General features: G+C 35.1%; 1 protein-coding gene across 2 annotated transcripts; it reads left to right on the forward strand.

The window, feature by feature from the left end:
• Window positions 1-3,958: 3,958 nt before the first annotated feature.
• On the forward strand, window positions 3,959-55,559 carry LOC138694409 (uncharacterized). 2 transcript variants are annotated; one of them, XM_069818102.1, is made up of 4 exons: window positions 3,959-4,018; window positions 17,980-18,109; window positions 34,017-34,148; window positions 50,219-55,559. In XM_069818102.1, the coding sequence occupies exons 1-4, from the start codon at window positions 4,001-4,003 to the stop codon at window positions 51,436-51,438; spliced, it is 1,500 nt and encodes a 499-aa protein (XP_069674203.1). In that variant the 5' UTR covers window positions 3,959-4,000; the 3' UTR covers window positions 51,439-55,559. The 2 variants fall into 2 exon arrangements, with proteins under 2 accessions (XP_069674203.1, XP_069674204.1); XM_069818103.1 differs by lacking the exon at window positions 34,017-34,148.
• The last annotated feature ends 5,389 nt before the right edge of the window (window positions 55,560-60,948 follow it).

The raw sequence follows: 60,948 nt of genomic DNA on the forward strand, positions 1-60,948 counted from the left end.
TGTCAAGGATTAAAAAAAAATACCATCTCCATTTGTATGTTCTGGTAATGCCAATCATTTTGTTTGCCTTTATATTTTATATCTTCATGTTCACTTTTATCTTCGATTATAATATGTTTCCTTTTTGTAGTACATTTATTTAATCGGTTAGGTACTTAGCGACCCTGTATAAACTACAAGGTTATTTTATCGTCGCTGGAATTGGTAATAGCGAGATGGTATTTCGCGAAATGAGGCCAAAGATTCGCCATGAGATTACCTCAAATTTATCTTAGTCGGGCAAAGTCTCGGAAAAAACCAGGTAAATCAGCCGAAGCGGGAGTCGAACCCACGCCTGAGCCACGCACACAAAGCAGTACTAATAAATGAATTCATGTTGCAATAACAAAACTTAAAATGATTACTTCCTTATTATAGGAAGGGGTGGGTGAATGATACGCGTTTCTAGATTCGCAATTATCCGGAAAGAAATTGCAAGCAACAAACCGAATCTTCATTTCATAATGCTGACCGTACAACATAGGCAGAGATTAGGATAGAATGGCGAAGTCAAGTGAAATTAAATTAATTTAGTGAAGTGCTCAACAATATTCATTCTTGACAGAGCCAATAACGAACTATTGTAATAAAATAATCATAATGCAACTCTATATGTCACTAACATAAGCTTGCAGAAAATTGTACCTCACTTAAAAGTTTTATACAATTAGATCCCAGAGGACTTGTTGCAGAGTATTTTTCATTAATGAAATTTAAAAAAGCAAGACGAGAAAAAAAAGCTTTAGTATTTTATAGGAACAAAATTGGTTACTTATAAGTCATAATATCAGTATCAATCTCCTACTCTTCTGTTGACAGCGACCACAATTGTAAAAAAAAAAAGTCATAAGGAAAATGAAATTGTTTTACTGCAACAGTATTATAGTTTAAAGTTACTCATTACAAAATAAATGAAAAAGAAATTAGAGGAAACGTTATCTCGCCCAGTGATGTTCAGTCACGTTCCATCGCGTTACGTGCAATGAAATTATAGCCGCCTAGTCTAGAATCACAAACAGGGAAGAGAATAAAAGAAAGAATGGCGCCTCTAAATCGCATGTCCTTGCTTTCGAGTCTTTTGTGGTTATTCCTAAATCTAACCCTGATTATTCAGTGTTTATCATAAGTATCTGACATACAGTTTGCGTACTTCTTGAGAATACCACCGATTTAAAATACGCTACAGCCGATTTCTTTTGAAGTCCATTTCCTGTCAAGTTCTTTTTCCTTAAGTTTTCATCTGTGTATTTCTTTGAACTTAAACTATTATTTTGGTGTTAACCGTGTTAAGAAGATGTAGACTTATGAATTTACAAAGAGAAAGGCTCCTATTAGTCAATGGATGCATACAGTTATTCAATTGAATAAAATTTCAGTGAAATTTGATTAATTACTGCCTAAAATACATAACAAGGTTGTATATGAAATGGACTTTCGGGAGGAGGCACTACGACCCAACACTGCGACCTATCAAGAACTATTGCTCTAACCTTCAGGCCCTCAGGCAGGGCGCATCCCCAAACCGTGGTTTGATGAAGATTGTTGCATGGTAATAGAAAAAAGGAAACAGGCAAATTTTAAATTCTTACAGCATTTAGTTGAGGCGAATAGAGATAATTATTTCAATGAAAAACGGGAAGCAAATCGTACACTTAAGAATGAAAAAAGAGAGATTACTTAAAGGAAAAACTGAATGAATGAGGTAGCGAAATTTACAAGCTTGTACTTGCTATTTGGGAAAAGAAAATTGTACGAGAACAATAGAAGGAGTCCATACTTGTACCTATCTTTAAGAAGGGAGAAAAGACTAAATGCAGTAACTTTCGAGGAATATCACTTTTGTTGACGTCGTACAAAATTTTGTCCAATATTCTTTTGAGAAGATTAACTCCGAATGTGAATGAAATTATTGGGGATCATCAGTGTGGCTTTAGGCGTAATGTATCGACTATTGATCAGATTTTCTGTATTCGACAGATATTGAAGAAAAAAATGGGAGCATAAGGGCACAGTACATCAGTTATTTGTAGATTTCAAAAAGCCATATGACTTGGTTAAGAGAAAAGTTTTATATAATATTCTTATTGAATTTTGTATTTCCAAGAAACTAGTTCGATTAATTAAAATGTGTCTCAGTGAAACGTACAACAGAGACCGTATAGGCGGGTTTCTGTCTGATGTTTTTCCAATTCACTGCGGGCTAAACCAAGGACATGCACGATTACCTTTGGTTTTTAAGTTTGCTCTAGAATATGCCATTAGGAAAGTCCAGGAAAACAGAGAGGGTTTGGAATTGAACAGGTTACATCACCTTCTTGTGTATGCGGATGACGTGAATATGTTTGGAGAAAATCCACAAACTATAAGGAAAAACACGGGAATTTTTCTTGAAGCAAGTAAAGAGATAGGTTTGGAAGTAAATCCCGAAAAGACAATATATATGATATGTCTCATGACCAGAACATAGTACGAAATGGAAATATAAAAACTGGTAATTCATCCTTTGAAGAGGCGGAAAAATTCAAATATCTTGAAGCAACAGCAACAAATATAAATGACGCTCGGGAGGAAATTATACACAAAATAAATATGGCAAAAGCACGTTATTATTCGGTTAAAAAGTTTTTGTCATCCAGTCTGCTCTCAAAAAATCTGAAAGTTAGAATTAATAGAATAGTTATATTACCGGTTGTAAAGCAAATAGAGTGTTAGTTGGCAGACCGGAGGGAAAAAGACCTTTGGGGAGGCCGAGACGTAGATGGGAGGATAATATTAAAATCGATTTGAGGGAGGTGGAATACGATGGTAGAGACTGGATTAATCTTGCTCACGATAGGGAACGATGGCGGGCTTATGTGAGAGCGGAAATGAACCTCCGCGTTCATTAAAAGTCTTAAGCAATTAAACGAGGTAAATATATCGTTTTCTTGTAGTGGTTACGGGACTGATTTAACCGAGCGGAGCGCCCGCTTCGGTCGAGACGGCCTGCGTTCGTCAGTTGTTAACTGCATGTTTTACAAAAGCTTTATGGACTGGCTTGTATTATGTAATAGCAGAGGCGACGCCAGAAGGGAAACTTTGGAGGACCAGTGCTCACCCAAAGTCAACCTGTGCCTACCATTTCGCTCATTTGGCACAAATTTCGAAAATACATTTGAAATTCGTTTGAAAATACTTTCTTTTTACTATTGACTGGTACTTGTCTGTTCATTCACTCGTATGAAGCCAGTTGTGTACACGAATTTACTGACAGAGTCGTTGCCCAATGTGTGCCATAGAATGCTGGTCTACTCTACACCAGCAGCGATGAGATGAGATGATAGTAGCGATTTCTTAGGATGCCAAAGGAGAACCGGAGAAAACCCCTGTGTTATCTGGACTACAGTGGGTACGTCGGGGATCGATAATGTTTAAAATGAGAAACATTTGCCGTCGCTAGAAATAATTTCTACCAATGACAATTTCAATGGTGCGAGGTCCAAGGAAAGAGTATTTTTTCCTTTCATTAAGTCCTGCCCACTCATAACCCCCTCCAAATGAAAGTTTACGCTATCATTGTGTCTCTGTACAATTTTTTGCGTGAAAGTAAAACTATCCAAAATTTCCGAGAAGAATCGTATGTCCATATTGGGCATAAATTTGAGCATCGTGATGAAATTCGCTTCACGTAACCAGGCCTTAAGGCATAACCGGGGCCTAAAGTATGGAATTTTGGACAATTAATCGCACGCAAGATGCATGAATGAGACCTTTCTCTACAAGAAACTTTCACAATTTTAGTTGTCCCACTTAAAACGTCTTCAAATGAAGCTTCACATAACCTCTCGCTTCCCACACCACAATCATTTCGAAAAGGAAGGTGCTCTGTATGGAGGGGATGTTTAAAAATGAATGTTAAATTATATTGGGGACATTCTCTCGCGAGAGCTAGCGAGTTACCTGAGATCATCTCCCGGACAACATGAACTGCCTGACTCAGGTCGGTATCAACTGTGTGTTTCTTACAACAGAATAACGCTATTTCATGTAATGCAGGATATACAAAGTGACAGATCCATTCACAACTGATTCGCTACTGTAAATTTACTACGCATTAGCATTTATCCCTTCTTTGCTTTATGAAATACGATGTTACTTTGCGGAGAAAGTTTCAAACTGTTGCTTTTACGTAACAAGTAGAGGGTCAGCGAAGTCATCTAATCGTGGCGAGTGTAACAAATGTGATGCGTTCTTTCCACACAGCTGCGATTGTATAAAATTTCTCTCTGTAATTGTATTAAGGATTAAAAACTGTTAGGTCCCAGAGGGAAGTAAGATATTTTTCTCCTAGTAAGTTTCCGGTATCCACACCGGCTCCTGTCAAATGACTATAAGTAATTCTCTCAAGTGGATAAATCGGCCGGAGCGTGATGCTAATCACTAAAATCGTTCATAAAAGTTATGAAGTTATGTTATAAAGAAGTTCTGGATCTCTACTTTCCTGCTGTGTAGATGCTGCACGTATTTATTTTTTGTATAAGGATTAACAGAAACAGTAGCTACTCATTGAAACCGTACAATTATGTACAGTAATATAAACTAAAACATGTGTAGGTATCTGGGTAAGGTAAGCATTTACATCTATCCTCTGCAAAATGTTTCATTTATTTACCTCCCATCTACACGTCCGACACTGAAATAAGTTAAGTTTTATCACACTGTAACGTAAATCTGCTTCTTTCATCATCATCATCATCATCACCATCATCATCATCATCATCATCATCATCACCATCCATCATCACTATCATCTTCTCTCATTATTATTATTATTATTATTATTATTATTATTATTATTATTATTATTATTATTATTATTATTCCCAAGAAGCTAGTTCAATTAATTAAAATGTGTCTTAGTGAAACTTACAGCAAAGTCCGTTTAGGTGAGTTTTTGTCTGATGCTTTTCCAATTCACTGCGGGCTAAATCAAGGAGATGCACTATTACCTTTACTTTTTAACTTTGCTCTAGAACAGGGCCGGGCATCGGGAGCGGAACCAGTCTCTAAACGGGGACGCTTAATATTCACCCGTCTCTGAATCAACGCTGTGCGGTGTACGGCGGGGAAGAAATGGGATGAAGAGAAATCATATGGCTCCCCGTGAGAGAGTAGAATCCGCTCTTACTGCCCAGCCTTGTTCTAGAATATGCTATTAGGAAAATTTAGGAGAACAGGAGGGTTTGGAATTGAACGGGTTGCATCAGCTGTTTGTTTATTCGGATGACGTGAATATGTTAGGAGAAAATCCACAAACGATTAGGGAAAACACGGCAATTGTACTTGAAGCAAGTAAAGCGATAGGCTTGGAGGTAAACTCCGAAAAACAAAGTAGGCCAATATGATTATGTCTCGTGATCAGAACATAGTACGAAATGGAAATATGAAAATTTGAAATTTATTCTTTGAAGAAGTGGAAAAATTCTAATACCTTGGAGAAAGAGTAGCAAATATAAATGGCACTCGAGAGGAAATTAAACGCAGAATAAATATGGGATATGTCTCCTATTATTCAGTTGAGAAGCTATTGTCAACTAGTCTATCTTGGAAAAAAAAAGTTGAAAGTTATAATTTATAAAACAGTTATGGTTGTGAAACTTGGACTTTCACTTTGAGAGAGGAATAGAGGTTAAGGGTGTTTGAGAATAAGGTGCTTAGGAAAATATTTGGGGCTAAGAGGGATGAAGTTACAGGAGAATGAAGAAAGTTACACAACGCAGAACTGCACGCATTGTAATCTTCACCTGACAAAATTAGGAATATTAAATCCAGACGTTTGAGATGGGCAGGGCATGTACCACGTATGGGCGAATCCAAAAATGCATATAGAGTGTTAGTTGGGAGGCCGGAGAGAAAAAGACCTTTGGGGAAGCCGAGACGTAGATAGAAGGATAATATAAAAATGGATTTGAAGGAGGTAGGATACAATGATAAGGACTAGATTAATCTTGCTCAGGATAAGGGCCGATGACGGGCTTATATGAGGGCGCAGTGAACCTCCGGGTTCTCTAGAAGCCGTAAAATTATTATTATTATTATTATTATTATTATTATCATCATCATCATCTTTGTCACTAACTTAATTACTATCAGTATCACCACTTTTATCCCTACTTTCATTATCACTGTCACAGTCTTTATCATCATCATCCTCCCCCTCCTTCTCATCATCATCATAATTTTATTGACACTATCGGTACCAAAACATATTTATCACCATTTCTATTATTACTACCGTCACTACTATTAACCATCACCATCTTTATTATTACTATCAGAATTGTCAACACCATATTTATTACTACATTCTTTACCACTATATGACTTGTCACCACCACCACCACCACCACCACCACTAACAACAAAAGGCGGTCGTCATTTTGATATTCTTATTGATTTTCTTATTATTAATTTTAAAGTGGTCATATTCACTTTTAAACTTAAAATGAAGTGTTGAAGATTAAAATGTTAAACATAATTAATCGAAACAAGTTAAGTATTTTCACGTGATTAGGAGCTGAGTTCAATCTTTATAAGTTACTTGCAGTCCGAAGTTTACGAAGAATATTGACGTACTACAGAGATTAATGTCGAGTTTTGGCCAAAATGCATATTTTAAATGCTTTAGTTTCTGAGGTTACAATTTTTGGCATTGGCAACCAAACGAAGGACACCTATATTCAATTGACGCGTCAGTTCGCTTTGTAACTATGTACGTGGGAGGATCAAATGCACAACAACTTTTTGAGACAACATATTTAATACGTAAGCAAAACGAAATAATGCACAAAAGTCTACCTGATTTTCAGCACAGGAACCGAGTCTCTCGACACATTTCCTCCATCATGATACCAGATTCAGTACACTTCGTTCATAAAACTCCGTTTTCTGGGCGTCCGAACCAAAGCGATGGCCTCCTAGGAATTTTGATCCGAAGAGGTGAAACTCAGACGGTGTGAGGTCTGGCCTGTAGGGTGGGTGACTGCCACCTCAATGCTTCTGACATTGGGTGGTATTGCAGCGGTCACTGTTCGTCCGGAACGTGCTTCGTTGGTAAGATTTACTCGGCCCTCTTCGAAGAACCTGCACCACTTGGAGATGTTAATATGTTCCAGACAATCAGCACCATGCACCTCCAACATTTCCCTGTGGATTTCACTCGGACTTTTTTGTTTTGCTCAGATAAAGCGGACTACACTTCGCTGCTCTTCACAAATACACGATGCTAACATACGTTCCATCTTTACTCAGTAGTTACCGCTCGTTCCGCCAGGGTGACACCTAATCGAGCCATTGCTGTCTGGAGCTCAAGATTCAAACTATCTGCCAACTTTGAACGTCCTAACCAAAACAGTATACCGTAAAGAAATTGTTGTGCGTTACTTTCCGATCCCCTCCAGTACATAAAACTTAATAATTTTAACCACTGTTCTGAATTAATATCACTGAATAGACACAGTTGATGCTATTTCTTCGACAGTTTATCTGTCAAAACCATCAGTAAGGACAACTTCATAATGTAATTGGAATGTATTGCCATTTATGCCTTCAGGACTTCAGTTGTACGAAAACTATTATAGGTCTGAAATAACAATGTTATGTATTATATTCCTTGTCTAAAATGGCTGATAAATGTTCAGTATGAATTAAATCTGTCCTATTGTTTAGAAGTAATACTAGCAAATAGGCAGACAGATCGTCATTCTGTTTCTCTCCTTATAAAGATTTCAAGTGAAATTCCTTTCCTAATAGAGTGAATACTAAATATTTTACTTATAAAATGGCGAACCCTTATTTTATAAGGATAAGTAGATTTGAAAAAGACTTGCACAGACTGATCACAGACCATAACCATTGCTAATGATGCAATTACGTATATTTTTTTCCACATTTCGAAGTAGGCGTTTTCCAGAATATAAATTTTGTGTATTAATAAGAAATTGTCTCGATGCTCAGTGCTAAGTTTGCTATCAGTGCACAATGAATTCGTCACCGACGAAAAAGACGCGAAAACTTAGAATAAACAAGCCTCATTACCGAATGAATATAGTGAATTAATCAGTCAGTCAATCAATGAATAATTCAACCAATTAATCAATCGAGCATTCAAATAATCAGTCATCAGACATTCAGTCAGTCGATTTTTTGATCTACCAATTTTTCAGTCGATAAATTAATCAATTGATCAATCGATTAATCAATCTATGACACACAATCGCCGACTTCACTTTCGAAGAAAGTCATTCTAAGTATTTTCCTTACCTACGTCTTCAAAATATATCACTCTGACCTGTCCTGAACTCACAAACTCATATCTTTTGATATCAATGGGTAACGCTAGGTCACCGGGAGCGACTGTTTATGGATAGTCTTACGTTTAATATCACGATTATATAATATTTATATTGTAATTGAAACGTTTATGTTTATCAAAAGAAGTATTACCGGTAGCTATTTAAATGTTCATTCATGAACTTGGAGAACCTTACAGACCTTGAAAGTGTGAAGATCGCTATGTCATTCAAGCAGACTTTTAGAGGTTACATATGCGGTGATCTTGTCTGAATGAAGTTCACGGCCTATACTGAGTTTATTGAGTTGAGTGACAACTTAAGTGAGGGAAAGTATCGATCCTCGGAAGATCCTGTAGTATTTAACAATGATGAAAGGTTCTAGTATTTTTAGATGTAATTCCTTGAGTTTAGGTTAATTTTACATTCTTTTCTATAAATTCGGCACAGCTATATCAAAGTCTAAGCCCAATATTAGCCAAACCATTAATATCCTGCACTTATTCGACAGTTATTTGTAAAGTTTTTGATAAAACCGCAAATAAAAACATTATAAAGAATATTCTACAATATTTAACATGCAACAACATTCCTCTCGGCCCATATACTCTCGTATAAGGTTGACTCAATGATTCACAATGATCTGGAGCTGTGCTGAAATCCATTTGACGCCATTTCATATTTGTGTGATCTCACTTCACCATCGAAGTCAGCTGACGATATATTATAGGAAATTTCATAGTTCCTAGCCTGAACACCATGAGTTGTAAAGGTGAGGTAACATTTTCTTCTTTACCTGTTATATCATGGAACCAAAAAGAAAGTACAGAAAGTAAAATTTGATTTTTTATTGGAGGACTTTGGACCTTCCACCACTTCATCCCTATACGCCCGCTTAGTAGTTGTAAACAAACAGACAAATCAATCTCATAATCGTATTATGCGCGGCAAAAAACCCCAGGATATCAAATATTTCGATTATAGGAATTTGGATTTTCTTCCTCCTCTTAGAAGGCACCGCAAGTAGTGACATAGTGAGCTAGAATTTCCTTTTTTTCTTTCATATCAAAGAGCAAAAAAAAAAAATAATAATAAAATAAAAATAAGAAATAACTCTTTATTCGTCATATCCCGAAACCAAACATTACGGTTTCCAAATGAAAGGGGGATGAGACTAGATGAGGGGTGAGTTGTCCATATTTTAATGTAGCCTAGGCTTACATTTTTTCCAGATTGTGAAGGTTAAATGTGCAAAATTTGGTAAATATTAGTGAAAAGTATAAATCATGGAGAAAACAGACAAATCAATCACATAATCATATTATGTTGCAAAAAACCAGAACATTAAACTGTACTTCGATTAAAGAATTTAGAATTTTCTTCCGCTCTATGGGGTGTCAGAGTGAGCTGAAACATTCCTTTCTTTCGTAACAATGAACTAAACATAATTTTATTTCTCTTTATCATTCGTACTTGAGAAAAAATTATTACTGGTCTTAAGTCTAGGAGGGGTGGGAATTATTTATCCATATTTTAATGTAGCCTATGTATATTTTTTCCTGGTTGTGCAGGCTTAATAAATATCGATCAAGGTATGTAGATATTATGTTCGACAACCTTCAATTTTCCACCCCTTTACAACTATACGCCCGCTTAGGCTTGGGAAAACGGCTTTCAGTTTTCCTCTTCTCCTTAAGAATCACTCCTTGGTGTTTCATTGTGAGCTAAAATTTTTCTTTCTTACACATCTTAGAACCAAGAAAAAAAAATCCTGTTTATCGGTATATATGATGTGTATATTTGCTACGGCATACGCAACCATTTGTTTGCACGATATAACGAATGACCTATAACTCTCAAGTGATAAGGGGGGTGAAAACAACTGAGGGGCCAATTTGTTTATATTTTTCATATTTCTGGTAAACATAGGAGAAAGCGTGTATATTCGTGTGTATAGCATACATACATACATACATACATACATACATACATACATACATACATACATACATACATACATACATACATACATACATACATACATACATACATACATACATACATACATATTTTGTGCCTGTATGTTGTTGGGCACAACTTTGTTGTGGCCGATGCTATCGGTCACGGTTAAGTTATGATTAAATTCCGACACCAAATTATTATGTTGTGGTTCTGCCCTACCGAGCATTACTTTTGTCAAGGCATTTCTGACACCAGATTGTTATGTTTACGTCAGGATGTATCAGGATGGTAATGGTCGAGCTATTATCTTAACTAGGTACTGCGTATTCAAGACCAGGATCACAGGTTGGATCAGGCTTGAAGAATATCAGCTTAATCAAATCAAATAAGTCACTTCACTGGTTATACTATACTGTACCTATTGTAAAACTTTCTTATATACATGAGTTATAGATTTAGCTATTTAGCTATGTTATGAATAGGTACAAAATGTTTAACAGGTCTAGTAAGTTATATATCTTTCTTGTTACTTTACTTAACTTTACTTTACTTAACCAATAAAAGAGAATCTAGGATATACCTACTTGGTATACCTACTCAGTTACATGAGTTTAAATGAAAATAAAATGGTAAAATAAATAATTGATTACATTTGAATGCAATTGATTAAACAATGAAATAATATGGAAACTTCGGTGCGTCAGCTTGGTTACGTAAGGTGCAATTAGTCGAACAAACTTCGGAAACAATGCAAAATAATTTAAAGAATTTACCTACAAAGGCGTTTGTTGACTCAGGTGCCATTTGGCTTGGATTTCCGAATACTGATAATAACATTGCCCATCAAAATATCTCGTGAGGTAGTACCATTCAAAACCTCGGAAAAATCCATAATATCTTAAATAAATGCGTTCAAAGTGGAACTTTGAAGTATACACAGTTCACTGAATTTCAAGCACTGATATTTCCTTATTACACTGTATTCTATGTGATAAATTACTCAGACACTAGTAGCATTCAGTAAATCACTCTCGACATTAGTAGCAATTGGTATATGATGAAATATTTATAACTTACAGTACATAAGACGAAAGTAGTGTTGACGATGGTGGACGCCATGGTCCCGGCTTCTGTTGGTTGACTTACATGCTTCTCACCGTCTTCTGACTTGCGGTCACAAAACTGACTGATCTGTTCGAAGTGAGCACTCGAAAGAGGAAGGGGCCGCGCCCGTTGAGGCCTTTGGTTTTTATGAGTTCGGTCGCGTCATGATGCTATCCGGGCCGCGAGAAAAAGCACGATTACTACTGAGATGTACTTCGTATATGCCAGTCTTGCTCTCGACGCAAACGCTGGATTTGCATTAATTTAACATACAGAAAAATCATAGGTTTTCCTGCTATCAGCTGATTTTAATATGGGTTTCAAAGCAAGAGAAGACTTTGGAACAATCTAATCATGCACGCGTCCTAGCGCGTGGAAGATAAAGGTGAGAAACGCTGACGTCGCTTTCTGCTTGACAATGCGAGTCCACATGTTTGCGTCTTATATGCAAACGCGTGCAGTTCGTCAAGGACTTGCATATACATGGTGCTGTCCGTAAAACTTGCTATGAAATTCATGACAGTTGCTATGTTTGACCACCGTAATTTATCTCTTAAATTAGCGGGGCATAACACATACATACATACATACATACATACATACATACATACATACATACATACATACATACATACATACATACATACAATACATATGCAGAGTGGAAGTGAAATAACCTTGCAGATTGAAGGAGGCGGTAGGGTACATGTAAATGAGTAGAAAACCTATATTACGTTTCCTGATTAAATGCATGGTTAATTAGAAAACTAAATTTGAAGTTTGAGCAGTTCGACAACATTGCCGCCGCTAATACACACCTCTCGTGATACAGATGTAAGAGGTGAACGAACTCGGTAACTCGGTGTGTCTTGCTAGAAGAGCTGTTATTCTTGTGCTGTGTTGCAACCAACTCGCAGCGCGCAGTGGCTTGAATTTAGAGGTTTTTAAAATTAAATTTACACGAAAATCGTCCACACTATTGAAATACGCCAGATGGATAAATTATTCTTTATTAGTTTTCCTATCTATATGGACAAAAATCCTACTTGCAATAGTTACCGAATAAGATGTTGTTAATCATTTGAGAAAAACCATTCTTTTCTGAAAAAAAAAACTCTTAACTTTCCACCAATATGATATGATAGTTTTTTGTTACATACAATATGTATTCTTCATCTGACATAATTAAGAACATTAAATCCAGACGTTTGCGATGAACAGGGCATGTAGCATGTATGGGCGAATCCAGAAATGCATATAGAGTGTTAGTTGGGAGACCGGAGGGAATAAGATTTTTGGGGAGGCCGACACGTAGATGGGAGGATAATATTAAACTGGATTTGAGGGAGTTGGGGTACGATGGTAGGGACTGATTAATCTTGCTCAGGATAGGGACCAATGGCGGGGTTATGCGAGTTCCTTAAAAGCCGTAAGTAAGAAAGTATAACATGAGCTCTTCGCTCTGAAAATCTGCAAGGCTATTTCACTTCCACCCTGTATACAATCATACATACAAATATACATTAGTTACCACCTTATCAGTTATCATAAGTGAAGCCACAGCTTGTCACTTTGATATTCAGTATGGCAGTATGCTATATTTTGAGAAAAATGAGAAAAACGTGCAGTTACTTTGATATAAGATGTATGTGGCTCTTCTTTAGCAGATGATTGGGGTTCGTGGAAATCTACTAAAATAATAAGATTCAGAAAATCTTGCCCCCCTAATTAATTATATTTTTGACAGTTTATAATGGATATGGTTGATTTTGATATATCACCCATAAGAACATATGTTAAATAACTAATCATTTTTCTGTTAACATGAATAAGCTTTTTTTTTCTAGTTTTATTGAATTAAAAACAGTTTTTTACACAACGCCTTTATCATGAGGGTTAATGAATTGCTCAGTCTCGCAGTAATCTTCTTCTGCTTCTTCCTCAGTTACTCCAGAATATGGACATAGGCTTACACATAAAATAATGTTTATTTTCAAGCTGTTTGAAATTAAAAACACAGGTTTCACACAATGCCTTCATCATGGGGGTTAATGAATTGTTCAGTCTCGCAGTCATCTTACTCTGCTTCTTCCTCAGTTACTCCAGAACTTGGACATAGGCCTACACATAAAATAATGTTTATTTTTAAGCTTTTTGAAATTAAAAACAGGTTTCACACAATGCCTTCATCATAGGGGTTAATGAATTGTTCAGTCTCGCAGTAATCTTACTCTGCTTCTTCCTCAGTTACTCCAGAATTTGGACATAGGCCTACACATAAAATAATGTTCATTTTCAAGCTTTTTGAAATTAAAAACACAGGTTTCACACAATGCCTTCATCATGGGGTTAATCAATTGCCCAGTCTCGCAGTAATCTTCCTCTGCTTCTTCCTCAATTGCTCCAGAACTTAGTACATTCGCATAAAATTTCTTGTTGTCATTCACTTCCAAAACGTTTCTCCAACAGATTAGCAACGTCTGTGATCTTTTTACCGCAAACAGTTACACCAATATTTACCACCATAGACTGAAGTTGTGGGAGGCTTTTTCCACGACGAACTATAGTTTTCCCAATGCCATTGTCAGTCATGTACGTCGATTCCCCACATGTAACAATTCTATTTTCTAGCTTTTGTATTTTAATTATTTTTACAGTGGATATTTGAAAGTGAAGATTCTGAGAGGATTTTACAACGTTTGCAGCAGCTTCTTTCCAATTATAAACATTTCAATCTCTTCCAATGCGGCACAGCTTGCCATACTTACCGATAATGTTGATATAATGTTGTGGGTTGAAAATCTCCTGTTCTTTGCGTACTGCTGTTTCTGTGAAACCAAACACACTATCTGCTGGTAAAAATGAATGGCCAGTAACAGGAAAGTGAAGTCCCATCTCAGTGATATTCTTTAGTGACTTAGATACTAACCAAGTTTCTGTCATTGAAACCATAGTCATGTTCTCATTTTGACCTGTGCAGCCGTCTGAAAAGAGTCGTATTTTCCGTATTTTGGCTGAATCCACTTTCTGCAAGCTCTCATAAATGGGTGAAGCTATTTCATTGCATCTTCTAGACCTCTCATTTTCAGTCCAAACATAGCACCTAACATTGTTTATGCCTAGCTGTTTATTAGGAAGCATCGTCACAAAAGCGAAATTGTGTAGGTAAAGTTATCTGCTATAGTATTTTTGGGTTTCCACAGTCAACGCCAAAGTTACCTCGTCATCTGTGATCCTGTTTAGCAACTGATGGAAAGATTTTGCTCGTTTCTTATGAACTTTGAGCTGAAGGATAAAAGATTGCTTCTTTTCTTCATCTTTTTCCATTTTTGCTCGATTCTTCAGTATAACACAGGTTGAACAGATGTCGGTGCTTGCTTTTCCAAATCCAACATTGAAATTGGTATTGAAGATCTTACGAAAATATGACTCTTTTACAGAGGTATCATTGGAATACATCCACCACAGCTTCTTCCTACTCAAAGATGGCGGTAGATATTGTCTTTTTTGAAGATCCTCGATAATAATGGCTCTCCATCCCTTTAAATGACTGTATGAATGTTTTGATTGCAGCTGCTTTTCACGGAAAAGCCTCTTCCTTCTGATTATCACCACGGTGTTCATATCGGACCTATGAATAGGGTAGAAGTAGAGAAATATTAACTTTGTACAAGAAAATAATGAGTTCATTAGAACTTATACTTTCAATGCAATGGGTATTATCATTCTTATGTTTTCCCCGAATTGGACACCTCTCAGGGCATTGTATTGAACTTCCTGAATATTTTGTTTATGTGAGGTGGTCTAGGGTCAAGAATGTGTACATATTATGTGCCAGCGAAATGTTCCTGCATATGAGTCAGAGTGTCTTCGAAATTAAAACGCAGGCAAAATTGACCTTGCAATGTTATCTTCATGTTTAGTATGATGCCACTGTTTATACGTAAAATGTATGTGTTCGTGAAAGAATTAACAATACTATGCGTAAGAGTGCGGTATTTTTCCTGTAATATTATTGTTCACTTTATCTTTTGTGTGATTTTATAGCGTATTTTCATGAATTGTATGTAGTAATAAACGTAACTGTAATATTATCATTAATGTGGAAACATTTTAAAGCATAGAAATATTAATTTCATATTTTAATCGTCTACCTATTTTTACGCTAATTCTAATGACTCAATAACAATACTGTAATTACATTAGTTCATTTTTCGTTAAAAAACGTATACAGTGAGCACCTTTAAGCCATGAACAGTTTCCTTCTTACAAGACTTATTTCAAAGCTACAGCTTATGAAAAATATTATTAATAATATTTACCTGCCCTGTATGATGGTAATGTATAACAATTTATTCCACCTGTGATCTACCAACAGACAGAGTTGCCAGAAACTTTTTTACGGCAAACACGAACACAGATCTTGTCTTCTTATGAAGTAGTGTAAAGAAACCTTCTTCTTTTCACTTGTGGTCTTGCGTCTAATGCAGTCATTTACAGACACATGCTTCAAAATGAATGCATCTTGGCCTCTTTTTTCTTTATTGGAATAGAATGCAGAATTTAATTTGAGTATATCAGCCTCAGAAAGTTCAGAACATTTCAAAGCCTTTGATTTTGTTTTATGATCGCATTGTTGGAAAGTCGGCGGTTTTAATGTGTACCTACAATCCACAAATGACATGCTGTAGCATCAACAATGGAATATTTTATAACAATTCTAAACATGGCACGTGACTTGATATTTTCAATTTTCGTACACCAGTGAAAAGAAACATTTTCTTATCTTTGCTTCCTCTTCGTTGTAGTGCTCCATTTTGAATGCCGAACGGCCTTTTCCCGTGATGTTTTCGGCGTAGTTAATGCAGGTGACATCTTAAACAGCAATACTGTAACAACTGACTCGCATGTAATGTTGAGGAACCGATAAAACTGAGCTCACGCGATTAAATAACTTCCAGTCATTTGTGAATGGATGTGGCAGGATTTGAAAGTGAGACATCGAGTATTTTCCTTGGATATGGCAGGTTTTGAAAGTAACTCCAATTTTTACTATGCATTATAATATATGGGTTGTAGTTCAAATTTGAAAAAGCCAGCCAGTGCACATGGTAGGTGTTAGAAAGTACTCCAAAATACATGAGGAAACTCGATTTAAAAAAAATGGATATGGCAGGTTTTGATACTAGACCCCTCAATTGTCATAAGAGACAATTCGAGATAAAACGCCCACTCCCAAAAGCACTCCTGCTACGAGTTACAAGCCATATTTGTTATAATATTGCCGAATAATTCCTCAGCATTGCAAGAAAAGTTGTCTGAGAAACATGTGCAGGTAGTCTGCAGCAGAAAACCCTCTGGCAAGAATTCTAGTTCTCTGTGACGTCATCTGAACGATACAAGAAATGTTACAGAGGATGTAATAGCGAACACCATACCCTATGATGGCCGAGTGGTCAGACCTGCAGACGGTAGAGGTTCGAGTTCCGGTCTGGCCTGACATTGACATTTGTCGCAGATAGAGTTTTTCTCGGGATTCTCCCTATTCCCCAAAATAAGAGTCTACATCATTCTGTCAACATCTTAACATTTCTCCATTCCGTCATCATTCCATAGCATTCCTCGAACACCGGCTGGCGACGCACGGAGCGGGCTGGCCTAGGGACGAGTGGGGTTGTCTTCCAAAACCTGGATATGCGGCGAACTTTAGTGTAGTCAGCCGTTGTGTGTTGGAAATGCGCCTAGCTTGAGGTTTAGCTCAGTAGATCTTGAAAGGTCACAGTGCTAGGTTGTATTGCCCCCTTCCAAAATTCAATGCCAGGAGGCATATGATTATGTTTCAGCCCTCTATCATTATATTTTAAGCATGTTTTCTTCTAAAACAACGGCAATTCTTGCCTTTCATGTTGTGGTATTATGCATGTCACTTGAAAATTCTCTCAGTCCATTCAATGGTGGATACAAAAATCAGCTCAGTTCTTTCATAAAAATGGACTGAACGCGTTTTGGGATCACACTCTTCAATTGAAGAAAGAAAGTAATTCGTTCTGTATTAATTGTCTGCTTTATTGGGCATGTAGAGGGATTGAAATCAATCAACTTATGCAGTTTTATTCTTACCGTCTTGCTTTTCTGTTCAATCTATATAGTTGGTGCAGAGCACGGGTCAAGTTGAAAAATATTTAACAGCTTTAGACCATCTTAGGTTATCCGGAGTAAGATTGGTTACTACCTTCATTTTTTCGAGAAAAAAAAAACAGAATAAAATCGATTCACCCTATATGGTTACCAACAATCTTCCATCGATTTTGGTCGCTCGTCGTAGTTATCCATTCTGTGCAAAATATAACAGTTTAAATATTCAATTATTTGTTACTGAAGGTCATTGCAATATCTTAGAGTGACAGGAAGAGTGTTAGTATGTGAATTTCATTATTTTATAAAAGTATTTAGAGTCTTGTTCATAGCATGGTTGTGGTGTTAGCAACTCTATTCGTTACACTTGGATCCGAATCTACACTGTATCGTCTCATTTATGTTACAGGTCATCCTGCTCGTCGTAGTTGTGGTGGCAGTGTATGGGCAAGCAGGGAATGGAGGCCAGAAGGATGAATCTCGCCTATACGAACTGGGATTAGACCTCTTGAGATACCAACTTCGCGACGACAGAAAAGGTTCATACACTAATTTTAAATACAAGGCAGAAAAGTAAGAATTGTATTACGCAAGTTAATTAGTTATTCAATTGATATTCATACACAAGCGAACTGAAGCCATGGAATAATAATTTATTAAACCAAATCAGCGATAAATCATTTGAATGCTTGTTATAAAAGGCAAAGTGCTCAGAAATAGAAATAGAGAGAAAGAGAGAAGTACGCGTAATCGCAACCAGCGTAGCTCAGGGCTAACGAGCTGGACTCATGATTCGATGCAGCGATTGGCCATCAGTTCGAATCTCGCCTTGACTAATTACATGATTAAATTTTTTCTTAGTTTCCTCAACTGTATGTTGAATGTCAGGTAACTTCATGATGAAACCTCGGTCGCATCTCTCCAAAATGTCTTCCGGCTATCACAAACTCCATCGACGCTAATTAATCGTTGAATAACCGATTAACGAAGAAAACATGAGTAACCAATGATCTATTGTGGCCATGAGCAGCAATGTTAGATCCGAAGTTAGCGGGTTCAAGCCAGTCAAACGGCAGTTGGAGTCTTAACCTTCCGATATCCTGTGAGCATTTACAGTCTATGATGGGGATGACTTTAATAATAATCAGCTTTAAGTCAAAATCTACGCCTACGGTGGTTGAGTGGTCAGACTTCCGGCCTGCCTCGCAGGCGGCCGATTTAGAGTTCCGGTCAGGTCTGGAAATTTTATTGAAAAATCCATAGTGACACTTTTGGCGGACAAGGTCGCAGTTCGGGTTTTCTCAGGATTCTCCCGTTTTTTCCCATGTTAGGCATCTACATCATTCCGTCACCATTTCTCCATTTCATCATCATTCCATAGCATTCATCGATCGCCGGCGGAGGGGGCTGGCCTAGGGACGATGGGGGTTGCCTGCTCGAAACCTGGATACGCAGCGAACCTTAGTGTAGTCAACCGGTGTGGGTTTGAGAATGCGCGTAGCCACGGTCGACTCTAGTAGAAAGTCGGAAGGCTCAACTTGGCAACACTCTGTCGTCTGCTGTTGTCGGTCATACTGCTATCACACTTCACTAATAGAACCAAAGAGTTTTAATGTTAATATCAGAAGAAAACCGTTAAAAGGTTAATCATACGTCGTACAAGGAGCCAGTATAATACATTACGGATTATAGATAGATATATGGCTACGTTTGCAACAAAGTATAGTAATTCTCTTATATATTTTTAAAATCTTGAACAATGTCATCTCTTAAAAAATTGCTGTAATTTAATAGAAGGATTCGTAAGGGGTAGGCTATGTCGTGTATTCATTAGTTTTCTCGTTATTTCCCACATGATATAGTTTTATGTTATTTATAATAATATTATATTATGTATAAAACTCGAACACGTACGATTCGTAGGCATGAATATTAAACACATTTTGTTACATTGTAATTTATTTAGGCCAAAGACCTACGTTGGTTTTCAGCCAGAATAAATGGATCTATCCAGTTAGGCTAAGCGACTTTTCTCAAACTTCAGTAATATTCATTTATAAAAAGACACTGTAGATATCCTAGATATCTTAAAAGGAGTCGTGTCTTTATTATTAGGTATTCTTATCTTATTTACAACATCTAAACGGCAGTTCTATATTGTTTATCAAAACATTATTCCATTACATTACATGCAATACTCAACACATACTGTACTATGCATAGGCCTAAATGTTTAGGCCTAGGCTGTACACTATTATTAAATACACTTTATCTTGTTAGGCCTACATTTTTACATCTTTTTCTTAAATTTCTGCAATTTTCTCTTACCATACACTGGTTTACTGGCAGCTATGTTATCATTTCTTGCCTTTGAATATTATTATTTAACTATATTCATAATGCCTGAAAGTATTTCATCAGCAAGTTTAACTTATTCCATCGCATACATCGTTTACAAATCTAACATTACTACACAAGACTGTTTTTGATACTAACTTCAACAACTTCTTTTGATTTCCATAGTTTTCTTCATTAACACTGTTTGAAATTAATGTATTTACAATGCAGTAGGCAGTTGTTGCAATGTAAAGTACAAAATCTGAAGGAAGAGTAAAGTCCTTCTCGATTCAAAGTGTCAAAATAAATAATCTTAATTGATGGTTTCTTTTTCTACCAAGTAATCAATACAAAGTGAACAATGTAACTTTGAGGATACCTTGAAAGAGGCATAAGCTGATATGTTCAGAAGCTAGATGTATCAGCTTAAAAGCTAAAAGTATCAGGTCATGAATAACTCTAAAAAAATTGAGTTACCGGTACATCTACCATTTCGTTTCTTTCTGGTTCTATACCGTCTCCTGTTTCAAATGCTTCCGAGGATCATTTTAGAAATCCATACTTGGCTGATTTCATGCGAAAATTTAAAAAGAAAAACTCAGCATAAATTGTAAATATTCCTCAATACGCGAAAGCAAAGCTTAAATCGCATACACCACACACTCGTAAGAAGACTGATGCTTGATGCACATGTTGCCAAGTTTCCGCCTTCCGACCTTCTACTAGAGTCGACCGAGGCTAGCTTGAGGGTTAGCGCAAATGATCATAATAGGTCACAGTGCTGGGCCATAGTGCCCCCTCCCGTAAATTCTATTTCATAAGGAAAAATCTAGATATTACATATAGACCTACGTAAAAAAATGGCTGAGTCACGTGACAGGCAATTATACCTAATTCCCGTAAAGATTGTATCAGATATTCTTTTTTACTTACTTCAGCAACCGAGCTCTAAACCACGCTGTACTCTATTGATTTCTAGTGCCCACTCCCATGTTTTCTGCTTAGTTTCCTTCAATATTCTTTATACACTTCTATAATCTCATGAAATGTTTTCGTATACAGACATTTACAGTCTCAACCAAAACATTAGCCTGCATAACAGAAAACCTGATGGGACAAAGAAATGAGGCTACAGTAAGATGTTATGCCTGTCGAATATAATAAAGCGACTAAACCAACAATCATAATTAGTATATACATTTAAATTATTAATAATTAATTAATTATTAATATTAATTATTATTCTGATTGGCTATCAAAATAAACATTTTATTAACTCCTTGATTGATAAAAAATAATCTAACAATCCTTTCCAAGAAATATTATATATTTTTATGTCGACTAAACTAGAAGAAACGAATAAAATTCACTCTACATAATTATTTGTCATTTACTCTTTTTAAGATAGCATACCAATGACGTTTTATTACATAATATCAGCTCATGAATAAGTATAGGGGGAATATACTGGTACTTTTAATAGGTGATAAAATTGACACTTCTAGCTAGGCTGAGATATTGCAGTGTCGCAGTGTGAACTATATTTTGAATTTAATTTAATTCGCCATATAGTTCCGATTTATAGAAACCCATAAACACAATCATCAGTTAATTAAATTTTAGTTGTCTAGTTTTATTAATTTCGGTTCATAATGTTCTTTGAGTAGCATTTAGACTTAATATTGTATATTATATAATCTTATTAGTCTTCCTTATTTAAGTATACATTAAAGCTTATATTTTATCTTTCATTATGCATATGAAAGATTTAACACAAACGTAAATTATTAACTTTCAGTTCAACTTCTAAAATGAGTATGACATCTTACTGCGTTACATTCGCGTCAGCATGGTGTCATTTACGTAAATAAATTGTACATTAATCACAATAATTCTTACATCAAAATTTAACCTCTAATTACGGAAATATTAATATGTTCTATTCGTATGTAATACTAATACTTCTACTACTACTACTACTACTACTACTACTACTACTACTACTACTAATAATAATAATAATAATAATGATAATGGTAATGGTAATAATAATAAGAATAATAATAATGCTTACAAATGGTTTTAAGGAATCCAGAGGTTCATTGCCGCCCTCATATAAGCCCGCCATCGGTTCCTATTTTGAGCAAGATTAATCCAGTCCCTACCATCATATTCCACCTCCCTCAAAACTATTTTTATATTATCTACGTCTTGGCCTCCCCAAAGGTCGTTTCCCCTCAGCTCTTCCAACTAACATTCTAGACTAAGCCATACCTGCAACATGCTCTACCCATATCAAACGTCTTCATTTGATGTTCCTCATTATGTTAGGTGAAGAATACAATGCATGCAGTTCTGCGTTGTATAACTTTCTCCATTCTCCTGTAACTTCATCTCTCTTAGTCCCAAATATTTTTCTAAGCAGCTTATTCTCGAATATCCTTAGTATCTGTTCCTCTCTCAAAGTGAGAGTCAAAGTTTCACAACCATACAAAACAACCGGTAATATAATTGTTTCATAAATTCTAACTTTCAGCTTTTCTGAGAGCAGACTGGATGACAAAAGCTTCTCAGCCGAATAATAGCACGCATTTCCCATCTTTATTTTACCGAGTGCCATTTATATTTGTTACTAATGCTCCAAGATATTTGAACTTTGTCGCCCTGGGTGGCACAGTTGGTATAGCGCTGACCTTCTGTGCCCGAGGTTGCGGGTTCGATCCCGGCCCAGGTCGATGGCATTTAAGTGTGTCACTAGATTTAGTGGCATATAAAAGAACTTCTATGGGCCAAAATTCCGGCACACCGGCGACGCTGATATAACCTCGACAGTTGGGAGCGCCGTTAAATAAACCACATTTTATTTTTTTTTTTTATTTGAACTTTTCCATCTTTTCAAAGGATAAATTTCTAATTCCTATATTTCCATTTCGTACTATGTTCTGGTCACGGGACAAAATCGATATACTTTGTCTTTTCGAAATTGAGTTCCAAACCTATCGCTTTCCTTGCTTCAAATGAAATTTCAGTATTTTCCATAGTTTGTGGATTTTCTCCTAACATATTCACTTCACCCGCATAGCCAAACAGCTGATGTAACCCGTTCAATTCCAAACCGTCTCTGTTATCCTGGACTTTCCTAATGGCATATTCTAGAGCAAAGTTAAAAAGTAAACGCGATAGTGCATCTCCTTGCTTTAGCCCACAGTGACTATTGGAAAAGTGTCAGACAGAAACTGGCCTATAAGGACTCTGCTGTAAGTTTCACTGAGACAAATTTTAATTAATCGAACTTCTTTTTAGTGGGTTGTTTTAAGTCGCTGTATTAACATCTCAGTTTATTTAGTGTCTGAATGAAGTGAAGGTGAAATGAGTCCGGGGTCCAGCACCGATAATTACCTACCTTTTTCTCATATTCGGTTGAGGGAAAACTCCGGAAAAAAACCTCAATCGGGTAACTTACCCCGACCAGGATTCGCGCCCGGGCGGCCAGACGCGCTAGCTGTTACTCCACAGATGTGGACAATTAATCGAACTTTTCTTGGGAATACCAAATTAACCGAGTGATATTCCTTTTTGAATCTACGAATAAATGATGTACTATGCCCTTATACTCCCATTTTTTCTCCAATATCTGTCGAATACAAAAAATCTGATCAAGGATCGATATATTACGCCTAAAATCACATTGACGATCCCCAATAATTTCATCTACATAAGGAGTTAATCTTCTTAACAGAATATTGGACAACATTTTGTACGACGTCAATAAAAGTGATATTCCTCTAAAGTTACTACAGTTAGTCTTTCCTCCCTTCTTAAAGATAGGTACAATTATGGACTACTTGCATTGGTCGGGTGCAATTTCATTTTCCCATTTAGCATATAGTATAAGCTTAAAAATTTCACTACATAAAGCGCTTCCACCCTCTTGTAACAAAGGGATTCGTTGCCGCAGTGTGGACGGGTTCGTTGCCGTTTGTCTCGTGAAGCGCGCACACCCCAAGCATGGAGTGGTCTGAAGTAGACTGGACCTCATAAATTATGCCCTGTCTTGTGGAATCCTGGTGATATTGACTATTATAATAAAAACAACGGAACGTGCCAGTGAATACGCAAGATGAGACAGGGCTCCAAAACGAGCGGAAAAGCAGGATGATAGGTACAGAATTACAGACAGACGCTGTTGGAATTATGCAAGCCGCTGCTGGGACGTTAATTTTTTAATTAGTTATTTTACGACGTTCAATCAACAACTACGTTAGGTTCTACTTAGCGTCGATGAAATTTGTGATAGCGAATTGGCAATTGACGAGATGAGGCCGAGGATTCGTCATAGATTACTTGACATTCGTCTTACGATTGAGGAAAGCCTCAGAAAAACACAATTAGGTAATCAGCCCAAGCGGGAATCGAACCCAAGCTTGAGCGCAATTCCGGATCAGCAGACAAACGCGCTACCGCCTGAACCACGCCGATGGTTTCTGGGAGGTTAAAGATCACTGTTGAACAGTGTGAAGTCAAATCATGTTGACTTTTCTTTTATCGAAAATAATAGCATATCATGCGACTACTAGGAAAGGAATTCAGCAAGCTATTTATGACATTCTTCGAGTCCTCATGGGGGAAGAAATTTTCTCATGAAATTTCGGCCAGTGTATGGGACCGGTGCCCACCCAGCATCGTAATGCACTTGGGGAGCTACGATAGGTAGCGAAATCCGGTTACGAACACCAGCTATAACGGCTGGGGAGATCATCGTGCTAACCACACGATACCTCCATCCTGGTTGGATGATCGTCCACCTCTCTTCGGCATGTGGGCGTGAGGCCAGCAGCCGGCTGGTCGGTCTAGGCCCTTCACGGGCTGTAGCGCCACGGATTATTATTTATGACATTCAGGTGAAAGCAAAACGAAACTTCTTTGAAATACCAACTTACTATGGACAAGAACGTTTTCATTCATCTGCACCTTCATTTGATGTCTTATTCCCAAATGGGTTACCCTAGACAACCTACTCAATCAATTATTCAACTTACTATGGTTCAGCTCCCGAACCACCGCAACGTCCTCCGACTCAAGCCTTCTCAAGCCGACTTTAATGACAAAATCTCCAATCCCATTCTTACTACACTACACGCTGTCACTTTCGGATTTGAATCAAACTCTCTTGGCTCTCCCGAACAGCATCCAGTCAGAACTCCGTCCCCAGAATGTTAATCACATAGGCTACTCCGATAGTCAAAACCAGCACGTTTAATGTCTTCCGTTTTTTCTTATTATTTTTAATGAATTGAATAACAATTTTTTTAGTATTTGTTGTATCTATTTTGCATTCCTATGTTTTATTTTAAAATCATTTTCTTTGGCTGATTTAAAATACTCGTTTTGACTACACTTAAATTAAAAACATCATTTGGCAAAGTCGGCCTGAGTAGCATAGTTGGTATAGCGCTGACCTTCTATGCTCAAGGTTGCGGGTTCGATCCCGGCCCAGGTCGATGACATTTAAGTGTGTTTAAATGCGACAGAATCATGTCACTAGACTTACTGGCATGTAAAAGAACTCCTGCGGGACAGAATTCCGGCACACCGGCAATGCTGATATGACCTCTGCAGTTTGCAAGCGTCGTTAAATAAACCATAATTTATTTTTATATGACAATCAAATTTTGATTACTCGAAAAAGAAAATGTTTGTAGTTTCATTGTATGTGTTTCTTTATTACAATGCGACTTCGAAATATTATTTATTTTTCTTTGTGTGATATTTCGAATTTTTAACTGTAATTCTCTCAATGTCTCATTATTTGTATTGTAATTAAAATATCCCCATTAAAGAAGCACATTATGTTGGTAATTACTATGATTTAACTCATCTTGATATTTTTCTTTAATGCGCTGACAATTGCTGTGCAAACTTCTGGAATTATTTCTCCGATAATCTGTTTTGAAATTCGTAAAAGGTATTGAACGCTTGTAAACGAATCCCCTGTCACCAAGAATCGTAAAGTCAGTGCGAACCTGGAATATTGACATATACAGAAAATCAACCAAAATACTGTTTTACATGTTTTTTTAATTACACAATAACATTCTTCAGAGGATAATAGAGTTTAGTACAATAAATAGGCCTACTGTCTATCTTGACTTCAGGGTGTTTCTCGCACGTTGGTGGCTGATTTTTTAGTTTGGCCCATTTTTTATCAATAATTCTCCAGAATTGGTGGAAATCAGCCGACTAGTCCTAAGGTTTTTATACTATCCGCTTATTGAAAGTTTATTGCATTTAACAAATTACTCCCTAGCAGCTTCTTGTACAGTCTGTAGGACTACGTTTCTTTCTGTTGAAAATGTATCCTATTACTACCAAAGCGCAAATAGCAGTTAACAAAGCTTCCTCGTTTTCCACGGTCGTGCATCGTGCTAGATAGAATGGAACTAGAAAGGTGTTTGAGGCTGGCGCGCTGCTCAGATGGTTCGTATCGTGCGCACCGCTTGTTCGAGAGTGCACAATTTCCTCCGTGCATTACATGTAATGCCGCGTTACTGACGCAGCGCGTCTGTGTATTCCCGGCCTTAATTCTGCTGGAATTTGATCGATGCCTAGAGACTTGTACTTTTTCAGATTTTCTATCGCAATTTCGCAAAGTGTGGGCTTGGGTATAAATGGCTCAGCAGTTAGTATTTGAATTTCGTGACGATCACTTCTATTTGCCCTATGCACATTTAGTTGTTACGTAAATAATAGTTTTTTCTGTCTGTTCAGGGTTGATTGAGTGTCCTCAAGGAAGTCTTCATTCTCATCCTTGATCATGTTTACCCTTTCCTGATATCCGTTCCTAAATTCCTTTATACCCTTATATAAATCTCTAATGTTTTTATTCTTACTATGTGTTTCTACCTCATTCATTCAGCTTTTTCTTTAAGTAATTTCTCTTTTTATTCCTTATATATATATATATATATATATATATATATATATATATATATATATATGTGTGTGTGTGTGTGTGTGTGTGTGTGTGTGTGTGTGTGTGTGTGTGTGTGTGTGTGAACGCAATATTTTTCATCAAGTTCATTTTAGAAAAAAACATGTTAGTAGCCATACGTGGATTCAAATATTGTCAGCACTTTAGCTTCGAAATTACGTAAGTTAAGAGATCTGAAATTAGGTAATAACTCACACTATTTCTTGTTGATTTTACTTGACATTTTAAAAAGGGTAGGTCTATTGTTGTTGAAGACTCTCCTATGTATTTGAAGTTCGATACATTCATCGGACTGCATTTTCAAATAATAATGGTAATGATTGTGGGTTGGCTTTTCCATTAAAATATTCTTGAAAACGTATTCACTATTTGAATCTGCACAACAGATTAAATTAAAATAAGGCATTGCTTTATTGCATGTGACAACTATTTTATTAATATAAACCATTTTTAACAATCCTATGTAAACTCTTACCTATAAGTTTATGTTTGTCAGAATCTTTCTTATGTTCAAGATCGAGGTGTCGTTTGATATTATAATTTTTTATATAAACCTCGACTTAAGAGTTGAGGCATTGAGCTTTACCTTTATTCAAATTGACAAAATAGTCTTGTTACCATACTTCTTGTAAATTAAAACGAAACCTACAATTTATTCATCATTTTCCACCACTTTATATACTCTTGATTAGAACTCTGTGCTACCGAGTTCAACCTCTGATTATACGTACACGTAGGTAGGTAGAATGTTTGTGGAGGGATAAATGAAGAATTGGTGTATATAGTGCCTACGCGGGAACAAGTGCCCATGCCTGACCTGAACTAAGAGTAGAAAAGGTAACTATTAAGACTCCCCTTGTAGCAAAAAAAAATACGTAGACCTATATTATATAATTAAAAATCCTAAACTTTACATATAACGCAGCGTAAATTACTGAGATTTTCTAGTGATATTAATGATTAGATATTCGAGTGAAACTGGTGATTAGAATGTCAGTGAAAGGAATGAAGTTCAAAGTGTCGTAATAGAATATAGACAAATATTTTAATAGAATTTTTGGGGCAAGCATTTCGAGTGATGAAGAGTCAGGTTCGTCGTGCACATAATAACATTTATCACGTATGTTCGTGTTGTATTTTTGGTTGTCCGTATTGACCGAAGTCTAGATTATCGGGGTCCGGATTAACGAGATTTTACTGTACGGAATGGATGGTAACCTCTGCACCAAAATTTAAGAGATAATTTTACATGTTAAATATAACAAAACATTTATTACACTTTCTCCTTCTATGAAGCACCGTTAAGCAGAAAAAAATACTCTTTGCAATGTGTGCAGCGCTCTACTGCGGTAATGGCCCGGGAGAAATGACTGATTGCTGTACAAGTAGATAGGTAAAAATAATCTGAATAGTTAATCTGATTGCTGTACAAGCAGATAGGTAAAAATAATCTGAATAGTTAATCTCTTGAATGCTTTTTTGCAATTTAAACCGCTTACACATGAATTTAAATTTAAAAAATAGCGAAAATCGTTTAAATAAATCTTGCAACGCAGCGCACGTCGTGTGTTACCTATTGAGTACAGCAGAGGAGGAGGGGAAAGTAAGGAGTGCAGGCAGCGGTTGCTTAGAGTTATTGCAGCAGGCGTGGTGTTGCTAAATGCTTCATAGAAACTTAACGATTTCCTCTAAAATGGTGAATGTTAGAGAATAAACTTATGTAGATTTTTTAGATCTCTGCTCAAGGTCTGTTACCAGTTTTATTTTGGTGCAGAGGTTACTATTCATTACGTATATAATAATTTCTAGAAAGAATTAAAACCTTTCTTATCTAGTTATTTAACAGTTATGGTTACGTTATTTAAAATCTAAATTTCTTGAAGATGTTTTGAATTGGAGGTTTAATACTTTTATATTTCATGTGAATTATTGCCTGTTTAATCAATTTAGATAATGAACATGGATAAAATAGTGTAATAGTTGAGAAGGAACAGACGGAACTACGGCATGCACGTTTCTTTGGAAATATCGAAATCAATTTTTGCAGCATACTTTGTATAATGACAACAGTGATATATTCAACGTATAATAGAAATCCTCTTCTGTATAATTGTCCTTAGTGTAGCACTTCCTGAACATCTTAACATAATCTACAGAAACTGTACTCTGACAGGAGAAGAGTAATTCTAAGTTAATTCTAAAAGGAATTACTTTTTTATGAGTACTGTGCTTACGAGATGTCATTACACAGAATATGACAGGTTTAATTAAGGAAGTGCAGCAGGATAAATAGTTGTACAGGGCCATATGGAATCAATTGACTGCCTCTGGGTGTAAAAAATAAAAACTCAGCTTAGTCTTATCCATCTGTACATCTATCTCAGTGACGTAAATAAAAACTTGGGGAAACTTCTCTGTCTAATAGGACGCACGAACCCGTCTGAACAGTACATGTAGGCCTATGTGCTCATAATTGCCTAAATTGAGCATTATATGAAAACTGTACAAATCTTAGTATAAACTTTTGTCACATTTAGAATTGCGAAATAATAACAATGGTACATGTGATGAAAGTTGAAAGCAACAATAAATTGCTTATGTTGCAACAGATGAAATGGTAATGTTTCCTTTAGCATTTCCTTTTCCTTTCTCTCTGATGTCCAAATGCATACACCGATTAACTAATTACATTGATATTTCAACTCTAGCTTCAATCCTAGCGTTACCTCTTAGTCGCTGGCTATTTCAATATTCTTTTCGTGATATTCGAATTACCACTTTACTACAATTAAAATCATTCTTATTGCATAAACTATTCAAGATACCGCCGCTAAAGCTAATAAAATTGTCATTGTTCTTACTGTCATCATTATCGTCATTTCCTTTGCGAACGTTGCGGTCATTTTAGTTTAAAAATAATCGAATGGAACGACTCATATTTACGGTAATATTTTATAACGACTTGGTTATTCCATTTTCAGAAAATGAACAGAACTTAAGTTAGTAAGTTTTCTTCCGACTGAGACTTGTTTCACAATGAAACACATAGCAATTATTGTGTTGTTCGACACGAAACTCAAACCACAAAGATCTCGTCTTTACTACCTGCGCAATTCTTCAAGATGTGCTTCTATTTATTTTGTGGGAACATAATTTCAATATATGACTTTTGCAGATCTATTAGTTTCTTAACATACGAAATACAAAATTATATAAAATAGTAAGGTATGAATATCGATTTCAGTCTTTTTAATAACATTCTTATCCTTAGTAATTCCTAATAATATCAGGAATGCCATTATAACTGCTTCCCGCTTACTTTTATATTAAACCAGGAATTATTAAACTGAAAATTTTGATTTCTAAACCAAATTATTTGTTAATCAAAATTGACCATTCCAAATAACTGATAAATTCAGAACTAAAATTTTGTGTATTCCACCGTATCCTGAAACATTTACAGGTTTTCAGAACTACATACACTATCCATTATCAGAGCTAATAGGTGTGGCCAGATGGGTCGCCTACTCTATTGGGCTGTCGATGCAAATGGGCAATAATAATACCAATATTAATCCCAAAAGTCTATTTCTGATAACAATCACCGTGGAAACTTTGAATTGAAACATTGAATTGTTTTCATAACCAAATTAATTATTAAGCCAATGGACAAAATTCTTTGTAAAGTGATTCATTTTATACGACCGGGGCAATTGCTTTCATGATCAAACTGGCAATCCTGTATTACTGGTTAATATGTTTTCGTAATCAAACTGATCATCCTAGATACGTGATAATTTTTATAATATATATGAATATCGTAAACTGCTGGATTATTCAATCAAATTAAGCGCGTTAAATTATAAAACAATTTGTTTTCGTAATCAAATTCATTATATTAAATTACAGGACCGATTTTGTTTTCTTGATTATACTTTTAATTCTAAGTAACCCGATAAATTTTTTGTACAAAATGACTGTCCTAAATTGCTGGACAAATTATTTCTATAATAATCACTTGAAAGTATAATAATAATCCGTGGCGCTACAGCCCGTGAAGGGCCTAAACCGACCGGCCGGCTGCTGGCCTCACGCCCACATGCCGAAGCAGAGGTGGACGATCATCCAACCAGAATGGAGGTATCGTATGGTTAGCACGATGATCCCCCCAGCCGTTATAGCTGGTATTCGCAACCGGATTTCGCTACCTATCGTAGCTCCCCAAGTGCATCACGATGCTGGGTGGGCACCGGTACCATACACTGTCCGAAATTTCATGAGAAAATTTCTTCCCCCATGAGGACTCGAACTAGCGCGCATTCCGTAACGCGAGTCCTAGGCGGGATGCCGTAGATCGCGACGCCACGGCGCGGGACACTTGAAAGTATAAGATCAATAAATGTCGTTTCCGTAAGCAAATAGATCATGTTATACAGAGTGTAACTAAAATGTATGTCAGAACTTTAGGGGCATATTTCTCTCATAGAGAGGATGTAAAAATATTATCTGGATATTGGTCCAGAAACGCTTTATTTCTTTATTTCAGCCCTTTTTCTACAACTCTACTTACATTGATGCGATACATTATGAAATAAAAATAGATACCACATGGAAGTATCAAATGTTTGTGCCGGCATTGTTGGTCACGTTCTGGTGGGACCTCATGTTCTTCCACTCAATTTCAACGGAGAAAGATACAAAGAGTTCTTGTAGTAGAGCTTACCTGTTCTATTATACCATCTGCCGTTAGTAATACGACGAAACACATACTTGAAGTACTGTACGATGGAGTTCTGTTCACTTCGTTGTCAGTGTTTGTCGATTTCTAAACCAAAGGTTCCGTGATAGACGGATAGGTATAAATGGACCAATACCTTGACGCATGCGCTCTCCAGACCTAAACTCACTAGACTTTTATTTATGGTGTCATTTAAAAGAGCTTGTAAATGGAACTCCGGTGCAATACGAAGAGAGTCTTTCGAGCCCGTATTTTGGAAGGCTGCGAGACAAAACGACATTCTACAGGGATGCATAAGCGCATCCGAGATCGAATGCGACGATGCGTTGATACTAACGGGAACCATCTTGAACACTTCTTGTAAGACAGATTTTCATATGATAAGCTATTTTTATTTCATAATGTACCGCATCATACAATGTAAGCAGAGTTGTAAGAAAAGAGCTGTAACAAGGAAATAAAGCTTTTCCGGACCAATGTTCATATAACATTTTACATCCTCTATCTGAGGAATATGCCCCTAAAGTTTTGACATAGCTACATTTTAGTTACACCCTGTGTAAAACTTCAAATGAAAGTATTTCTCGTAATCAAACTGATCATTCTAAACAACTTAATCTGTTTTATGTTGAAAATTAACATACAAAACAATTGGGGAAAATGTTTTCGGAATCAAATTAATCGCGTTAAACTACAGTTTTTTTCATAATCGAATTAATTGTGTGAAATTGGGAAATTAATTTTATTTTCTTAATAAAACTGGATCACCTTCACGTATCAAATATCCATCCCAAACTACTGAATCAAATGTTGTCATGGTAAAAATGATAATTTTTAAATAATTTCACTATTTTTAATAATCTTAAATCACTTGACTACTTGGACTAATTTGTTTAGTAATAAAATTGATCATATTGAATTGCAGGAAATTTTCTTCCGTAATAAAACTCAGGAGATACCGTTAAAGTTACCTAATAAAACTCGCCACTTCAAAGTAACTGAATCATTTTTTTATAAAAGAGATTACACCAAAGCATTTTATTGATTATTTTCGTAATTACATTTTATACCTTAGCTAATTGTGTATATTGTTTTTGTTACAAATCGATTATATTAAATTACTGGATAAAAAATGTTTAATATTGACTGGCAATTAGTTGCTGGGTTAGTTCATTTTGTAAGTAATAAAACTGTTAACAATAATTCTGAAACAACGGCATCATTTTAATAATCAAATTAATCGACTTCATCTACTTGTTTTCATAATTGAATAAAATTATACGTTTTAAACTAATGGTTCAATTCAACATCAAATTGACAATTCTATACTATTTGACTATTTGTTGTATAACAAAAGAAGATTCAATTTAGGCTTATACTAACTATTGCAGCAACCATTTTACTAATCAGTGTTGTGCAGTCAATTTATCGTAGTGAAATATGTAGCCTATATCTTTCTTGAATATAATGATAATATGTTTATACTTCTTAAGTAAAGTGTAGCAAAGAAATATGTGCTTCTTCCAAAGCACTCCAGTAACCTTTCTCTTGATTTTTCAAAATAAATGTAAGGGAATAAAGCATATAGTTTTTTTCAAAGGACTTTTTAATCAGAATAATAATATTTATAAGTATTCAAGATGACTTAGGACAAAAACTTTCGTTTTGAATATAGTAATAATATGCCAGTACTATTCTAACAATTCTTTTATATAACTTGGCTAACATTTTATACAATGCCGCTTAATTAATTATATCGTAAAATATAATGATAATAATAATAATAATAATAATAATAATAATAGTAATAATAATAATAATAATAATAATAAGTAATATGTCATTTGAATTTTTATGGCACTTTGCGCTCACCATTAACTTTACTTATCAGCCCGAAAAATATCCAGCAATGTATAATTTTTAAATCTTGACTTGCAATGAAACATTTAGTTCCACATATTAATAATAATGAAGATAGTGATAACGATACTCAAGGAAATGTACCTGAACTAAGTTTGAATCCCCTGAAAACAGAGTAAAATTTTTGTAGGAAGATCGCTGTTGTAGCAGGCACTCTCGTTTTCTCTACCTTAATTTCATAATGTTACCATCGTTTTTAGCATGCAGGAAGCAATGGGAATCTACTGCATCATATCGCTTTCCAAAGAGATCAACTCCAGTGAATTTCTACGGCGAAGCGTTCTAATAAGCAGGTAACGACAGTAAATCGATGCAGTTGGCGCCGACATAACTTAAATGTAGTTCTCGCCATTGAATCTCAAATTGTTAAGGAGCCGGAAAAGTTTCAAATGTCTGATTCTTCAATGCTGCAGTTGCTGATAATAATGCTACAGAAGAGATTTTCGTTTGGATTTTATAGACGAGAAAGGAATTGTCACTGGGGAGTTCAGATTCCTGACGGGAGATGGCGTCTCCCACTTCATTGTGTATGCAGCTTATGACAATGGAGATTTCAAGATTCTCAGCGCTAAAAACATCAAAGTTAACTTCGGTAAGTAGCCTGGTGGAAGGAGGTGTGGATGACTTGTTAGTTACATTTACTTTTCTATCCGAAGTAAGACCACTCAATCTATACAGGGTGAAAGGGGTGTAACTGCATTAATTTTAAGAACAGAATCTTTAGGTTACAAATAATCAGAAAGTAAAATGTCATTTAGTTTTTTGAACAACGTTTAGCCGAAAAAAAAATTGTGTTTGAAGTTTGAATCACATTTATGGTAAAACTATTGTATACTAAGAGGTAGAAGTGGTAAGATATCAACGCGAAGGATTAGTCGAAACATATATTCCTTTTTCATTTTTCCGAATATCGCTTTATTTGTATAACCTTCTGAGTCCTGAGACATTTTTGTTTTATTTTTAAAGTTCAATATAATTCTACACTTCAAAAAAGAGGAAAATGAGGAAAATTGCTGAAAAATTCTGCAGGTTACAGTTAGAGCGAGAGATGAACAACGATCGAGAAAGCAAGACTAACAGCGCCCGCAAAACCGAAAACCCGCACGACAATGTTGTATATGTCGCGTCGCTGACGTAAAGACTGCTTGTGAGTGTTTCGAGACGCCGAGATTGATCACTTCCGAAGTCCCGAACGCCAAGCAGTCTTGAATTTCCACAATTGTTTATACCTGACTGAACTTTTATCTACTTTTTATCTACTTTTATCTAGACAGACAGACAGACAGACAGACAGACAGACAGACAGACAGACAGACAGACAGACAGACAGACAGACAGATAGATAGATAGATAGATAGATAGATAGATAGATAGATAGATAGATAGATAGATAGATAGATAGATAGATAGATAAGTGCATTTATTGATGCATAATAAATTATACAAACTCATGTACACAAGATCCTTCGCACGAGCTCGTACGGCCATTCGTGCTATAACTATGCACAGTTTGAATCTTCAAAACGAAAATAATGCCTACTAATAATAAAATAGTGAAACAACAGTTATTATTATTACTACCGTTATCATTGATTACCACTATTATAACTAATCTGACTTTATACCAAATTTCACAAAAATAAAACAAATAAAATAAAAGGGAGATATGAAAAACAGACACGCACAGTGACACACACACACACATACACACACACACACACACACACACACACATATATATATATATATATATATATATATACTGTATAAACAATTCAATTTCTTGTTGAAGCTGCACCAAATTATCCAAATAATAAATATAAAGGTAATACAGTATATAAATAAAAACATACACACGCAATAAAATACAAAAGACACAGTAAATACAAAAAAAAGAACATTATCCCCTAATTATATCATTCGCTCAATGTTAATATTACTCATTGCAACACTAATAAATCTTTCCCTTATCCATCGGCTCCCTCCCCTCGGCCAATTCCACCCTTAACCGTCGAACTTTTGCCATAAATTTTCCCACACTGTCACAGGATTTAACGTTATTTAATACAGCGTATCTCTAGTTAAAGCACAAATGCAGGCACATTGTACTATACCTACTTCGGGTCTCTACACATACATCTTATATCTTAATCATATAAGATGAAGCATGGTACATTGCACACCCAGGACTCAGGAGGGTAATAACGTACAAAATTAACTGATTAAAAACGCATTTACAGTGTGACGGAAATTTAATCACTTAATTTTGCACGTTATTACACAAATGAAGCGTTTTTATAATAAATAACAAAGGAATATTTTTTTCCGGCTTGTTCTTCGCTTTGATATCTTACCAATCTTACGTCTTAATACCTACATACTTACATAAGTGTTCTGCCCATGAGGAGGTCTTTTTCTGCAAACCCAGCTTTCTCAAATCTTTCCTATTTTCTGCCTTCCTCTTAGTCTCCTCATATGATCCACATATCTTAATATCGTCGATCACCTGATATCTTCTTCTGCCCCGAACTCTTCTCCCGTTCACCATTCTTAGTACATATGCATTCGAATTGAAGAGAGGAAAATTGGAGGAGTAACTTTAAAAGTGCGCAAAACGCGTCCTTGCAAGGGAGTTCGGGGCTGTGAAAAACTTAATATGTGAGCTCCAAGGCTGTTGGCTACTCGTCTGAGTCCGAGTTTCGCTGATCCACTAAAAGAGCTCTAGAAATTTTTTAAGGGAAAAAGCCGAAAATGGAGGTAACATAATAGTTGTCTCAATACCAAATAATTTTATCACAAATGGGATTGAAACTTCAAACACAAATTATTTTTTTCACCTAAATCGTTATTGAAATACCAAAATGACATTTGACTTTTTGGTTACTTACAATCTAAAGATTCTGTTCTTAAAATTAATGCAGTTATAACCCTTTCACCTGTAGATTTCAGATGCTTTCTACCACTGCAAGGATTAAGTTGACATATTCAGTAATGACAGCTGTTTTCTTTCTTCAATCATTCCGTTCGAACTTAACTTATTAGAGCTCTTTTACAAATCTATTAATCGAAACCTGAAGTGAGTAAAAATCACTAATGATCATGGCATTCTTTTACTAAAATGCAGCGTTTCATCTTATAACTTATTAATGACTGTACGAATAATAATGAACTGGAAACACGGGACTCAACACGAATTATGTATGCACAATCACACAATATACTTCTATTTAAAATGGCTTCGAAACCTACTTCAACCAAACGAGTAGATATCATTATGTATGGTGACGACTTCTAAATTTATTTGCATTTTCATCCTGACGAGACTAGTGATGTAGTAAATAAAATAAACGAAGAGTTGAATATTCGGTTTCACTGTGGGAACACAAATTTGGACTACGGTGCAATCCAGAGAAATCGCAAGCAATGGTAATGGAATATGATCGTCTACGTAATACAAGATAGTAGTACTGTATCACATATAAAATTGAATAACATCAGGAGAATGGAAGAAATCCAAGATCCTTAGTATTGGTCAACAACAAATTAAATGACATTATTGTTGAATACAGTGAAACAGTTAAACACCTTGGTATTTTTATGGATAGCGATCTAAATTGGAACGCTCAGGTAACACAAACTTGCAAAAAATTATTTTATCTACTCCACTCCTTATTTCATATGAAAGAATTTCTACCATTTTCTCTAATAAGGAATTTATTCAGATTTTTGTAATGGTCCATTTAGAGTTTTGTGATTCCTTGTTAATTAAGGTAAGTTCACTTTTAGCTGAGAGACGACATCGTGTTTATAATGTATGCATACGATTTATGTGCAGTACTTGTAAATTTGACCACTTAACACCTTTTCCTCCAATTACTTTCCTGGGCCCGTCTGAAGGAACGGAGAACAATACATTCACTCTCTCTTCTATTTAAAATCATGCATACTTCTACTCCGAATTAGCTGCTACTGCACTTTCAATTTCTCACAACTCTTCGAAACCGACACCAAGCACTTCTTTTTATCCCTCATCACAGAATCTCTTAATACTCATCCTCCTACATTACAAAAGTTCCTCGCCTCTGGATTTCTTTACCTACTGATTATCACAATTAAAGGGTTCAGAGCCATAGTGGGCCAAGCACCATTTACTAAAACCGTAGAAAACAAGGGTTAATATGAAGTTATTATTATAATTCAATGGAAACATATAGCAAGTAATAGGCCTATAAAGTATACACATTAAAACTAAATGATATGTCAGTCTTCATTAAACTATGGTATTCACTTAATTTTAACCCTTGCTTTCTCCGTTTTTAATAAATGGCGTTTGATCTACTATGGCTCTGAACTCTTCAATTCAAAATGACATTGTAAAATTTTTAATAGTTTTTAGCTATTGCTAGGTGCGTTGATTAAGATTGCTCTAGATTCAAAATTGCACACTTCTTTTTTATATTCGTTAATCATTGTTAGTTGATTAGGATATAATTATCATACTTAATCATTCTTTTTAAAGTTTATATGACTGTAGCCTGTATGTATATATTTTTACTTTGTGGTTTTACTTTGTTTCACTTTTTCTGTTATTGTATTTGTATTTCTGATGGTGAGGGGAAGAAGGCCTGATGATCTTAAATACACCATATTAGATAGTAATAATAATAATAGTAATAATAATAATAATAATAATGATGATGATAGTAATAACATTTTTCTGGGTACATAGTGCATAAGTTATTCATTGCTTCTTGCTTTAACACTAAGAGACAAAGAAGAAGTGATCTCTTTTCTCTTTATCTTCTTTGCGACTTGAACATTGTAAAATACAGTATAGTACTAGACTGCTCATAATAAGAATAAAATAAATATTATGATACAGCAGAAACGAGATCTAAGGGTTGTATGTGTATATAGAATGTAAATTTCAAATAAGTAATATGATTAAAAAGAAAACGAAGATCTTATTATTTAGTCTGGCGTATACAATGTTTTAGAAGTATAATAACAGATCGCAGAAGATAATTTAAATTATGATTTGTCTCAAATTCCTCAGTTACTTTGAAATATTTACAGCATGATTATAACATGATGGTCTGAAAAGCGAATAGAATCATAATGATTGTAAAGCAAATGTAAATTCTGTTAATAAATTACCATCTCAAAAATAACTGTGAGAAATATAACACATACTTTCTTATTATTCGTTTCACTTGTTGCATAACAATTCAATATCTTCATTGCTACGAACGATACTTTTGCTGATAGTTTATCATGTAGTTTATTTTCTATAACCACCATTTTAAGGACAAACTTAAATTACATCATTGCTATACAACATAATAAATAATAAAAAAAAATATATGAGATACATTCTGTTTTATAATTATATTGCAAGTTTTTTTATATTCTTAAGAAGTAATATATTTCATTTAATTTGTTAACAATATTGTTTGAGTAAGAAATATGAGCAAACATAACATTTGTAACACTTCGAATTACTAATGCGGAAATTCACCTACGCGAACAAAGAGTAGTTTACAATATTAGAATCGCTGAACTCTTTTTAGAATGAAGAACAGTGTCTTAGGGTATACCTGTATAGCCATACCGTGAGTGAGAACTAAATGTCCAAGAAGGCAACGACAAGCATAATCAATAATAATTTCTCTTCAAATAATAATTATTCCTCGGATGAGAACTTTGCCATAAAATTTGTCAGATTTTATACGTAATACAAAAACGAAGAAAGAAATCAACTGATTTTGTTTGTAGTGGATCGCTATTGTGTGTTTTGATTTTATTAGTTGTAGAATAATTTTCTAGTAGTACTGTAATTTTAAAGTTTTACCCATTTCATGAACATAATTTTGGGTAAATTGACTAGCAAATATTTAATATGAACGAAATCTGCCCAATATGTTTATAATAACAAAATGTACCTACAGTAATCACAAAGACAGCATATTTAAAACTTGGTTTGTGTGGAAACTCGGAATAAATTTTGTACAGTATCACGTTATTTTCTCTTTATAATTCTTGTAATGGGAAAGAAAAGGATGTAGGCGTATTAAATCCGTTTCGTAAACGTTTGTTATCTTCTTGACATAATAATATGAAGCTAGTTTCTCGCTTCGCTTGATTGTAATCCAATTTTGAAAAAAAAAAAAAAATGTGACATGCACAGTCACCCAAAGAAAGATTGGGCCTTTGGAATATTCAAGGTCCCAGATACTAGGTACTGCGCATGATCGGAGATCCAGAGTACAGATACACAAGATAACGTGCAATTGATTTATTTAAATTCACTGTACTTGTTTTATTGTTTGAACTCGTTCCGAAACGCACTTGAAGATATGCAAAAAAAATGTTAATTTGGTGTAAATAATTGAGAGTAATTGAGCTAGCCTTGTAACAGGTGTTAGAGAAGACCCTTCTCGTAATAGATATCATTGGCTGGTCTTATTCTTATTATTATAGAAATTTATTCTTATTAAATGTGACTCTGATTTTCTTAATGAGTTTCAAAACGATAGGTAGCAAAGGGAAATTCTTTCATTTTAAATTCGTTAATAGTAAAGGAAGTGAACTAACCGAAATTATTTCCTTCACTTTTATTTTTATTCCCTTCCCAACCGTAAATTAAATGTACGTATAAAATTTTCAATTTGTGGCTTTATTTTAACAATAAATAATGATAAAGAGCTTACTGTGTCATTGTAAATTAAGTGATTTTTCTTTTTAGCAATGACAATGACATTTAAAATGTTTTTTGCAACAAGCATTGAAGAATTGATTACAGATAACAATAGCAACTACATTTATATTCTATTGCATAATGATTTCCTTGCCATTTTTTTTTTCAAGATTCGATTTCTGAGACTGAGGGAGAATAAATAGAAACTTTTCCCTAAGTTAAAAAATATTGAGAGGTACAAAAAGATACTGTAGCTAATGAAGCGAAATTAATACATGAAATTACCTTCTATTATTTTACTAAGAATTATAATTTGCGGGTGCTCGTGTGGAGGGGGTTAAGTCTGAAATTGGCTAAAATGAGATAAGTACAGATTTTAACTTCCCACGATTACTTCTACCTTGTGTTAAAGGGGTTATGTGATTTTTCCATCGATGACGGAGTTGTAGTGCTCCATATTTTGTGACAAAGGGATTATGTTCAGTGCCAAATGAGACAAGTTTACATATCTCTTTTTACAAGTCAGACGTTAATGTGTGAAGGGGATTAAGTTAACTTGACTCTGTTTGTACCGTGGAAATTTATTTGTATGGGAGGTTATGTTGACTTATCCCCTTTAACTGATTGACATGTCCACATAATGCACGGAGATATGATTGACGATAGGAGAAAATTAAAACTAGTAGATGCTACAATATGTTTGCGTTGTGATTAGGTATTACCGAGGTTTTCCCCTAATGTAAAGCGAATATCGGACAATCCATAGCGATTCATCGGACTTACTACGCTAAACATCATCGCGTAATAAAAAATTACATCGAAGTTAAATAATTTCGTAGCTGATACCGTGTCCTTAAATAACCAATTAAAAAGTAATGAATATTGTTCTCTTTAAAGTAACAACTCCCATTTGTTAACCTTTCCAAACTCAGGTGGCAGCCCTCAACCTGATGTACCCAAGTAATTTCTAGATATATTTAGTAGTAATTATTCGAATATCGATCCTGATTTTATACCAAAAGACTGATATGGAGATGTCCGTACGTGGTAATATTTCACATGTGCCAGTAGTCTGTAATGACGAAAGCATGGATGGAAATAAACAATCTGACGACTTGAGTGAGGAAACTGTAGTCCAGCTTGCAAGGATGAAACGAAAAGCTCCTAAAGAAATACTAGAAAAGCAAGAGAAGATAGTAAGAGAAAAGGGAACACGGGTGTAGAATATGTTACTGAGAAATGGAAAAGTGTTCCTTCAAGGGAATGCAAATCTTTGGGAGAATGTAGAATGAAGTGCTCGTCTCGTTTTAAGGACGATACAAGGAAGAAAATGTTCTGAGATTACAGGGATTACAGTTCTATGATAAAAGAGTCGAATATGTGTGTGGACTTGTACGATTCGAAGAACCAATCACTGCAAAGAGAAGACTCTATCTCCAAATAAACAAAAGTTTAGGTATGTGACTTATGATTAGGCCCACCACCTGCAAATAGATAGTAAATTAGAGCCTATCTGCAAAACGTGTTTCATAAAATGGGAGCCTCAACATCTGGAATACTTCTCCTAACTACTGAGTACTACACCCTCCTTCAAATAAGTGGTCTGAGGACGCTATTCAGAGAGTTTATCAGCATATTTACTCTGTTCCAAAATACGAGAGCCATTACACAAGGAGGGATTCAAGAAGAAATACCTACCTCCCTACTGTACATTGAAGAACCTGTGCGAGGAATATCAAGGACAACCAAAAATCATCAATCGTGTTGGTCGTCCCAAGTATGAAGAAATATTTCACTCACAGAATATCGCAATAAAAATACCAAATAAAGATACATATGCCAAGTGTGGCAAATTTGAAATGTAACTGGCGGTAGCTCCAGAAGATCAAAAGCTCATAATCAAAGATGCTCTGAGAATACATCAAGAAGATGCTATCAAAACGTACCTCTCCAAAGCAGCTGACAAAGAGAAGTCAAGAAAAGAGAGTCAAAACAAGGAAACTGTAGTTTTCAACCTCCCAACACCAAATCTTGAGACGTCAAGTAAAAGGCAATGATGGACATATAATTTGACAATTCATGATTGTAACATAGGTCAGCCTCACTGTTTTATGTGGCACGAAGCTATAGCCGGAAGCGGGTTCAAATCAAATTGCCTCATGTTTATACAAATATGTGTTCAAATGAAAACAACAGATTAGAACAGGCCGTTCTCTATTCCGATACAGCAGGAGGTCAAAATAAAAACAGTTATGGTGGCTATGTTTTTTGCATTCATGACAAAGGAAAACATTAAAATAAAACAAATTGACTACAAAGTTCTCGTTCTGGGTCACACCCATTTGGGATGTGACTCAGACCACTCAGTTATTGAGGGGAAAAAAGAAGACAAGTATGTTCAAAATATACTACGTTCATGGCTGGTATCAGCTAGTTAGAATGTGATGAAAGAACATACCATTCAAAGTGATAGAGATGCAACAATCAGATTTCTGTGATTTTGCAGCCCTCCGTGATACAGTGCTACAGGCAGGAAAGAAGAATTCTGAAGGTGAAACATTTTTTGTGGAAAGAGGTACGTTGGTTTCGTTATTAACACGACAGGAACTACCTGGTGAAATAAAAACAGATTTGAATGAAGAGATTCGTTTTAAGGAAGTGAGCTACTGCCTTAGAGGCCGTGAAATCACTGAACCCATACGATTTACCATACATGATGGGCCTCCGAGCATAAGTAAAGAGAAGAAAGAGTATTTCCAAGATCTTCTTCCTTACATCCTCAAGATATTTTGGGGATTTTATCAAAATCTCAAAACAGATGTTCTTCCGGATGAAGATGAAACAGAAGAGTTTTAAAATATATTGTCATGTTAGTATTGTTGACATGTTCTACTTTATAATTAAATTGTTGTATTATTCTTAATCATTATTCATTCCATCAAAGAAAAAGAACTCATTTTTCGTGAAAACATCAAAATAAACTATTGAAATATTTTCAGTGATTGTCAAATTAAAGTTATTATTGGTACTTTTACATAATATTTTATTGTTGTAGCATTCAGTCAGTTTAAATAATTCAAACATTAATCTCTTGTTATTCTATATAGCTAATTTTCTCAAAAAATGATTGAACCAAATGGGTTAAGTTACAGCTTTTTTGTACTAAAGGGGTTATATCAGTGATTACACAATAATATTAATTAATTACTTCGCACCTTTCGATGAATACCATGAATGAATATATCATAAACGAAGTAAATATATATTTGGACATTTACAACCAGTTTTCGTGTAGAAATATTTATATCTTTATTTATGAAATAGGTTCAAACTTTGTTTTTGCTCTCCTGAAAAGTGAGTAATATTGTCTTAACCCCCTTTACACGAGCACCCGCGAATTTTGCTGTAATAATAATTTAGTTAATTAACAAGGATTATCTCATTAACAGTAACGGATTCCTATTAACATGTGGAATCAGAAATAAGGATAGATGGTTCTAGATTCATTAGCGTCTCATTAAGTCACTGTTTATCTAGAAATGATTGTTCATTTTAGTAAGTATGTATGATTGTAAGTGAACTCTAAGCAAATAACAGCAAATTATACTTCTCGGCAGGAATCGAACTCTGATTGCTTGATTCTATGATCCATCGCCTAGTCGCGAAGCTATTTCAATATTTTTCTCGGTAACCTAAACTTTCTTTATAAGAAGTGGTGTCATAGTGGCTTTGTTTAGATTATGTAATTATACTTAAATTTGATTAGTTTTGCAATTAGCTGAGCAAATTGACCTTCTTGTTATTCCTTGCAATTTTGGATTTGGGGTAATTACTTTTATTTGCAAGGTGTGCCTTATTTGTTGTTTTTATTTCACTTTAAATTGCCATTCTCTATACCAGAAGTCCACACCTGTGGAGTAACGGTCAGCGCGTCTGGCCCGGGTTCGAATCCCGGTCGGGGAAAGTTACCTGGTTGAGAGTTTTTCCGGGGTTTTCCCTCAACCCTATACGAGCAAATGCTGGGTAACTTTCGGTGCTGGACCCCGGACTCATTTCACCGTCATTATCATCTTCATCTCATTCAGACGCTAAATAACCTGAGATATTGATACAGCGTCGTAAAATAACCTAATAAAATAAAATCTATACCAGAATACTAGCGTCATGTCTCATTTCTTATTACGATGGCGGACCGGCGATTATTATCGTGTGAATCGTGGAAGAGAATATAGACTTTCCACCACCAAGAGTCAGTCCGTCCTTTTTTGAAGGGAGAGTACGTGTATTAACCTAGGCAAAGAAAAATTACCGATTGCCATACGCTAAGACAGTGGTTCCCAATCTTTTGAGTGTCACGGACCCCTTGAAGCTGATATTTCATTTTGGCGGACTCCCAAAAACTTTCGAAAAATTTAGACTGGTAAACATGTTACACTCATTAAACATTTTGCACAATACAGTGAATTTAAGATCCTTAATAAATTGACAGTGATATTAATTTCGTTTTTAGCTTTTGAATATAACCTGAAAGTACAAAGTAATTTTACGCTATACCAAGTATTTGCCGCGAAAATGAAACCAGTTTTTACAATTACCATGAGGTTATTAGTGTGATGATTGATATTGATTTGCGAAGTCTCGCATATCTGCTTCAATATAAGTTTATTTTGATATTTGTTTTAAAAATTATTGAACAGGAAATGTTATCTCACACAAGTATGCTGATGCAAATGATATTAGGTGTTGAAATGCAATTCGGGAAACATCGGGAATATGAGTGGTGCATGCACCAAAATTGCAACGGATATGTTGTAAGAAACACGACTCGAATCAGAAAATAATTCTAATAATTCCATCAGATCCTCTGTATTTTTGACGGGCAAACTGTTATTTGTCTCGAAGAAGTGATTTTTCATATATGTTTTTCTTTTTTTCATTGGAGAACGAATAATTTGCCTTCAATACTAATGTCAATCAATGAAAATATTTCTTTATATGTCCAAGATATCTGAAGAGAGTTCGTCATCCTATATTGCTATGAAGTCACTGGGAGTGGGAAATGAATCAAATTGTCGATTAATAACACAGGGACACCACAAGTTTAATTTCTTTGTCGTTGCTTCAGCCTTATCCTGGACGGTGGACACAGTTAAAGTTGAACCGTGAAGATTAGAATTAAAAACATAAACATATCGGATAGGTACGCACGATTGGCAAGCTTAAGCCTTGGTGTTTCTGAACCGACGCATGCGAGTTGCGAGGTGCGAGGCCCGCCTCGCACAAATCCGTACCACAGGAGAGATAGTGAGTGGTTTCTATAACTGCGAGGTGCGAGGCTGCGTACCTCGCAGTTATAGAAACCACTCACTATCTCTTGCACAGACCGGATTTGTGCGAGGCGGACCTCGCACCTCGCAACTCGCATGCGTCGGTTCAGAAACACCAAGGCTTAAGAGAAGTCCCTCAAGCGAACTCATTCCTTTTAAACTTTGTGTCTCAAAAAGTTTATAAACAAAAAATAGTCCAGCATGCTGATAAATATCAGAGGATGTAATAAAGTTGAGCTTAATTGAAATACCATTGGAAAACACACCTTGCTTCCGCGGACCCCTTTCAAATCACTCGCGGACCCAGGGGTGGGAATAGATGCGCTAAGTCCCCTTCGGAAGACTTCGGTTGGATCCGTGAGAGCTTAGGTTTGTATGTGGACTAATTTCTTATGTACAACTCCGCTTTGTTTTTCCTTTATTTTGTTGTTTGTTTTTCTTGCTTTTTCTGTCTGTTTATAGATCAAATGATAACTAATCTATAACAAAGATATATTCAAAGGGTAAATTAGGTGCAAAACAAACATCCTTTCCCTTACTGTGTGAACCAGACGCAGTCCGAAGTGGGCTTGGACAAATTTACGCTATAGAAGATCGATCATTCTTTGTGTCTAAGGCTGTACACTTATTTACAAATACTTACACTAATTTTTCTTGCATAATCGACTGCACATAATTAAAAATATCATCTTAAGTTCACTGATTGTTTCAGGATTATTATACATACCGCAGATTTTGCCGCAACCTAAGGGTAAACTTTTCGTAATCACTTTCTTTTAATTCATGAAACACTGTAATTTTATTGGGGTACAATTGAAGTTCGCTTCTTAAGCTTATGTGCTGTCCACTTAGAGATACCGGCCTTTTGTACTAATTTTCGCGTCGATTTTGTAGGACTCCCCAACATTATATCCGAGATTTCATTAAGTTTTTCTGTCATTAAAATTGTAGGCCTGCCTCTTCTCGGTGCATCGAGAACTGACCTGGTTCCACGGAATTTATTGATCAATTCACGTACAGTATCGTGATGGAATTAGGAAAACGCATACGAAATTTCTGTTTCACATTTTCCGTGAACTTATCACCTTCGCGAAAAACGTATTCCACCAAAAACGCTCTTTCTTCAATAGAAAGCATTGTCACCAGTAGTATTTAGCCATTACTCAATCACAATCAGACTGCGGTACACCCCATCTGCCCTCAACTGATACCGTTAGCTAAACAACCCTCACTCAAGGATGTGGCAATGATCCGGCCCGGCTGATGTTACCAACATAACTGCAGTTGCGAGCGCATACACTGCGCCGGTTCCAGTGCGGAGAGATTTCCCTGGCGCACTGTACAACAGGCAACGTTAACATTTAAAAGGTTTTCTGTAGATTCTGTTTGATATTACTGGATGAAAGTGCTTGCCTTCAAGCCGTTAAAAGTGGCATTAAATGTACTATTTTAAATGAAACAGACAAAGAGACAAATTGCTTCTTACTGTTTAAGAACTTGTCGGTAGTTCTGTTTTCCTCTTCTACACTTATTCCGCCCTTGTCAGAAGAAACTTATTTTGTTTACCTTGAATAGCATTTGCAACATGAAAAGGTAATATTAAGTTGTTAATACGTCATTGACCTGCAAAGAGTTTTTTTTTTTTAATTTACATTACCACCCGTAGTTAAATACTAAGAGTTTTATGTTGAGGAAAATCAAACATAATCGTTAACAGTATAGAATAGAACCGTATTAAAAATACTCGCTGCTTAAGGAACAATATTGCAAGTTGATTTTCTTTCCTTCAATAAACATGTGCTTAATGTTTAAAAAAAATCAGGAAAGTTAGGTAGCAGTTATTTCATAACTTTAGTTGTGATTTAATCTCTTATAGATGAAAAAAATTGTAGAAAGTTCTATATTACGTCGTACCAATTATCATTATTTATGTAGTCTTGAGTTTCTTTGATTCAGAACAGACAGAAACGTAGTCATAATCTGACATATGAAAGACCCTTGTAAGTTAATGTTTAGTGCATACTTTTAATAAGAAATTAAATTTTGTTAGTATATTAAAATAGAGTGTACTTCAGGTTACAGAAGCGCAATATTATAAATGATAAATTTATTTTATTCGCGATGGTTCTCTTCATCCTAAATGAAATTGAATGACCCCGTACAGATACTACTGAATGAGATGCAGTGGGATAGAAGTGCTTAAAGTGAGCGACATTGACTATACCTATGCACGTCTACTAAGTAGGCTTTTTGTGCATACGAGATGGAATAAGTTGCGTGCCGATTGTGCTGCCATGCTTAGACTGCTCCACCATCGGCCACACTAAGCTTTCCTCTCCAGCCATAAAATTCTTTATATGCCATGCTCTGGTTGTGATATGCCGCACCTCACAGATGTACAGTAGGCCTATATTAGTTGTCATGTTCCTTTCAAAAACTAACTTGGGAGGCTCCCATGTTTGTTATGAAAATCTGTGAGTCGTCTAGAATCCACCACCACTTATCACATACCTTTCGACAAACTGCGAAAAACACTCACCATGACGAATGATAGATTCGGCGTCACGGAAAAACAAGTGGCAAAATGCTTTTCGAGACGGAAATAATTTGATGAAAGGGAAAATATGGAAAACCTTTCCGGAATATAAAGTGACATCAAAAACTTTTTCCTTGCATTTTTAAGTACCTAGGCCAGCTGTGGCGAAAATGTGATCGTGCGCCGAGCCACTGTGTAACCTGCAACGTGCATAGCACCTATGGAGGGAGGCAGACACCCGAAGGGGAAGTGAAGCAACTGTCTGACTTATTAACGGATTTTCATTTTCCTTACGTCAAGCACTTAAATATAATTTTATACAGTACAAGGCTACAAACTAATGTTTAGTACGTGTAACGAAGAAAGAAATGAACAATATCACAACCTAAAATTAACTGTCTTCAGAATGTCTCTGCGACAAAGTTTCAAAATCAGGAATTATGTTACTTACTGCCAGTCGTAGTTGATCACGAAGGTATTTGTCTGTCAGTCGTGATCTAAATTTGGTTTTTACTATTTTAATTGTTGAAAATAATTTTTCACAAACGTAAGTTGTAGCGAACATGGCTTCAAAAGAGCAAGCGAAAAAACGAAGCTTCGCATATTTATTTTCTGGCAAAGATTTGAAAGTTCAACATTTGTCAAGTCCTTACATCTAGCTTTCATTTGACATCACATAGTAAATCAGTGAGTTAAAATTGAAGAGCTAACCGCATTATTCGTACATATGCTGAAAAAGGGTCGACGTACAGAGATGATGATGATGATGATGATGATGATGATGATGATGATGGTGATGATGATGATGACAACAACAATAACACTTAATCTTTTAATGTTTCATCAGTAACATGTAGTATAATGCCTTTTTATGTTATACAACCGTTTTCCTCGTAATACTTGTGAACAAATCATAAATTTAATATTATCATCATACTGACAGCAAAAAAATGCGTCCTCCCATCCTACTTGGAACTTTCGTACATGGTTTCGAGAGAGACATATGCCACTCGCAGGTCAGAGACAAATACAAATGGAACGGAGTTTGACTCCAGCGAGTGAGAGGGTGGGGGTTGGCGGAGATTAGAAGCAAGCGAAATGCACAGCTATCACGGCGAGCCACAATGTCTCGCGAGTCACGTTCTTGCCACGGCTGACCTAGGCTATGTCCTGATTGTGCCTATGCAGTGTAAAATATTACCATGGCAGCTAAAACTTACGATTAAGTAAAGCCAGCATGGTATAGTAAAAAAAACAAGATACAATAAAAATGTAAGGAAAACGTTTTTGATGTAACTGTACAGTAGAAGGAAAAAAGGGAGCACACCGAAAGAGCCCTCACAATCACCACTGAAACAAATCGCAGGGATTTGAATATCACTACTGCTAGTACTGTTGCTGCTGTCACTGCCACCGGGTGTATACCCAATTGTAATGTTAATAAATAAATAAATACATACATACATACATACATACATACATACATGTTGCTACTGCTACTGCTAGTAATAATAATATTAATAATAATAATGATAATAATAATAATTAGTATTATTATTATTATTATTATTATTATTATTATTATTATTATTATTATTATTATTATTATTGTAATGGTTTTATTTAACCTAGGCATTCGGCCTTCTCTCAAACTCAACCAGGAGAAATCGGATTCGCGGTCGTCGTAAGTAGCGCTTTGTCAACTGAACTACTAAGGCTGCTAACTATTGAACTAAGATATACCTAACGTGATCTATAAAATCGATTTGAAAAGAAAATATATGCCATAACCACGTGCGAGGTCGGATGAGCGCTTTGACGGAAATTCATCAACTAACCAGAGCCGCCACTCGTTTAAGTGAATATACAGTATCATAGTAGTCTTAAAATCCTTGTGTGTTTAGCAAAGAGTTTGAGACTAGTCATTTCCATATTATAAGGATACGAATATAAAAGTCCTTAAAGAGAATCTAGAACTCACCGAACTATAGTCTAACTCTTGTAATATTTTTGTGTTATTTTTTATTTTTTAATATTATGAGAAACACCTTGGCTCTAAACATTGTAGTACCGTATCTAATTATTTCACGTTTTCATTTTAGATGAACCCATTGGAGGGAACGCCAGTCAAGTGACTTCTGGAGAGACTTCAACTCAGTTTGGAATCCCAAATGGTCGAGATCAGCGTGGTACTTTTCAACTATCAGGTGGAACACACCAACCTCTAAGGCCTACGCCATTTGAATTTCCACAACAATCAAATAGACAAGCAGTCCCACACTCACCTTCCAGTATTCCTGGTCAAACACATAACAGAGAATTATATAACTTTCCTGCCAACTTTGAACGATCAGGGTCAAGAGCCAACAACTTCGAAACAGAACGTCCGAAGCAGTCTGGCGAAGTATACAAAACAAATTATTATGGACAAACTGATAAAAACCAATATCCCAAACAGCCCAGTAACTTAGAACAGACAGGAATTCCAAGGCAATCCAGTATAAATGGAAGATTAGGGTCTTCTGTAGGTGAATTTGAAAGAGGAGGTCAAGGTAGGTATACTAATGGACCTGGAGAAATAGATTACAAAGAGAGAGCAAGTAAACTGCAAGGAAAAGGATATCAACGTACACCTTACGAGTTGGTAAGGGCCATATTAGAAGATGACAGATACTCTCCTGAACGGCGAAGTAAATACAATTCAAAACAGTATGAAGTTAATAATCAAAATTACGATGAATATAATGCTCAACGTTCCAGAACTAGTGGAGATCAGTATGGAACATATTCTGAAGATACTCGTGGCACTCGGCCTAGTGAACGTGAACGGGAAGAATACCAGAGACTTCGCAGGAAACTTGAAAATCTGGGACGTGCAGATCAAGAATTTCAACGTGAAAATCCCGGAAGAGTTGTATATCAAAGCAATCCACAGCACGTGGTAGTGCCAGTCATAAATACTCAAAGGAATATTCTAAACCACCCGACATATCCAAAAGAAAGACAGAATATACCGGAACGTAGTTATTTGTCAAATTATCAAAAAGATATACTATCCAGATTTTCGACATTACCTCCACAGTTACTGAGCCTGATATCAGCAATCCCACAACCTCCAAGATCAAGTGATAAATTTGATTACGGACGTACAGTCCCGAACCAGAATGGATCAAGACAATCTGTAGAATTATATAAAATTCCAAATGGCTATGGTAGTATAATACGAAAGCGTAACCCGGACGGAGGTTCAGTCGTGGATGCCAGTCAAGTCCAATCAGCTCAAGGTGTTGGGGCTAGTAGTGCTCAATTTCCACCCAAGTGAAGGGAACTAAATTGTTATCAGTACTGCTAGAAGAATGGTTATGGATCTTTCTTAAAGGTCATAGTAATAGAGCTACTTCTTTCTTAAGACTTATAAACTCCAAAAGTGTGCGGAAGCCAAACCTCCATATAAAGCAGTTTATAACAAACTGTTGAATTTACAGATCAAGAGTCAATGAAAGGATGCATTTTCAATTGAGCTAACTTTAAAGAAAACGTTTCAGTACAGTCCAAATTTTTCATATTCGAAATTTGTAAATTTAGTTATAAAATGAGTGGATATTAATAAAGCTTTAATCTGTTTAGCAATGTCTGATATTTCACACATAGTGTGGCTTATAAACTAATTTCGTTGTACAAAATAACTCTGTTAGAGAACACTGACTTGGTTTTAGAATACAATCCTGCACAAAACTATAGCCCGCTAAGATAAGATAATTAATGTTAGCTTTTCGATAATGTTGGTCAAAGAAATTTGTATTTTGATTAAGACATGAATTTATTTATAATAAATATAAACCAGTCTTTTGTATATTATTTTAGTAAACCATTTTATTAAAATTTACGTAACTTTAAAGGAGCATCAGATATATTAAAAAAATGCAATTATAACCATTTAAAGTAAAAACTCAAATTTGGATAGGATAATAGCATTAAGCCAGATAATTAGGCGAGATTCTGAATGGGAAAAGGTTAACATTTTATATTAGAATTTAATTTATTCAGTGCCAATGGGGAAAGTAATAGGGCGGAGTTGGAGTTACGGGTAATAATATGTGGAACGTCCAGTGTATTATCTATTGCCAACAAAAATGCAAATTCACATGCTTAAAGTATAGGCCTATTGCCAACGTAAGTGAAGAAAACAATTTTTTTTTAAGTGTTCAGTTTATATCTTAAGCTCTCTTATTTATCTGAATACTAGACATTGCATTTCCATTGCCATAATCTATATTTTATATTTTATATTGTGCATAATTTCATAATTAATATTTACGGTCTGCTGACATCTGAAGCACAATGTGGCTTCTCATGCTCTTCATGTTTATTGGATGAATATGATTAAGAGTCATGTCATATAAACGTATAATCCAAATTAACCAATTTCAAATTTAATTCAACCGAAACCGTCATACTTCTCTACGGGAAGTATTTCAGTAAGCAGCCTCCTCTGACGATGTCTTAGGAGGTGCTGATGCTCAGTGCTTTCCTTTCACTTATATTATGTTATAATCGAACGTATTTCATATAGTTGTACTCGATAAATGAGTGATTATTATGTCGATTAAAACCAACACAAGATATCTTAGATTTCTTGAACATATGAGTAGGCCCACCTTCTCTGAATGAGATGGCTCCAGGGAAAATCTACAGGCCCTTTTTCACACACCCCTGCTAGTCACCATTTTCATCTACTTGCCATTCGAATTTTTTCTCTCTGCAGCAATAACAATTTAAGCAACGTCATTCGTAGGTGTTAGTAACCACATCAATTCTGTGTTTTAAGTAATAATAGCCTATATTAGAATATAAGGGAGTAACAGAGAAACTCTAAGCAAATCATATGGTATTTTTGGATTTGTTTTTTAAACTGATATTTGAAATTACATTATACACTTTTTCTCCATATCAGAAAATTTTTATCTACTGTATAGGCCTATGCTAGAAAATATTTTGTTGTGTTATGTGGATTTTGTTATCCATATTGGGTGTTGTACCCAGTATTATTTTGCAATATGGACTATTGTCAGAGATATTCTGAAGTAGTATTAGAGGTACTTCATTCTATTTTATTATTGTATGAACAGATTTCACAGCCTTGTGAAGTAAAATAGTTAACGGCTTCGAGGGACATTGGTCCAATTTTCGAAATATCCCGTGAGATCTATGGAGAATAGTGCAGTTACAGATACAGTTGTCTCCACGTTTTTCGGTTAACCTTACCACTGATTCCACTTTTTATGAGAACTATAATGAATGGTTTGATTTCTAAACCTACTATTTTGCTCAAAAACCGATTTCAACCCAATAACATAATTATACACACATCTTAAACTGTGAATCCAATGGCAAAATTATTTTTGGCAATTCCTGCCATTTGTCACTGTATGTAATATTTAAATGTATGATTATTTTTTCCCAAAGTCTCCTATTTTATGTTTTTCAGGCCAAAACCTACTATCTTATATTGTAATTTAGAAACGATGGTATAAAATATCATTAATATAAGAATAAACATACATACATACTGTAAGTGTTCTGCCCATGGGAAAGTCCTTCATTGCAAACCCAGCATTCTCCAATCTTTCCTATTTTCTGCCTTCCTCTTAGTTTCAGCATATGACCCATATATCTTAATGTCGTCTATCATCTGATATCTTCTTCTGCCCCGAACTCTTTTCCCGTTCACCACTCCTTCCAATGTATCCTTCAGCAGGCAGTTGCTTCTCAGCCAGTGACCCAACAAATTCCTTTTTCTCTCTCTGAAATGTTTCAGCATTATTCTTTTTTCACCCACTCTTTCCAACACAACTTCATTTCTTATCTTCTCTGTCCACTTCACACGCTCCATTAATTATTCTCCATATCCACATTTCAAATGCTTCTAATCGTTTCTCTTCACTTCATCGTAATGTCTATGTTTCTGCCCCATACAATGCCACATTCCACTCAAAGCACATCACTAGTCTCTTCCTTAGTTCTTTTTCCAGAGGTTCGCAGAAGATGCTCCTTTTTCTATTGAAAGCTTCTTTGGCCATTGCTATCCTCCTTTTGACTTCCTGGCTGCAGCTCATGTTACTGCTTATAGTATATCCCAAGTAGTTCCTCATTTAGAATTCGCAAGTTTATCTTCTTTACTTTTCTTCCTTTGACCATGATCTTCGTCTTGTTTGCATTTATCTTCATTCCATACTGCTCACAGCTAGAATAAACATGTATTTTTCAAATTGGCTCGTTTATGTTAAAGCGCCTTCCTGTAAAAGTAACTGAAAGTTAAATAGCAGGTTTGGAAATAAAACCATTCAATTAATTACTTTCCCTTTAAGTGCAACAAAATTCTTGGAAATCGATTTATCTGCTTGTTCTTCTATTAACTATTTTGTGTACTCTGGAGCTTTGATAGTAGTTATCACTAATGCATTTAGAATTACATACAGAGAAAATTAATATTATTTTTAACGTTAAAAGAAGTAACTGCTTACTCGGATTAGCCTATATAATAGAATTATATGATGAATATGGACCGAAATTTATTGTTGTTTTATTTGTTATTTAAAATTAAATTTTGGGTCATTATTTTCAAATATACACAAATACTATATCAAAATATTATCCAATTGCATTCGATTGGTTTTAAATTTAAATATCTTGAACAAATAATTTATTTGACAGTATCGAATGGCATAAGTCAGAAGTGCACCTAATTTCTATTTCACGGCAGTTTTTCTTTCGTTTTAAAATTAATGAAAGAAATATTGATGCATGCTGCTACACGTTCTCGTCTTACGGATTTGGAAATATGTTTTCCAGTAATGTCATGTGACTCCGAACAGAGGGATCTCAGACTCATTTATTTCTGAATTCTCCCAATACATCCACAGTCTTTTAAAACTTGAAACTTGTAGTGGTATTTGGTGAATTCCAGAAATAAATCACAAATCATGAACATTTATTCTGAATTCATCTGATATATAAACTCTCAAGTAATCGGATAGAATATCTTGTGGTTTCAACTCCAACATTGAAGTGTAATACTGTATTTCACATTTATAAGTGAATCTTCTGTAAGATTTTGAAGACTCAATATTTTCTAGCGTATTACATATAATTTTACATGTGACATGTTATATCGATACCATTGTAAATAGCTAAGTTACTCTTTTCAGTTATATAAAAAGCTGTAGTGCGCATTATCTTTTTTGGTATAATTGTATGTGATCAATCCATAGATGTTATACATATACCTTAATACAAAAAAGGTGAATGTCACTGTGGAATTTTTTTATTGTACTGTTAGTTCTTCCATCGTATTGGCTGATTTGTGTAAATAGTGTTTTTATACGGTTGATGTTAAGTGTTCATCCAATGAAAAGATAAATAAAACTTATATTTTGAATAACATATTGTATATTATATTGTTTAGTAATATATTATTAGATATTAGTCTCATTAATTTTAAGCATTTGATAATTTCCTAAGTCACAATGACATCTAGGCCTAGAAGTAGGCCTATGTTATTTGTGCGTGCGAGAAAGAGAGTCATTAATTGAGTGAAGTGAATTGTTTCATCGCTTTAATCAGAAGTGACATTTACTTAATTTTCTTGCTATGAGAACCATTAATATTAACTCATACGCGTGTGTGTAGGTGTATATGATTCTTCACATGTTGTTCAATCCGTTTCTCTTACGATAATGTGGTTGCATCATTCTCATAATACTTACTTACAAATGGCTTTTAAGGAACCTGAAGGTTCATTGCCGCCCTCACATAAGCCCGCCATCGGTCCCTATCCTGTGCAAGATTAATCCAGTCTCTATCATCATATCCCACCTCCCTCAAATCCATTTTAATATTATCCTCCCATCTACGTCTCGGCCTCCCTAAAGGTCTTTTTCCCTCCGGTCTCCCAACTAACATTCTATATGCATTTCTGGATTCGCCCATACGTGCTACATGCCCTGCCCATCTCAAACGTCTGGATTTAATGTTCCTAATTATGTCAGGTGAAGAATACAATGCGTCCAGTTCTGCGTTGTGTAACTTTCTCCATTCTCCTGTAACTTCATCCCGCTTAGCCCCAAATATTTTCCTAAGCACCATATTCTCAAACACCCTTAACCTATGTTCCTCTCTCAGAGTGAGAGTCCAAGTTTCACAACCATACAGAAGAACCGGTAATATAACTGTTTTATAAATTCTAACTTTCAGATTTTTTGACAGCAGACTGGATGATAAAAGCTTCTCAACCGAATAATAACACGTATTTTCCATATTTATTCTGCGTTTAATTTCCTCCCGAGTGTCATTTATATTTGTTACTGTTGCTCCAAGATATTTGAATTTTTCCACCTCTTCGAAGGATAAATCTCCAATTTTTATATATCCATTTCGTACAATATTCATTCTCATAATAATAATAATAATAATAATAATAATAATAATAATAATAATAATAATAATAATAATAATAATAATGATAATAATAATAATAATAATAATAATAATAATAATAATCATCATCATCATCTCCTTCAAGTAGGACCAAAAGGTCTGGCCATAATTATAGAAATTAAGTTACCTTCTCATTTTCTTGGACAGAACAAATCTCGACGTCCAATGGGTTTGCAGTTCTTCGTTTCTCGGGCTCCTGTGTATTATTCTATTCTTGATAAGTGTTCATACCGATTTTTAAACGTGGTATTTAAATTGTAACTTACTGTGATATAGATTGTTTTATCCCTTAATACGTATTTAGCAATTTCTATTTATTTTCTTCTCACTTCTGTTAAGTGACCATTTCTCGCAGTCATACTATGTACATAAACAGGGAGACAGCTATAAATTTTTTCTGCTTCTATTATGTAAAGTCCGATGTATAATTCCACAAATATGTTAGAATTAGTGAAGTTTGCTTTACAAACCGTCGTTATAGGAGAATGATATATCACAGTTTACGTATTTAACATTTTAACGTCATGTAGTCCTTTTAGATTGTGTAAATACAGATTTATATATTGAAAATATATACAAAATGAATTATTTAGTGTTCATTTATATTGTGTAAATACAAATTTACATATTACAAACACAGTATATACAAAAATTAATCATTACAGTTTATTTACATTGCGTAAATACAAATTTACTTATTGTAAATATATGCAAAAATGAATCACTTACAGTTTATTTACATTGTGTAAATACAAGTTTACTTATTGCAAATATATATAAAATGAATCAATTATAGTTTATTTACATTGCGTAAATAGAAATTTAATTTATATATATACAAAAATGAATAATTATAGTTTATTTACATTAGGTAAATGCAAATTTAATATACATATACACAAATATATATAATTATATAGAAAATTGAATAATTAAATTTACATATTGTGAATATGTAGAAAAAATACTCATAAGTACAAAATACAGTAGAGGTAGAAAAAAAACACAAGTCTAAAAAAAAGGGGGAGACAATAATATTAATAAGTTTGAGGGCCGAATGAACAGTGTTCGTGTTCGCTCGCAGTTCAATAATTGAATTATTTAAGGGGTGAACTTTGAAAACGCAGTTATGTACGCGTTTTATTTCTAAGGAAAATACAAAAAAAAAAAAAAAAATGCTATATGGAAAATTAAAAGTGTTCAAACCAACTTCATGTCATGTATTTTGACGCGAAAATATATAATAATAGAGTCTTATAAAAATATGTTTTCAAGCAATTATTTTCTTTCTAATTTTGGTCTAACTGCGTTTTCAAAGTCTACTCCTCATTTGTTAAGATTTTATACCTCAATCCATATGTTCAATGAGATACTATAACTTGATATTTATTGGCTGATGAATGTAAACCACATGTTTGTGTGGTATTGTATAGCAAATACGCAGAGTCATTGTGATCGTTTTGCCTTCTCTTTCTTGCCATTCTACGACTCCCTATGGAACTGCTCAGTTTATCTGCGATATGGGTTCTATGTACTGTATGCTAGTGTTAATCATTCTATTAATTTCTAATTACAGATCTTCATATGGGAGAAAAAGAAAGCAAGACTGAAATATCTACTCATGGTTCCATAAAGAATCAAGGCGATCAGCAAGATGAACTTTCCACAAATTTATCCACTCCTTACAAGGAAAAAAATAATGGAAGGCGCTTCAACTTTCAAGAACCAGAGAATGTTGCACAACCGAGAGAAAGCAAAAGTGATTCTAAACGGAATGTTAAAGAAAAATACATAAAACAGAATAACGATCATTATATAAATGGAAAAGTAGACTCCACAATAAGATACAGTAACAAAAACGATGGTATAGATGCTAGAACTTCTGGGAAAGGACCAGTTCAGCACTCACTGCATATATTATCTAACAAAGAAGCTATCCATGGCGACAGTATAACTCAATTTGAAGACAGTCGATATCCCCATTTAATTATACCAAGTTACAGAAGAAAATTCTTTATTCCGGACGGCGAGAAATATCTAAAGAGAATATGTCAACTTGGTAGAAATGAGTGTGTGACAGTTCCCAGAGAAAGAGTAGATATCTTCCGACAACGTCCCAATACAAATCGGTCAAAAGAACAAGATTCATATCCTCAGAATTATGTCGTCATAAATGGTTTCCAAAATAACAAGAATCACGGAAGTCGAAGAGAACATCCTTCTGAGAACGGAGAAAGAATATTATTACACCAACTAAATGAAAATGGACAACTTACATTCAAAAGACTTCGTCGAAATGTTGGAGATGTAGAATTATTTAGAAATGGCTACCAAAATGAAAATACTGAAAGATCTAATTATCGTAGACAATCGGAGTTTGAAGAATTTCAGCCACAGAGACCTTCGTCGGATATAATAAAATATTTATCGAATCCAAAAAGACGTCAACAGAGGGATCGGGATCAACTAATACAGGATTTATTATCAAGTTTTCCAAAAGAGACAGAATCAGACTCCGAAAGTCCATCTAAATTATTTTATGTACCAAGAAACTTCCAAAAACCATATCAATCCGCATCACATGACTCTTTCGATTACACGAAATATCTAGCGAGTGGTGAAGAGAAGCAACGTCGAGGAGAGTTCTCGTTGGAGAAAAGAAGAAGAGAAAACTATGGTATAGAAGAGGAAGTGAAGTTGGATCCCACACGTTTGCAGGATTCTTCAGAAAAAGATTTTAGTGAATTAAGGAAACGCATGCTAGGAAGTGGACATCTTGAAAATAAACAGTGGCAACATTTAGTTGCTCTTGAAGCCAGGGTTTTCTTGAAGGAAAAGGGAGATGGTACATAGTATCATGCTCTGTAAACTTTTAATAATAAAAGTAGTTTGCATTGTGAATTTTTGTTTTTATTAAAATGAAATTGTGTATTGAAGTTTGTGTGAAAAATTTTATTTACTAAAATTCTGATAATGAATATTCCATTTCCTCTACGCAGCAACTCAATCAAACGACATAATTACAGTATACCGGTAGGTGTCTTTAGAAAATTACTGCGTTGACTGGCATGTTACAAAGACATTGGTTATACCAATTTTCCTTTTCATGAGATTGAAAAACTGGTATGAAAAAGATGCTGAAATAGTAGTACAAAGTTTTTGTTCATTTAAACGCACACTTCCTTGCAACAATTGTCATTCATGAATTTCACATTGGAGCAAATAGCTGGATTGTCAAGCATTGCGAAGCGCACAGTAGGGAAACAGTTGTCGTTAAGAGATTGCAACTCTTATACTTATAGCTAATTAAGACTAATATTTTAATTCATTTGTTGGTAGCCATAGTGAATAGAAAATTATAACTATTAGAAATAAATTCCTAGCAGCGAGTACATTTCATCTAAAATTAATTATAGGCTACTATTGTTACACATATACTCAATATTTGTTTGAAATTTTGGTATGACACAAAATGTATGAGAAACTCAATTATTGGATAATCACTAGAACTCAGACATTATGTCTATTTTATTCCTGTGTACATAACTTAGGGAACTTAATCCAAAATCATATTACGTTATTTAAAAGCACCGGTCCAAATTTTATTGTGGCTGTCATGCCTATTTTGGGGATAATAACCTATTTTAAGTATAGGAGTCTAATAGCACCTATTTTGAAAAAAGTTTGTGTGTTACGTATTTCGCCCTTTAGTCTTTTTTCTTTCACTATAGTGTTAAAAGCTAAAATCGTTTTATTCTCAAGTATTGTTCTTACTTCTAGAATTCCATTGTTGAGGCAATATTCTTGAATATGTACGCGCTCATAATGACACAGCCTGTATATTATTCTATCCAGATAAATTTGGAATTACTTTAGATTGGTTGTAGATTCTCAGTTTTGTACTGTTACTCGAAGCACATCGTCATTTTCAATCTTCTTTGTGATTCGATATGCTAGCAATCTCTGTAATGCTAAACGAAAAGAGTTCGAGAATTACGTTTATCAGTGGAGACGAAGGTTTCACGACAGACGGAAGGGTAATTTTCTGTCAGTACTGCGAAAAAGAGGTAGGTTACACTACACGTTTCTAGTTTTATATTTTCTGACAATATTTAAAGTATGAAATATCAAAGCCACTGGTTCACGCATGCATGAGTCATTTGGAGGCAGTGTATTTTATTAATGTAGATTCTTTTCTCTTCGGCATTTTAAAATGAAATAAAGTTTAAATTCTTTTTCATTTTTTACTTACTATTAAATTGTTCATGATTTTGCTTCGGATACAGGAGTTTTGTGTTCCTTTAACGTCTTAAAATTTAACAAGGGAGTTCAACAC

Source organism: Periplaneta americana, chromosome 2, assembly GCF_040183065.1.
Source record: "Periplaneta americana isolate PAMFEO1 chromosome 2, P.americana_PAMFEO1_priV1, whole genome shotgun sequence".
NCBI classification, from domain to species: domain Eukaryota; kingdom Metazoa; phylum Arthropoda; class Insecta; order Blattodea; family Blattidae; genus Periplaneta; species Periplaneta americana.

Excerpts from the sequence above, each read along its gene's own strand:
- LOC138694409 (XM_069818102.1), top strand. Across the intron at positions 18,110-34,016 it reads ACTTCGCGACGACAGAAAAG|ACGAGAAAGGAATTGTCACT; the intron begins GTTCATACACTA and ends TGGATTTTATAG. Across the intron at positions 34,149-50,218 it reads AAACATCAAAGTTAACTTCG|ATGAACCCATTGGAGGGAAC; the intron begins GTAAGTAGCCTG and ends TTTTCATTTTAG.